This window comes from Coenobita brevimanus, chromosome 86 (assembly GCF_032717465.1).
Source record: "Coenobita brevimanus isolate Jiangsu-jjx chromosome 86, ASM3271746v2, whole genome shotgun sequence".
NCBI classification, from domain to species: Eukaryota; Metazoa; Arthropoda; class Malacostraca; order Decapoda; family Coenobitidae; genus Coenobita; species Coenobita brevimanus.
The window spans coordinates 6262767-6334855 of NC_137039.1; the positions used below are offsets into that span (position 1 = coordinate 6262767).

At 45.4% G+C, this 72089-nt stretch overlaps 1 protein-coding gene across 1 annotated transcript; it reads left to right on the forward strand.

Moving 5' to 3' along the window:
• Window positions 1–14445: 14445 nt before the first annotated feature.
• On the forward strand, window positions 14446–22142 carry LOC145410551 (uncharacterized). The gene is made up of 4 exons (XM_080280669.1): window positions 14446–14460; window positions 15264–15988; window positions 20223–20406; window positions 22002–22142. Exons 1-4 carry the CDS (start codon window positions 14446–14448, stop codon window positions 22140–22142), a joined length of 1065 nt encoding a protein of 354 aa, XP_080136795.1.
• Window positions 22143–72089: the final 49947 nt, after the last annotated feature.

The window sequence follows — 72089 nt, forward strand, 5'->3', positions numbered from 1 at the left end:
AGAAATACATCCCATAGCACAAAGAAGAAAATAAAATAAAGAAATGGTTCAATACAGAATGTAAAAAATCAAAAGAAAAAAGAGATTTGTTGTGGAATAGATACAGAAGACACAATAGTGAAAGGGCATATAACAATTACAAACAGGCAAGAAACGATTATACAAGAATAAGGAGGGAAGCCCAAAAACAGTTTGAGGAGGATATCATAAATAAAAGTAATGATCAACCAAAGCTATTTTACAGCTACATCAGAAGCAAAACCAAAGTAAAAGATAAAATACAATCCATTACAGACGATGGAATCACCTATACACAAGAGAAAGATATTTGTGAAGCACTAAACAAGAATTTCCAATCAGTTTTTACAGAGGAAAAAATTTTTGAGAGGGATTATGTGGAACATGCATGCCCACACATACTACCAGAAATACAAACATCAAAAAAAAAAAATACAGGAGGAGCTAAGTAAATTAGACAAAGGAAAAGCAACTGGCCCTGATGAAATTTCATGTTGGGTGCTGCGTGAATGTGCAAAGGAGTTAAGTAAACCATTATTTTCAATTTTCAAGAAATCCTTGAGTCAGGGTTAACTATCTGATAGTTGGAAGAAAGCAAACATTGTTCCCTTATTCAAGAAAGGGAATAGACAAAATCCACTTAATTACCGACCAGTATCACTAACCAGTGTTGTAAGCAAGGTATTAGAAAAGCTTATGAGAAAAGCTTGGGTAAATCACCTAAGAGAACACAATACGATATCAGAAAGACAGTTTGGTTTCAGAAAAGGAAAATCATGTGTTACTAATCTGTTGAGCTACTATGACAGAGTAACAGACACATTACAGGAAACAGAAGGATGGGTGGACAGTATCTATTTAGATTTCAAGAAAGCATTTGACACAGTACCACACCAAAGACTTTTATGGAAACTGTACCATCAAGTAGGAATTCGAGGCAAACTGTATTGTTGGATGCAAGATTTTCTCATGAAAAGAGAAATGAGAACAGTACTAAGGGGAAATTACTCATCATTGAAAGAAGTGACTAGTGGAGTGCCATAGGGCTCAGTGCTGGCACCAATCATGTTTTTAGTGTATATAAATGATATAGACAGTAACACTGGAAATGAAAGCAATCTAAATATGTTTGCAGATGATGCAAAAATACAAAGGAGAATTACTAACACAGACTCTTGTAAAGAGCTACAAAAAGAATTAAATAAACTTAATGAATGGAGTAATATATGGCAAATGGAATTCATTATGGACAAGTGCCATGTAATCAAGTTTGGTAAAAGTGGAAAAAGACCTGATTAGGATTATACGTTAGGAAATAAAACCCTACACACATCAGAAAGAGAGAAGGACCTAGGTGTGATTATCAATAACAGACTATCTCCGGCTGACCACATCAGTGAGAAGGTACGGAACATGTATACACTGCTTGCAAATATGAGAATAGCGTTCACATACATAAATGAAGACATGCTAAGAAAGATAATAACATCATTCATCAGACCAACCCTGGAGTATGGATCAGTAGTCTGGAGTCTTCATCTCAAAAAACACATAGATAAGATTGAAAAAGTTCAAAGGGCCGCTACAAGATGGGTACCAAGCTTAAGGGATCTAAGCCACGAAGAAAGACTAAATAAACTGAATCTACCAACACTACAGGAGAGAAGGAAAAGAGGTGACATGATTATGCTATATAAATGCATATCAGGGAAGGAGAAAATAGTCATAAATGATTACTTAACCTATGGGGAAGCATCAGCAAGAGGACACTGCAAAAAACTGCATAAGAAGAGAGGTGATAAAGACGTAAGGAAATTTTGTTTCCCAAATAGAGCAATTGATCAGTGGAATGCACTACCGAATGAAATAGTGTGTGCCAAAACAATTCACAAATTTAAGGATATGTACGATAAATATGGTTTAAGACATGGGACAGTACGAGCTTGACTCATTCCTGTAAAGATACAGTTAGGTAAGAACACACACACACACACACACACACACACACACACACACACACACACACACACACACACGCACACACACACACACACACACACACACACACACACACACACACACACACGCACGCACACACACACACGCACACACACACACACACACACACACACACACACACACACACACACACACACACACACACACACACACACACACACACACACACACACACACACACACACACACACACACAGTACAAAACTTCTCACCTCCAAACCCATCTGGTCCTGCAGGAAGAACGTCGCCACTGGAGAAGTAAGTGATTTTTTCTGTTTTGATTTATCTGTTTACCTGTCTTTATGTCAGTATGTTTACACATTTATATATATTGTTCTTTACATCAACACAAATGACAGGGAAATAAGTACAGCTTCAGTTTCAGTTGCAAGCAACAGATGTAGTTTTCATGTGTGGTTTCTGAGAGGACTATAAAGAAAACCAGATGTTATTTTATAATAGTATTTAGAATAAAACTGCAAAAAAAAACATACCTAGCAAGCATAAACATGTTGTGCGCTATGGGAAAATAACGTAAGTGACCACAGCTGATGGCGGTTCAGCGTCTGGGTGGGTACACCGTAGTTTTTTTTTTTTCTTTCTCTTAAAAACTATGAGGCATAGGAGAACAGTTCTGGTCTTAAATGAAAGCCCATAAAATTCTGCATTCGATGATAAAAAAAAAAAAACTAACATTGCCAAGAAAAGTTTTTTGCTAGAGCTCCATGAATAAAAAATCTGGTGTCAGTCAGAAGGTTTCACATTTTCGCTTATTACTCAAAAACCATACCTCGTATCAAAATGCCAATGATCCCATTCGAAAGCTAGTAAAATTCTCTTTCTAATAATGGTATAACATGTAGAGATATATTTGTGAACATTCGAGTTACGATGTTGGGAAGTGAGATGAATGTTCTTGAATGTTTATTCACACCGCTGTAACATTCGTATAGTGTTTGTGTGTGTGTTTTTTTTTTCCTTATGTAGAATAAACATTGACGAATAGCAATATGTGGGTTTTGTGGCAAAATAAATATGTTTGGGTGGTGAAAATAAGCCATGAATACACTTTTTTGGAGCACGTGGCAGGCGTCGGGGGATGGGGAGAAAGGCGATGTGTTGTGGAATGTGAAACTTATTAAAACTTATCGTGAGCGAAAGCGTTAATACTTTCCATAAACCTTTTTTATCCACCCTGTCATATGCTTTCTCCAAATGCATGAAGGTAGCATACAACTTCTTTCCCTTTTTGAGAAACTTTTCCACTCAAGATCTAAGAATGAATATCTGATCTACACATCCTCTTCCCTTCTTAAAACCTTCCTGTTCTTCTCCAACTGATTCCTCTGTTATTTCCCTAACTGTGTCAATAAGTATCCTACCATACACTTTTCATATTACACTAAGAAGACAAATGCCCCAATGATTACCACATACTTCTTTTTCCCCTTTTCCTTTCTGCAGGGGAATAATTATACCTGACTTTCAATCTCTGGGACTCTACTTTCCTTACAGGCCAATGTGCACATCTTCCCCATCCTTCTACTACTGTCTCTTCCCCATGCTTCAGCAATGCACCACACACTCCATCAGTTCCTGGGGCTTTTCCCATTTTGACTTTCTTCATTGGTTCCACAACTTCCATCCTACTGATTTCTTCCTCTCTTCTCACATCCTTCTATCTCCTAGCCATTCCCTAGCCACTTACACTTGCATTACTTTCATTCTCTATGTTCAACAGTTCTTTAAACTGTTCTCTCCATCTGCTCACTTTTTCTCCCTTCTTTACTACAGGAGTAGACTGTAGCACCAGTCGAGCAGGGCAGTACCCAAGGTGGATGGAAAGCTGATGACAGGGATAGCTGGAGCTCCCATTTCATCAGCCCTCTGGACTAGGTCCCAACCATATCCCTTTGCTGAACTTTTTCAGTGTCTCAGTAACACAGAGAGTAGGCCAGCATGCTCTCCAATACAAGTTTAACTATCAACACCAAACTACATGCACAGTACACACCACACTTCCTTCTACAAAATGTAAAAAAAAAAATAATCATGGCAGCAAAATACGTGGCCCCGGAGTCCCCGGAGGGGGGGGGGGACCCTAAATGCCCCCACCTTCCGCCCCTCTCCCGGTGACGACTCAAGATGCCTGGAACCACTGTCTGACTCTCTTCTTCATTTCTGCAACATTCTTGGCCTTTCCACTAACTTTCGCTCTCTTGAACACCACATCTCTAGACCTCACCTTCTTTTTCTAACTGAGACTCAGCTGTCTGAGGCAACTGACAGCAGACTCTTTTCTGTATCCTCCTGCTTTCAGTATACTCATTTGAAAGCCAAAGGTGGCTGTTGTGTATATATATGCAACAACTTATCTTGCTCTTGTGTTCATGAACTCGATTCTTCTGCATTTTCTACACTCTGGTTTTGGTTTTCCTGTCATTCTCTGACTAAATATATCTACTCTGTTTACTTATCTCCTGATTCTACTGACTATCACAGATTCTTTGACTGTCTTACTTCTACGATGGAATGCATTCTATCCATTTCTCCTTTCTCTGAAATCTCCATTCTAGGAGATTTCAATGTTCACCACCACCTTTGGCTCTCCTCTGCTTTCACTGATCCACCTGGTGAACAAGCCTACACCTTTTCTATCCTTAATGACCTAGAGCTGCTTGTACAGCACCCTACCCGTATCCCTGACTGCCTTGGAGAGAGCTCCAACATACTTGACCTCTTCCTTACAACTAATCCTTCTGCTTACACTGTTAATCTTTTCTCTCCTTTGGGCTCCTCCGATCACAACCTTATCACCTTAACCTGTCCTATCACTCCGGTACCGCCTGCAGACCCTCCAATGAAACGTCGTCTGTGGCACTTTGGAGCTGCGGATTGGGAGGCCCTCAGGCAGTATTTCTTTAATTTTCCCTGGAATGATTATTGCTTTCAGGGCCCGGAGACATCTGGGTGTGCCTTGCTCATTACGGAGGTTATTCTGTCGGGCATGGAAACACATTCCTTTCTCATATCCTTTGACTAATGCAAGAAAGCCTTGGTTTAATCATGCTTGTTCTAATGCTGTCTGCAAGAAGGAGAGGGCCTATAAAAGTTACCAGAGCCAACCCACCCCTGAATCACATCTTCTATATGTTTCTGCCCGGATTCTTGCTAAGTCTGTTCTTCATCCGTACTAAATGCTCTCAACTCTCTAACTCGAATTCTTTCCGCTCCTACTGCTACCTTGCCAAAAACCTTTTTAACAACTTTACCTCATCATCCCTCCCCTTTCCTACTCTGATGGCTCTGTAGCTATTTCTTCTACTGATAAAGCAGATCTCATCGCTCAGACTTTCTCCTCCAATGCCACCATAGACGATTCCGGTACTGTTCCTCCATCACATCCCCCTTTTGACTTCCTCATGGCTGACATTAAAATTTCTTCAGCTGATGTATTTTCTGCCATCACAGGCCTCAATACTAATAAGGCATATGGGCCTAATGGAGTCCCTCCTGTTGTTCTCAAGAACTGTGCTTCTGTGCTTACACTCTGCCTAGGCAAACACTTTTGCCTTTGTCTACCAACTTGTAACTTTCCTTCTTGCTGGAAGTTTGCTTTCATCAACCAGTCCCAAAGAAGGGTGGCCATTTCCAACCCTCTAACTGTCGTCCAATTGCTTTAACATCCTGTATCTCATAAGTTATCGAGTCAGTTCTTAACAGAAAAATTTTGAAGCATCTTTCCTATCACAACCTTCTTTCTGATCGTCAGTATGGGTTCTGACAGGGACGCTCCGCTGGCGATCTTCTCACATATGCTTCAGACTCCTGGTCATCCTCTTTTCGGGACTTTGGCAAAAGCTTTGCCATTGCACTTGACATGTCAAAGGTTTTCGATTGAGTCTGGCATAAATCTTTAATTTCCAAACTGCCCTCTTACGGTTTCTATCCTTCTGTCTGTGCCTTCATCTCTAGCTTTCTTTCTGGTCGTTCTATAACCGCTGTTGTAGACGGCCATCGTTCTTCTCCTACATCTATCAACAGTGGTGTTCCTCAGGGCTCTGTCCTATCACCAACTCTCTTCCATTTATTCATCAATGACCTTCTAAGCTGTACATTTAACCCTATCCACTCATACGCTGATGACTCCACTCTTCATGTTTCCATTCGGTTCCCGCAATGTCCATTTCAGCAGTTACTTCAACAAACAAGGGATGAGGCAATGGCACACGTAATGTCTGACTTGGCTCGTATCTCTGACTGGGGTGAAAATAATCTGGTTGTTTTTAATGCATCAAAGACTCAGTTTTTACACCTATCAACTTGACAGAATCTTCCACAGGTATACCCACTAATGTTTAATAATATTCAGCTCAATCCTGCATCATCCTCGAACATGCTTTGGGTTTCATTTACTCGGGACATCTCTTGGAAAGATCATATTACATCTCTTGTAAAATCTGCTTCCAAGAGATTAGGTGTGCTAACCCGACTCCTTTCCTTCTTTACCCCTTCACAATTGTTGACTCTATACATGGGTTTTATCCACCCCTGTGTGGAGTACAACTCTTGTGTGGGGAGTCTCCCCACATAGAGCTTTTCTCAATAGGGTGGAGTCAAAGGCTTTTCATCTCATTAACTATCCTCCTCTTACTGACTCCCTTCAACTTCTGTCTCTTCACTGCAGTGTTGCATCTTTATCTCTTTTCTGTCACTACTTCAATGGTCACTACTCCTCTGAACCGTCTGCATGCATTCCTCCACCTCTACGACGGGCGCATAGCACCCGTCTAGCAGCAAACTCTCATCCCTTTTCTGTTCAGCTCCCTAAAGCAAGAGTTAACCGTTACTCCCAGTCCATCATTTATGCAACAGGTCAACTCTGGAACTGTCTCCCTCTGTCTGTATTTCATGCTTCCTATGATCAGGATTTCAAATGCAGTGTGTCACTCCAGACATCTCGAAATGAAATGACTGGATCTTGAATTTGGCTCTCTCTTGTATTTTGTTTTTCTCTTGGAAGGAACAATTTTTCGTGCTTGCGGCCTTTCGTTCATTCTTCCTCACATTAAAAAAAAAAAAAATCTACTATTTATATCTTTCACTCCCCAGCTAACTTCATTGGCACACTGTCTAAATCTGTTTACCTCTTTCCAGAACATTTTCTTACATTCCCTCCAATTTACACTCAAATTCCTCCCAAATTCCTCATCCACTTTCTTCTTACCCTCTCTTACTAATCTTTTCACCTCTCTTGTCCTCTCTGCATGTAACTTTCTCTTGCGTCTCTCAGCTTCTCCCACGCCAATGTTTCTCATCCACTCTCTCTATGCTTTCTTCTTTTGTGCCACAGCCTCCCTCACCTCTTCATTCCACCATGCTGTTCCCTGCACCCCCTTTTGTCTTCTCTTCAACCCACACACCACCTCCCATGCAGCACAGATTTCTTCTGTGACTATCTTGCACACACCTTCCACATCCCCCATCTGCTCGAATCCATATTTACGCAATGGCATCTCCACTTCCCTCTTAAATTCTGCTTTTTTTCACTCCTCTTGTAATTTTTCCACTCTCCTTGTATGCACTACTTCCACCTATCCTTCCCTTCTTCGATTTCTCCATTTCCTTTGGACCTTGATTCTGTGGTCAGAAAGTCCACTTCCCCAGCTTCTGTATACTCTTGCATCCATTACACACCTCATCCTTTCATCCAAACACACGTAACCAGTCATCGCCTTCCGTTCTTTCAGGTCACCACTCACCCTTCTTATCACTTGCCACACGTACCTATGGATCATTTTGTGCCTGAAGAGGGTATTGACTCTCACCAACCCCCCTCGCAGCACAAATGTCCACTAAAGCACTGCCATTTTCATCCATCTCTGCAGGCACACCCCACTCACCAACCACTCCATCCACCTTAACATTCCCTACTTTTCCATTCGTATCTCCAATCAAAAACACTTTCTCATTCCTTTCAAACTTTTCCAAGTATGCATCCATGTTTGTCCAGAACTCCTCTCCCTCTCTCCTTGCACGATCTTGCATTGGCGCATACATGCACACAATCGTCCACATTTTTAGTCCAACTCTCAATCTTACCCACACAACTCTAAAGCCAACTGATCCATACTTTCTTATATTCTCCTTCCATCGGTTACTCACACCAATACACACTCCTTGTTTTGCTCTCTCATTCTCACCTACTCCTGCACATATTCCCCAACCATACTCCCATTCTTTCACACTCACCTCGCCATTTAGTTTCAGTTACTCCACATACATCCACTTTTGCTCCCACAAGCACCTAGACAATCTCTCTTTCACCTCATCATTTACACCCCTTACATTCCAAGTAGCTATCTGTACCATGTCCTTTGTTCGGTCCTTAGTCATCACCTTTTGGTCAGTCCTGGTCTGAGGCTTCTTGTTCATATTTTTAGCTGATTGTTTTCCGGGGAGGGGCACTAACCCTCCGCCAACCCACTTATTGTCATGTGAGGAACACGTGTTGATTGGTTATAAGGTTACCACCCAGCGTTGTAAATGCTTTCCTGGTTTACAGGAAATCATTTAGCTTGCCACTTAATGTATAGCTACCCTAAAGACAAAACCGCTACATTAAGTGGGTGGAAGTATGAAATACGTCACATGTTTATTGGAAAATATATGTTATTCATATTTTTCCCGTGTCCTAATTCTTCCGTATCACTTTCAAGAACATGGGCAGACATGGTCGTAGAAGCTACCACATCAGCTTCCCTGTGCTTTTCAGCCTGTCTCTTGAGTCTTTCGACATCAGCTGCCATTTTTTGGCATCTCCTTGAGCGGCTCTATCAACAGGGCCCAACTGGAAAGAGCCTTTGGTCCCCACTGTAGCTCTCTGATCATCTAAGTATTGCCTGTCCTGTATAGGAACCAGAAATAAGAAATATGTGCATTATGTTGCATGCCCAGTGAGATTCAGCTGAATAAAGCACACTCCGGTACGGCCTGTGGACCCTCCAGGGAAACGTCGTCTGTGGCATTTTGGAACCGCGGACTGGGAGGCCCTCAGGCAGTACTTCTTTGATTTTCCCTGGAATGATTATTGCTTCCATGGCGGTGAGACATCTGAGTGTGCCTTGCGCATTACGGAGGTTATTCTCTCGGGCATGGAAGCATACATTCCTTTCTCATATCCTTTGACTAACGCAAGAAAGCCTTGGTTTAATCACGCTTGTTCTAATGCTGTCCGCAACAAGGAGAGGGCCTACAAAAGGTACCGGAGCCAACCCACCCCTGAATCACATCAACTTTACATTTCTGCCCGGAATCGTGCTAAGTCTGTTCTTCGCTCTACTAAAAATAATTTCATCCATACTAAATGCTCTCAACTCTCCAACTCGAATTCATCCCGCTCCTTCTGGCACCTTGCCAGAAATCTTTCTAACAACTTTACCTCATCATCCATCCCTCCTCTTTTCTACTCTGATGGTTCTGTAGCTATTTCTTCTACTGATAAAGCAGATCTCTTCGCACAACCTTTCTCCTCCAGTTCCACCTTAGACTATCCCGGTGCTGTTCCTCCATCACTTCCCCCCTCTGACTTCCTCATGGCTGACATTAAAATTTCTTCAGTTGATGTATTTTCTGCCATCACTGGCCTCAGTACTAACAAGGCATATGGGCCTGATGGGGTCCCTCCTGTTGTTCTCAAGAACTGTGCTTCTGTGCTTACACCCTGCCTAGGCAAACTCTTTCGCCTTTGTCTGTCAACTTGTACCTTTCCTTCTTGCTGGAAGTTTGCTCTCATTCAGCCAGTCCCAAAGAAGGGTGACCACTCCCAACCCTCCAACTATCGTCCAATTGCTTTAACATCCTGTATTTCAAAAGTTTTCGAGTCAATTCTTAATAGAAAAATTTTAAAGGCATCTTTCCTATCACAACCTTCTTTCTGATTGTCAGTATGGGTTCCGTCAGGGACACTCCACTGGTGATCTTCTCACCTACCTTTCAGACTCCTGGTCATCCTCCTTTCGGGACTTTGGCGAAAGCTTTGCCATTGCACTTGACATCTCAAAGGCTTTCAATCGAGTCTGGCATAAATCTTTAATTTCCAAACTGCCCTCCTACGGTTTCTATCCTTCTATCCGTGCCTTCATCGCTAGCTTCCTTTCTGGTCGTTCTATAGCCGCTGGTGTAGACGGCCATCGTTCTTCTCCTACATCTATCAACAGTGGTGTTCCTCAGGGCTCTGTCCTATCACCAACTCTCTTCCTTTTATTCATCAATGATCTTTTAAGCTGTACATCTAACCCTATCCACTCATACGCTGATGACTCCACCCTTCACCTTTCCATTCGGTTCCCGCAACGCCCATCTCAACAGTTACTTCAGCAAACAAGGGATGAGGCTATGGCACACCTAATGTCTGATTTGGCTCGTATCTCTGACTGGGGTAAAAATAATATGGTTGTTTTTAATGCATCTAAGACTCAGTTCTTACACCTATCAACCCGACAAAATCCTCCACAGGTATACCCACTAATGTTTAATAATATTCAGCTTAATCCTGCATCATCCTTGAACATGCTTGGGGTTTCATTTACTCGGGACTTATCTTGGAAAGATCATATTGCATCTCTTGTAAAATCTGCTTCCAAGAGATTGGGTGTGCTAAGCCAACTCCGCTCTTTCTTTACCCCTGCACAATTGTTGACTCTATACAGGGGTTTTATCCGCCCCTGTGTGGAGTACAACTCTCATGTATGGGGAGGCTCCCCACATACAGCTCTTCTCAATAGGGTGGAGTCAAAGGCTTTTCGTCTCATTAAGTCTCCTCCTCTTACTGACTCCCTTCAACCTCTGTCTCTTCGCCGCACTGTTGCATCTTTATCTCTTTTCTATCGCTACTTTAATGGTCTTTGCTCCTCTGAACTGTCTGCTTGCATTCCTCCACCTCTACGACGGGCGCGTGGCACCCGTCTGGCAGCAAACTCTCGTCCCTTTTCTGTCCAACTCTCTAATGCAAGAGTTAAGCGTTACTCCCAGTCTTTCATTTATGCAACAGGTCAGCTCTGGAACTGTCTCTCTCTGTCTGTATTTTCTGCTGCCTATGATCTCCAGTCTTTCAAACGCAGTGTGTCCAGGCATCTCAAAATGATCGTATCTTGAATTTGGCTCTATATTGTATTTTGTTTTTCTCTTGGAGGGAACTGTTACTGCGGGCTCATGGCCTTTGGTTCCTTCTTCATCGCATAGAAAAAAAAAAAAAACAAAAAAAACATAGAACGTTCATTCTAGGAGGACAAGTGCAGACAATATGCTGGACTTGACAGTTTTCTTTGCTGCACTTCACAGATTTGTCATCACCGTTACGGACAGGCAATTCACATATACAGGCGGAAATATCAAAAAGCTTATCTAACTTTGCTTTCAGTTTCTGTTCCTGAACTGTAGGAAGAGATTTCCTGTTGATGGCCTTTGCTTTCTTGAAGCACGCTTTGTTGACCATTTTCACCAGGTAATACTCTCCATGCAGGGTAAGCCGTGGGTTGACTGCCCCCCAGATGTCGATGACATCCTTTGCTATCATCTTAGCAGTAGCGTAATCTTTTACATGGGGATGACTGTTCTGCAGATAATAGCAATACTGTATTACTTGGCAGAGTGTAGGCGGTTCGGTTTTATCCAGTGGCGAAAGGTGACTGCAGAACTTTTTGGCTGTACCAGTCCAAGTTGACACTGCAGAATTGCGAGTTCTTCCCATTTTCAAGAAATATATCAGAACGTAACATACCTGCAACATGACAAAAGTCAGGCTCAGTGAATGCACATATACTATGCTTTCATACAAACGAAAGTCAGAGTAAAATTGTGAAAAAATTCAATGGGTCACTGATATTTGTATTTGTCTTTAGATCGATTTCCTCAAAAAACTATACAAGTGATGGATCTAAAACTTCTCGTTAGACATCATAATACTGAGTCCTAACTATCTCTACCTGTCCAAGATAGTAGTTTTATAATGAACCGATCCTACTGAGCATAGAGCCACCTGATATGGAAAGAAGAGTCATAAAAAGTAACAGAAAGGGAAGGGAGAGGTAAGATGAGAGGAAGGCAGACGGAAATAAAGTGAGAAAGGGGAAGGGAGAAGTTCAGTACTACCATACATCAAGTGAGTGGATGATTGTTGCCACCACCTCATAATGTCAGTCATTGTTTAAATTATGTAATTACAATTGCTGTATGTATCTTTGTTTTAAAAATGCTTTACATTTAAGCTTTACTGGTTTCTGTATTTCCTCAGGATGTACACATTAATCTGTTGATTCCAGATCAATGACTTATAAAAGTATTACATAGTTGCATTGATGTACCATGAAGTACTTGCCCACTAGATAGTCTACCGTTGTGTGTGTAATGAAGTGATCTGTGATTCAGGTGTGTGGTGAGAGGGCAACTGGACATGCACAAGGCAGCTTGCAGTCAGTTCATCTGAGGAGCTGATGTTGACCCCTGCTAAAAGGTAATGACTGTGCCAAGACTCAAATCTTCATGTTTATGTTTCTGCCTCTGCCTTTATAAAGTGTTGTATTGTAAACCATTGTTTTGCATGGCTATAATGTATTCCTAGGTTGTACCATGCATTGTGTAAGTGAAATCTGCACAGAAAAAAAAAGCTTAAGAATCCCCTTGTTTTGGTATTGGGGAAAATTGAATTATAAATATTCCCAAAGATTCCTCTTTTGGTTCTTTAAAGTTTTTGTTATCTTCAATACAGGAGTGATTCCTGTATAGTGTGGCTTACTGTCAAACTGTGCCACAGTTGATGCTATCCATGTCTCTGATGCACAATAATGAGGTGGTAGGAAGTTCAGAATACATTCCAAAAGTAATATAGCAGTTACTTGATGATTACACATTTTAAGGGTTAAAGATGTATTGGTCATGAAGGAAACAAAGTGATATTAAATGTTAAATTATATATTTTTTTTAAAATAAAAGTTCATGTTGTACACAGATTTGCAAACAAGCCTCTAGTAAGACAAAGACACAGTATTTTTTCTTTAGCTGTTTTAATATACATTTCTATATGTCTTTTATTGCTTTACAAATTGAATAACCATTAAAATGAACCTGAACGTTTTTTTTTCTTTTTTGTCAGTATAAATGAGCTCCATGCAAAATTAGGGTTCACTGGACCATGTAATTAACTTCATGGAAATGCTGGTCTAATGGCGGCTGTTGTTCCAGGTTCACAGCTGGAGTCAGAGCAGTAAAACAGTCATAAACACTGTCGTCACTGCCTGAGTAATGGATGATAAGTACAAAACAGGACTGAGGGCACATCTTATGTTGTGTTAGCACATCCAGCAAGAGGTACCTCAGCCAACAAATTATGGGTTATTATCCATGTAGTGTCCTGTGGAAGATTTTTTTTTTTTTTTTTTTTTTCACATAGCTGATTTGGATTGTATGCCTGGTGTGGTATCCTTTGCAGTATCTTTTACGGCAGAGACAATGGGTAACAGCATTTGAAGTAAGGAAGATGGTGGTAATATGCCTGAATTGACAGCTTGACTCAGCAGTGATGGCCTGTATGTTTAAAGTTACGTTTCAGAAGCATTCACGTGTTAGCAATATTTAATCCTTTGGCCGTGTTAGGTGACTGTGGTCGCCGTACCAATTATTCTTTGTGGCAAGTCAGGCAACCACAGTCCACTGCCGAAAAAAACACATTTCCATCTACACGTCTGTTGTTTTTCTCTAAATACAGTAGGTTTTGATTTCTTTTATGTGCCAACAAACAGTATACATGTGTCTAGTGTATATATACAAGTGAAAAACCTTGTTTGAAGTAAATATCTTGTCATTATAGCAAAATTAGAGAATAGCACAAATTAATTATTTTTTCATTTTCTTCTCAGAAAATTACAATGTTCTTGTACAAATATGGTTAGTTTTGATTTCTCTGTGTGCCAGCAGACAGTGTACTGTACATGTGTCAAGTGTAGATATACAAGTGAAAACCTTGCTTGTCATAAATAATTCCCTCATTATTGCAAAAGCACACAATTGCAAAAATTAATTTTCGCATTTTTTTCTTATAGCCTTAAAGTTTTTTCGTAGAGAAATGTGCATTTTTTACCATTATCACACTAAAAAAATTAGAACTTCACAGTCATTTCCCATTGGAAAAGTAACAATATAATTAGCACAATTTTTTAGGGACTTAGGCCGCAACCAGGGGAATGACCGAGAAATGATAGGTCGTGGCCAAAGGGTTGAAGGAATGTGTTGAAATTTTATCCATTTTTTGTGTATTGAAATTTTATCCATTTTATATATGTACTATTATTATCCAGTAATAGTGATGAATTTTTGACACTTCATTGTAATGGAAGCATCTGATGACTGAGCATGGGTACAATGAGGGTAAGTCATCCTGTTGGTGGTAGACAGTAAGATTAACACCAAGGTAGAGTAACTGAAGTATAGTGGAAGTTGAGAGAGGTGGAAGGAATGATATAATGGAGGTGGTAAAGGAAGAACCAAATGTAAAGTTAGAATGTGAGGTTAGTTACAAAATATTGGAGGTGATAAAGGAAGAACCAGATGTAGAGTCAGAGTGTGAGGTGGGTGACAAAATATTGGAGGTGGTAAAGGAAGAACCAGATGTACAGTCAGAGTGTGAGGTGGGTGACAAAATATTGGAGGTGGTAAAGGAAGAACCAGATGTAGAGTCAGAGTGTGAGGTGGGTGACAAAATAATGGAGGTGGTAAAGGAAGAACCAGATGTACAGTCAGAGTGTGAGGTGGGTGACAAAATATTGGAGGTGGTAAAGGAAGAACCAGAAGTAGAGTCAGAGTGTGAGGTGGGTGACAAAATATTGGAGGTGGTAAAGGAAGAACCAGATGTAGAGTCAGAGTGTGAGGTGGGTGACAAAATATTGGAGGTGGTAAAGGAAGAACCAGATGTACAGTCAGAGTGTGAGGTGGGTGACAAAATATTGGAGGTGGTAAAGGAAGAACAGTCAGAGTGTGAGGTGGGTGACAAAATATTCCTCAGTGACAATGAGACTGTCCTGGACACAGTGTCCTTAGCTGAAGCTGAGCAGTTCAGATGTTTAGAGTGTGGTAAAGCATTTCCTTTTAAGAACAGTCTTACCCAACATGCAGTTATTCATTCAGGAGTGAAGAATTTCAAGTGTGATGAATGTGGTAAACTGTTTTTTCAGAAGGGTGGTCTCACTCAGCACCTATTAATTCATGCAGGAGCGAAGAATTTCAAGTGTGATGAATGTGATAAACGATTTACACGGAAGGGTCATCTCACTCAGCACCTATTAATTCATTCAGGAGTGAAGAATTTCAAGTGTGATGAATGTGGTAAACAATTTACAGAGAAGTGTCATCTCACTCAGCACCTATTAATTCATTCAGGAGTGAAGAATTTCAAGTGTGATGAATGTGGTAAACAATTTACACAGAAGGGTACTCTCACCAAACACCTATCAATTCATTCAGGAGTGAAGAATTTCAAGTGTGATGAATGTGGTAAACAATTTACAGAGAAGCGTCATCTCTCTCAGCACCTATTAATTCATTCAGGAGTGAAGAATTTCAAGTGTGATGAATGTGGTAAACAATTTACACAGAAGCGTGATCTCACTCAACACCTTTTAATTCATTCAGGAGTGAAGAATTTCAAGTGTGATGAATGTGGTAAACACTTTGCGCAGAAGGGTCATCTCACTCAGCACCTATTAATTCATTCAGGAGTGAGGAATTTCAAGTGTGATGAATGTGGTAAACAATTTACACAGAAGTGTCATCTCACCAAACACCTATTACTTCATTCAAGAGTGAAGAACTTCAAGTGTGATGAATGTGGTAAACAATTTACACAGAAGTGTCATCTCACCAAACACCTATTAATTCATTCAGGAGTGAAGAATTTGAAGTGTGATGAATGTGGTAAACAATTTGCAATGAAGTATCATCTCATCAAACACCTATTAATTCATTCAGGAGTGAAGAATTTCAAGTGTGGTGAATGTGGTAAACAATTTACAGAGAAGTGTCGTCTCACCAAACACCTATTAATTCATTCAGGAGTGAAGAATTTCAAGTGTGATGATTGTGGTAAACAGTTTGCACAGAAGTGTCATCTCACCAAGCACCAAATAATTCATTCAGGAGTGAAGAATTTCAAGTGTGATGAATGTGGTAAACAATTTACACACAAAGGTAGTCTCATCAAACACCTATTAATTCATTCAGGAGTGAAGAATTTCATGTGTGATGAATGTGGTAAACAATTTAGACAGAAGCTTGATCTCACTCAACACCTTTTAATTCATTCAGGAGTGAAGAATTTCAAGTGGGATGAATGTGGTAAACAATTTACACAGAAAGGTACTCTCAACAACTGTTAATTCATTCAGGAATGAAGAATTTCAAGTGTGATGAATGTGATAAACTATTTGAACATAAGCGTAATCTCACTCAACACCTTTTAATTCATTCAGGAGTGAAGAATTTCAAGTGTGATGAATGTGGTAAACAGTTTTATCAGAGAAGCAGTCTCATCAGACACCTATTACATCATTGTGTAGGGAAGAGTTTCTAGTGTGCTTAATGTAGTAAACCAATGCTATTCAACCTGGGTGGACGGTCCACCTTAGGGTGGACGAAATTCAGTGTGGGGTGGACAGCTTTCTTTGGGTGGACAGAGGGTGGACCAGATCATTTCTGTATATGGATAGAATAAAAAAGAAGAAATAAATAATAAATCCCAAATGATTATCAATCACCTTACACTGATGCATTTTGAATGAATGATTAAGTATATGGAAGAATTTATAACTAAAATTTGGAAATTAAAAAAGTGAATGAAACTATTTTTTCCTGCATATGTAGATTTAAAAATGAAGAATAATTTGATTTTTGGAATATATCAAATACAACGCATATTATGCGCAATATTGCTTATTGATTTGCTTCATTAGGAGAGATGCCATTTTTTTTAAACTGCACTGATGTTGCATTTTCTCTTGTAATGAGACTGCATTATGTAATCATATGAAATGCATAATGGAAAAATAATAAACTCCAAATTTATAATGAGTGAAATTGCTTTTACTTGCCTATATATTTGTACATTCAAGAATCTAAAAAAGTAAATATATAAGGTTAGGATCATGGGATTATACAGTTAACCGATTGGGGTGGACAGCTTTTACCAATTCAACACTAGGGGTGGACGACGCCAAAAAAGGTTGAAGAGCGCTGTGGTAAATGGTTGACTCAGTTGATGTCATCTGACACTGTTTAATTCATTAAGAAGTGAAGAAAAACAAGTTTGATGAATGGGGTAAATAATTTTAAGTTCTGTCCAGTATCATTTCAGGAGTGAAAAATTTGAATTTGTGGTGACTGGAAAACTGTTCAGAAAAAATTCTTAACCTGAGGCGTCCCGTCGACGTATGGGTACGTCACAACGTTTTGTAACAGCCAGTCCCGTCGACGTACTGGTACGTCGCACAATAGACGTGTTGCCGGTTCTGGGTAAACATGGCCAGTGCACTCTGCCATGTACTTAAAAACTTACGGTATATGTATCTTTTAATTTAATTTATCATTTTCACTGAACAAGACGTGATAACTTTAATTCTTTGTGGCTGGAGGGAAGGAGACGCCATGTTGGCGATGACGTCAGCATTCACACTGCAGACGACGCTGCAATCCATCACACAATACTTTACCAGTAAGATATGATAGTTGTACCTGCATGGCTACCGTAGATCCGAACTATCCCCTTCAGGTATGTTGTGAAGGAATACTTTTCATGGTATAAATGGATGGTACCTGTTAGGTAAGTAAATTGTGGTAAAATCGACCAGATGTAGCTTACAGCTACACCATACCCGAGCGGTGCTCGTACCTCATGAGGTGGAAAGTGTTAAATGTATGCCGCACAGAATCAGTTGTATAAGTTTATAATAATATTATGCTCATACTCATATTTCATAACTTAATGATTAGTTTTCTGAAAAAAACAGTTTCAGTGACCCTGAATTACAGTACAATACTTCAGGGGAGTGTGACGAAATACCGAATCGGCGGTCATTTACCGAATCAACACCGAATGAATTGGCACATTTTAATTGGTATTATAGATTTTATTACCGTAGAGGTTCATACTCACCTAATTGTCCAAAATCTAGTCAAATTTTTGTATTTAATTTTACCTTTTAATAAATCCGGATTCACAGCGAAAACGGGCTAAAATTAGCGGAAGTGTTTCTTTTTAACTCAACAGCTTTCCTTGGCAGACTTCTATCTATCTATCTATTGCCAGACGCCATAATCCGGTAAGGGGTGGCCATTTGTCTTTGAGTTATTTGTTTTACGGTGAGGGGCACTAACCCTCCACCAACCCACTTGTTGACACGTAGGGAGAGGCAGACTTCTGCTTTGTATAAATATTAATGTAACATACAAGTGCATTTATTTGCACTTTAAATCAGTATCTGTGCAAAATATAAGTCTGTCAAGGCATGTTGGTGATCTAAAGTAGAAATACCCGCTAACCTTAGAACATTTTCACTCTGACTCATAATATTCTATTAACCCTTTAACCGCGGGCATTGTTTTGCCCCGACTGTCCTCTCCCGCGGGGGTTTCGACCAAAATGTAAACAAACTTTAAACCTTTATAACTCTGCACAGAATAAATCTAGAGCGAAAAATAAGGTACCATTAGAAAGTACTAACCTTCGGCTTTGCAATGATGTAGGTTTCATGATTTCGTTGACTATCACTGGATGGGCAGTGCTATTAGAAGTGAGCGATCTAAAATCACTATTTTTCGCTCACACACCATTACCTTCGCTCATACACCATTACCAAATGCCAACCTCATTCTGATAATAATACTATAAACATATATGAACACTGCACATACGATAAACACCCACTCTGTGTTCACTGAGGCAGGTAAAAGGCACTGTAATTGCCTGCACTTCACTGCCATATCAGCGGTGTTGTAATCACTATTTTTCGCTCACACACCATTACCAAATGCCAACCTCATTCTGATAATAATACTATAAACATATATGAACACTGCACATACGATAAACACCCACTCTGTGTTCACTGAGGCAGGTAAAAGGCACTGTAATTGCCTGCACTTCACTTCCACATCAGCAGTGTTGTCACTCACACAGCTGGACAGATACTGATGCGTGTTTGGTCTGGGGTGGGGTGGGGGGCCCAGGGGGTGGGAGGTGGGGCCCCAGGGGGGGGAGGAGGGAGGTGGGGGTTGGCTGGAGTGAAAGAACTTAATAGCTACTCTCCCTTGAAACCATTGGCGTACGAAAAAAACGCGGGGTATTCAAAATATTCACAAACATTCGAGAGTGACACCCGCGGTTTGGTCCAGTTTTTGCAATGTCATTCTGGAATGACACCCGCGGTTAAAGGGTTAATAGTTAAATTAAGCATAGTTTTTTTTACTGAATTTCAGATAATTAGGTATGCATGAACTTATATGGTGAAGAATATAATATTTTCACAACAGTAAAGACTGCATTCCAGCACTGGGAACTTCCGACGAGCAGCCAGCCACCACTGTTTTTGATTATTGTTATTGGCTAGTATACAGAGGAATAATTTCCCTACTGTGATTTTGTCAGTGCACTTACACATTGGAACGAAACATTAGCAATTATTCCTCTGTCACTGGACATTCTTAGAGGTCAGAAATAAACACAGTGTATGCTGGCTAAACGTAAACAAAGCAGACTATGCTGCCTCAGTGTGAGTAGTGACGTCACGGTCAATCACAGGCTGTTTCAGAGTCACGTGATTTTTCGGCTACTTTATCTATTATTTTTTCATGTTTCTGCACATTTCTTTTGGAAATAATAGTTGACATAGTTATTTTCTATGTATCTTTTACCCATAGAAGTATCTAACTTCAAAAAAATTTTGACCGGAAACTCGTCTATTGCAAGGTTCATAATTTGCACAATTTTCAAATCTCACGCTTGATTTTGGGTACGCAGGGTTGGGAGACCTTCTCTTACCTGCCACTGGGCGGGGACACTCGGCGACCCCGCGAGACCCGCGCTCAACCTCAGCTCGGTCACTCACCTGTTAGCAGTGACCCAGGTCAGACATGGCGCACAGAGGTCTCTCAGAGGAGCAAATTCAAGCAGCCCTGGACGCCTTCACAGGCAACAGTGATTCGCCCCTCGATGATGAGATGGCAGACAAAGATTATGTACAACCAGAGGAAGAGGCGGGTAGCAGCAGTGATGAGGAGGTCCTGTCCCCGAGGAAGCAGCGCTACGTCACTTATCGTGCCATGAGAGTGGGCCAGCCTGCAACAAAACATCATGCAATCACCTCTCTGCAGCCCCTACGTGATGTGGAGGCCGGAGCCATGGGACGTGCTGCCACGTGGTACGGCCACGAGATCATCACTCATCGCGTCCCCGAGCGCACAGCACACCGTTCTATGAGGTATGGGCCTAGTGTTTTATTTGGGGAGGGCAGAAGTGGCGTGGAGGGAGTGGGGAGTGAAATTGAAAGTGTAGGGGCGGTCACTGAAAGTGAGAGTGGCGGGAGTGAGTCATCACTCTCATGTGGTGGTGCGAGGCAGCGGAGCGTATCACATGGGGCAGTGAGGGTGCGTGGTGAATCACGTGATGTGGTGATGGAACGGGGAGATGAGATGGGGCCACTCCCCGGCACGTCTTATGCTCCCCAATATTTCCGGACTTTCTCTCCACAGCCCCCTGATGTTCCCCAAGGCAGTAAGGGTAAGGGAAAGGGGAAGGGTAAAGGCTGAGGGAAGAGGAATGCGAGTGGAGAAGCCCTCCGCACTCCTCCTCCCCAACCTCCCCCACCAGCATCTCCCCACCCCGACGATGGGGACGAGGCTAATGTGAGTTGGAATTGGGAAGATGGCAGTGATTTCTCTCCCATCATTCACCCCTTCACTGAGCAGGGATGCGCTGCTGCACGGCTCCTGGGATTCACCATTGCTACACCAGGCTGGATTTTTTCCACCTGTTCTTCGGTGAGGGTTTTGTGGAGCAGATTGTGGAACAAACCAACTGTTTTGCTAGCAGCCAGCGCCATGAGAGTGAACGACTGGGCACAAGGAGCCGGCATTTGATCATTGACGATTACCCTGTCTCCCTGGCAGAGATGTTTGTATTTTTTGCCTTGGTACTTTTTATGGATATTTTATGTAAAAACAGAATTCCGGCATACTGGACAACGGACCCTATCATGCAGACACCTGTATTTGGCAAGATCATGAGCCGTAATCGGTATCAGCAAATTCTAAGCCGCCTCCACTTTTACGATGCTGATGATTTTGCCAATGCAGATGACACTGATAAGATGAGGCGAATTAGGTTGGTTTTTGCTCACCTACGGCAAACATTCCGTTCCTCATTTTATCCCTATAGAGACCTTGTCATAGACGAGAGTCTCATGTTGTGGAGAGACAATATTTCTTTTTGCCATTATATACCCACCAAAAGGCACCGTTTTGGGTTTAAGATCTTTGTTATGTGTGATTGTAGGACTGGTTATGTGCAAGACATAGTCTTGTACACCGGTGCACAGACAGACATAATAGAATATCAGAGTATTGGACTGTCTGGAGCAGTGGTAAAGACAATGATTGAAGAGTACCTTCATCATGGTCATGTCCTCTACCTGGATAACTGGTACACTAGCCCTGTTCTCGCTCATTAACTACACATGCATGACATGGGACTCTGTGGTACCGTCAAGGTGAATCGGCGTCACATGGTCAAGGTGGGGCGGAAACTAGAAAAAAATGAGGTGGTCTTCTTCAAGGCTAACAACATCCTAGCTACAGTGTGGAACCACAACAGAGAAGTCTGCCTCTTGTCCACGGTTCACCGCCCATTGATGCACTGTACAAAGTCCGTGGATTACCGTAGCGAGAGGAGGCGCCGCATCTGGAAACCCGAGTGTGTGCTGGATTATAACATCAACATGTGGCTGATGGACCAGTCTGACTCCATGTTATCCTCTGTCAAGTGTGCCAGGACCACAATGAAGTAGTACAAGAAGCACTTCTTTCACCTGCCCAATATAACTGCCCTCAATTGCCACCACCTGCACGCCATGACAACAGGAGTGCAGGAAACCTTTGAAGGGTTTGAGGGAGCTTGGCCGTGAGATTATAGTCCAGTATGCAGTCGAGAGGACCCAACAACGCACATGCACTGCCCCTACTGCCCAGACTCCCCTGAGAATTTTTGCCCGCCATTTTCCCACTCCTATACCTCCCCAGCCAAATAGACCAAGGCCACAACGCAGGTGTCGTGTGTGGTAATTCCCGTGTGAGATCCACCACTCAGAGAAAAGACACTCGCTATGAGTGCGTTGAGTGTAACGTGTGTCTCTGCATTCACCCTTGTTGCAGTGAATATCACACCTTGATGCAGTATTAATATGGTGTGAATGCGATATGACGCTCATACTCAGGAAAAAATGCGACATACAGACGCTCAGTGCAATTATAAGGCCCTTAAATATGTAAATAGTAGTATAAAGTGGAAACGGGTGTATTGTAAGTGGAAAATTATTATCTAAGTGCATAAATATATTCTAAGTTGAAACATTCCTGGCGAGTGTATATAGATGCGATATTCTGACGCTCAGTGTAATAAATAAGGCCCATAAATATGTAAATAGTAGTATAAAGTGGAAACGGGTGTAATGTAAGTGGAAAATTATTATCTAAGTGCATAAATATATTCAAAGTCAAAACATTCCTAGCGAGTGTATACAGATGCGATATTCTGACGCTCAGTGTAATAAATAAGGCCTGTAAATGTGTAAATAGTAGTATAATGTGGAAACAGGTGTAATGAAAGTGGGGAAGTATATTGGAAGTGAAGAAGTAAAATATAAGTTGAAACACGAGTGGTAGCGAGTGTGCTTACTACGTGAATATGCGCTAGCATTTCGCTAAATATCCTTGTAAGGAATGTAAATAAGTGAAAACATTTACATTGTTTGAAAAATGGTATAATGTCATGGAAACAATAATATGAAAGTAAAAAAAATGTATGTTGAGAGAAGTCATAGCAAGTGTGCTGAGTAGGGAAATATGCACAATAATTATGCTAAATATCTAAATAAGGAATGTAAACAGCTGAAAACATTTTCATAATGCAAAAAATGGTAAAATGTCATTGAAACAGTATTATGCAAGTAGGAAAAATGATATGTTTCATGAAACAAGAAACTTAGCAACTAACGTGTAACCAGTGTGACCAAACTTGCTGTGCTTGCGCAATGGAACAGTGCATATTTTTCCTATATATCTCAATGAAAACCATTATATTCTTGTTGTGATTGTTTATTAGTTCCCAGTCAATAAATGTAGAAATGTTCTTTGTTGTTTCTCCCCAAATTATCTACCATAGAAAACGTGAGAGCCTGACACGTCAGTGACAGAATACAATACCTGACGTGGGGAGGCTCACCTATTCTAACCACTTATGGACCCCAGTAAGCCCTTTCTGGTGATTTTCCTTTGTTTCTCAACAAAAACAGGTTTTAGCCAAAAATAAATTTTTCCAAAATAGCTCGGGATTGGGGGGTATATGAGGTGGGAAATCGGTCGGGACGTGATGGGTTAATCTCTTTTTTTTTTTTTATGCAAGGAAGAAGGAACCAAAGGCCACGAGCCCGCAATAACAGTTCCCTCCAAGAGAAAAACAAAATACAATAGAGAGCCAAATTCAAGATCTGATCATTACGAGATGCCTGGACACATTGCATTTGAAAGACTGGAGATCATAGGCAGCAGGAAATACAGACAGAGGGAGACAGTTCCAGAGTTGACATGTTGCATAAATGAAGGACTGGGAGTAACGGTTAACTCTTGCATTAGAGAGTTGGACAGAAAAGGGATGAGAGTTTGCTGCTAGACGGGAGCTACGCGCCCGTCGTAGAGGTGGAGGAATGCATGCAGACAGTTCAGAGGAGCAATGACCGTTGAAGTAGCGATAGAAAAGAGATAAAGATGCAACAATGCGGCGAAGAGACAGAGGTTGAAGGGAGTCAGTAAGAGGAGGAGAGTTAATGAGACGAAAAGCCTTTGACTCCACCCTATTGAGAAGAGCTGTATGTGGGGAGCCTCCCCACACATGAGAGTTGTACTCCACACAGGGGTGGATAAAACCTCTGTATAGAGTCAACAATTGTGCAGGGGTAAAGAAAGAACGGACTTGGCTTATCACACCGAATCTCTTGGAAGCATATTTTACAAGAGATGTAATATGATCTTTCCTAGATAAGTCCCGAGTAAATGAAACCCCAAGCATGTTCAAGGATGATGCAGGCTTAAGCTGGATATTATTAAACATTAGTGGGTATACCTGTGGAAGATTTTGTTGGGTTGATAGGTGTAACAACTGAGTCTTTGATGCATTAAAACCAACCACATTATTTTTACCCCAGTCAGAGATATGTGCCAAGTCAGACATTAGGTGTGCCATAGCCTCATCCCTTGTTTGTTGAAGTAACTGCTGGGTTGAGCGTTGCGGGAACCAAATGGAAAGGTGAAGGGTGGAGACATCAGCGTATGAGTGGATAGGGTTAGATGTACAGCTTAGAAGGTCATTGATGAATAAAAGGAAGAGAGTTGGTGATAGGACAGAGCCCTGAGGAACTCCACTGTTAATAGATCTAGGAGAAGAACGATGGCTGTCTACAACAGTGGCTATAGAACGACCAGAAAGGAGGCTAGCGATGAAGGCACAGATAGAAGGATAGAAGCCGTAAGAGGGCAGTTTGGAAATTAAAGATTTATGCCAGACTCGATCAAAAGCCTTTGAGATGTCAAGTGCAATGGCAAAGCTTTTCCCAAAGTCCCGAAAGGAGGATGATCAGGAGTCTGAAAGGTAGGTGAGAAGATCGCCAGTGGAGCGTCCCTGACGGAATCCATACTGACGATCAGAAAGAAGGTTGTGATAGGAAAGATGCCTTTAAAATTTTTCTATTGAGATTGACTTGAAAACTTTTGAAATACAGGACGTTAAAGCAATTGGACGATAGTTGGAGAGTTGGGAGTGGTCACTCTTCTTTGGGACCTTCTGAATGAGAACAAACTTCCAGCAAGAAGGAAAGGTACAAGTGGACAGACAAAGGCGAAAGAGTTTGCCTAGGCAGGGTGTAAGCACAGAAGCACAGTTCTTGAGAACAACAGGAGGGACTCCATCAGGCCCATATGCCTTGTTAGTATGGAGGGCAGTGATAGCAGAAAATACATCAGCTGAAGAAATTTTAATGTCAGCCATGAGGAAGTCAGAGGGAGGAAGTGATGGAGGAACAGCACCAGAATCGTCTAAGGTGGAATTGGAGGAGACAGTGTGTGCGAAGAGATCTGCTTATCAGTAGAAGAAATAGCTACAGAACCATCAGAGCAGAAAAGAGGAAGGAAGGATGATGAGGTAAAGTTGTTAGAAAGGTTTTTGGCAAGGTACCAGAAGGAGCGGGAAGAAATCGAGTTGGAGAGTTGAGAGCATTTAGTACGGATGAAATTATTTTTCGTAGAGCGAAGAACAGATTTAGCAGGATTCCAGGCAGAAACGTATAGATGATGTGATTCAGGGGTGGGTTGGCTCCGGTACCTTTTGTAGGCCCTCTCCTTGTTGTGGACAGCATTAGAACAAGCGTGATTAAACCAAGACCTTCTTGCGTTAGTCAAAGGTTATGAGAAAGGAATGTATGCTTCCATGTCCGAGAAAATAACCTCCATAATGTGCAACGCACACTCAGATGGCTCCCGGCCATGGAAGCAATAATCATTCCAGGGAAAATCAAAGTACTGCCTGAGGGCCTCCCAATCCGCGGCTCCAAAATGCCACAGACAACGTTTCCCTGGAGGGTCCACAGGCCATACCGGAGTGATAGGACAGGTTAAGGTAATAAGGTTGTGATCGGAGGAGCCTAACAGAGAGAAAAGATTAACAGAGTAAGCAGAAGGATTAGTCGTAAGGAAGAGATCAAGTCTGTTGGAGCTCTCTCCAAGGCGGTCAGGGATACGGGTAGGGTGCTGTACAAGCTGCTCTAGGTCATTAAGGATAGAAAAGATGTAGCCATGTTCACCAGGTGGATCAGTGAAAGGAGAGGAGAGATGAAGGTGGTGGTGAACATTGAAATCTCCTAGATTGGAGATTTCAGAGAAAGGAGAAATGGATAGAATGTGTTCCATCGTAGAAGTAAGATAGTCGAAGAATTTTTTATAGTCAGTCGAATTAGGGGATAAGTAAACAGCACAGATATATTTAGTCAGAGAATGACAGGAAAGCCGAAACCAGAGTGTAGAGAATTCAGAAGAATTGAGTTCAGGAACACGAGAGGAAGATAAGTCGTTGTGTATATATTCAGAACAGCCACCTTTGGCTTTGAAATGAGTATAGAGAAAGTAGGAGGATACAGAAAAGGGTTTGCTGTCAGTTGCCTCAGACAGCTGAGTCTCAGTTAGAAAAAGAAGGTGAGGTTTAGAGGAGGAGAGGTGGTGCTCAACAGAGCGAAAGTTAGAGGAAAGGCCTTGAATGTTGCAGAAATGAAGAAGAGAGGAAATCGGTCGGGTCGTGATGGGTTAATCACATGGCACCTGACAATTCATTCAGGTGTGAGAGCAATTATATAGTTGTGATGAATGAGGCAAAGCTTGGAGAAGAAATCAGGCTTTAAGCAGGCATGGTGCCATTCACTAACAAGTGAGGGAGAATACATGTTTTATATCTTTTCTTGGATTGCCAGTTTAACCCCTTCGTTACCGCATTCCCCCCCCTCCCTGGCTAAGCTACCCCTCCCTGCCAAACCGACTTCCCCCAGGCGTGGCTCTTTTGTGGGGTAGTATTTATTTTATCATTACATCATTTCTATATGCTTTATATTATTTATTTTTGTATTGGTAAGTAGATATTGACCACGAGATGTGTTTATGATGTTAAAATAATGTACATGATGGTATTATATGTCTAACCAACTGATTTAGTAAACATACAATATACAGATAAATATAGTAGATAGAGATATAAATCAGTGAATAAGGAAGAGATTAATTATTGTATTATTTAACTTGTAAGTATGAAGAAGATCCATGAAGAATGAGGTAGGCAGCAGGGAGGTCAAAAGTAGATGGGGATGGGGTGATGCGCTTCAAGGCCAAACTGATATCAGAATCAGTATCACTCTCCCCACAACTATCGCTCACTTCATCGTCATTCTTGGGCATGTACTCCTCATCAGAGTCACTCACAGTTATGTCAGATTGTGTTTGGTTATCGTCAGACACTTCTAAGTCACTATCCAAGTCAGATTCATTGCCGTAGGACGCCATGGCACTGAAGTAAATCCAAAAGCACTGACATGTGCGGCTGCTTGAAAAACACTACGGCATGCTCCCATGTACTGTCACCTCTGCGATCCAGACTTTTACATGGTCAAAAGGGGCAGAAATCAAGTCACTGTTGATGACCAATGTGTGCTGAAACGGTCGGGAACTCAGGTTGACGGAGACTCTCTCCCACTAGCGGCCTCTTCGGTTACGTTTATTACATTTCAAGTGGTCAAGTTAAGAGTGGTAGCATGCCAAAAAATGACGGGGCCAGTCTCCAACTCGGCCAACCCAAGCCCAGCCATTGCAATTTCCCCCAAATGCTTCTAAGGTTACACATTAACAAACTACTAGGTAAGCTCTGTACCACCAGTTCTCAAGGGTTATACAAACAGTAGAGTTTGAGTGGGAGGAAATGTGTATTAACAAGACCAAAAAGGAAAAAAAAAAAAAAATAGAATCTTCCCATCTATTAACCTCACAGATTAATCCTGAATTAGTTGGCACGTTAAAAAATATATATATGGTCCTAATGTTAAATGCCACAAAACTTAGCTCCTTTGTCCCAGTCTAATGTGTTTCTTCATAATCGTCCCTCTGAGCACGTAGTTCACTGGTCCAGTCCTCTGCTACTCCCGACCTTGACTTCCACACTGGGACCTTGACTTACGCACTGGGACCTTGAATCACTCACTGGGACTGACCTCCACACTTCGTCTTTGACTCACTCACTGGACTTCGACCTCCACAGTTGGACCCGATAGAAATTAATATGTACAATTAATAACTATTCTCACTAATGCAAGTAATCCCTGCACATGATCAAGAAAGTCTCATACAAAAGAAACATGAGTTATAACACTCGGCATCTCAAGTACAGTTATCCCTCCAATATCCGACGTAATAGGGCCATAGGCAGGTCCGGATACTGGTCCTGTCCGGATAATGGGCCCCAGCTTATGGACTTGTACTTATGGACCCTAACTCAGAGAAACACCTATACATCTCCCTCTGGACATGCATAGCACCTATTTAAGACCCAAATCACACCAATAAGGCACATAAATGACTGAAATAAATGCAAAAGAAGCATAAAATGAGGGTTTAGAAGTAGGTTCATACAATAATAAACATCCTGGTTACTGGCTCCTGGACTGGTACTTATGGACCCTAACCTAGCCTAACTCAGAAAAACACCTTCCTACTGCACATGCATAGCTCCTAACACCCTATTCACGCCAATAAAGGACATTAACCCCTACACCGCGGGCATGTTTACCAATGTTTTGCATGTGCCGCGGGGTTATTCGGGCTCCGACAGACTCTAAAAAAATATTTGCCAAAAATCAGTTATTAGTCTTAGAATATTAAAATTACATATGCTTATGGCACATACCTTCAGCTTTCTCCTGGAATGTTTGTTGAGCCTTCATCGGTTACCGTAGGACTTGTGGAGACCTCTGAAGTTGGGTAACGAAGTCTCCATTTATACTTCCCGACAACCCGTAATATGATTACCACAGCCAGATATTAACATTATAAACACTACTTTATGATTTTCAAGTAGTTTAGGATCCATACTCCAAAAAAAAACCCACTGTGAAAGCAATGAAAATTACAAGCGCGTCTGACCGTCGCACTTGCGCTAGTTCGCTCTTGGTACTCTGTCATTTATTATTCATAAAACCCCTCACACTTTATATTTCTATTACTATATAACACTTATATATATCTACAGTCTTTATCCATAAGTTTCCTTCAGTAGTATTAGTTTATTGTCACTGTAGGGATTCAATTTCTTTCAGTAAAATACGTAGCATTAACTTTCTCTTCCTGTATACTAGCATTGAGAATGAATGTCACTTTCACCTTCACTCTCATAACTCATAGTATTCAGACATGCTAGAGTGAAACTTTCACTTTCATTACTCCTAGGGTATACAGTGGGGCACCAATTTTCGCGCCTAATTGGGTCCAAAAATAATGCGCGAAAGTGGAATTAGTGAAAGTTGGGGCATTGTCTTTATGGCAAAAAGGCTAATTGGTTCCCGGTTATCATAAAGTAACATCAGATTTTCATTTTCACTTGCAATACAGTACATCAAATCACTATTGTACATTGCATTGTGAGATACAAACAATAAAAACTGTACAGTACACATTATATGAGGAGAAACATACCACAGAGACCAGGTTGAGGTGTTTAATGGATGTTGGGGGTAAGTATCTGAGGCGCGTGGCGGGCTTATTTAGCCACGCCAGACGTATTGGCGCCACCTCTTGCTGCCTCGCTACCACCAAGCTGTTTCCTCATACTATGCACTGTCGATTCTGGGATGTTAAATATACGCAGATTTCACTGTTTTTTGCGCCCTTGTCCATGTGCTCAACTATCTTCCTTTTCATTTCATTATTATACTGCCGTTTCTTCACTCCAACACGATACTCTCTTTTAGCCTTGGCCTTTCCTCCTGACTTTGAATGTCCCAGCCACTTTTTATCACAACCACTGCCTCCCAGCCCTCCCCCCACACCACCAGGCTCTCCCCCCACACCACCAGGCCCTTTCCCCACACTACCAGGTATAGTAGAGGCCATTGAACCGTGAGAATCCAACACAATGGAGCTAGCACGCTCGTACACAATGGCGGGAATGGGTGGACAGAGTGTTGACATGACGTCATTCAAGATGGCGGTGGGTTGCGGGCGGGCGGTGCAGGAAATTCAAAGTTCTAAAATATTGTCCCAAACCCAAAATTTGTGCGCGAAAATCGATTTTTTTCAAGCAAAAGTGGAAGTTAGGGAATATTTGGTGCATGCCGCGAAAGAGGATTCCGCGAATCCTGCTGTAGCGAAAGTTGGTGCACTACTGTATACTCGTATTCTTATAATACTACTCATTTACATTTCTATTTACGTTCTCTATTTTATTTACGTTATTTACATTTCTGTTTTATTTACACTGTGTTATGCACTGTCACTTGAAGTAACTTATAAAACTATTTTCCACTGTTCACGTATATTTACATTCATTACTTTCACTTGCTGTTTACACATTATTTACACATTATTTGCAATTCCACTTGCACTGTTTTACTCAATAGAAAGATCGTAGTCACTCTTTTATCAATTGTCAGCCCTTTACCTCTTTCCACACGAGGTTTAGTAGCGGGTAAAAGTCACAGGGCCCTTTACATGGGGGTGAAAAGTCCCTGAAGCTAGGAAGAGCGAACAGATGTACCTCCACTTTGGAAGATGAGAGTGAACTGATAAGGGTGGGCCAGGGTGGTGGCCTACCTAGGGAAATTCATTACTGCCAATGTTAGCCTCTTGACACAGCTAATTTATAGCAGTGAAATGATTGGCAGGAAATCTAGACAATACATTATAAATTAGGTAGTTCCAGGTGAATGTAAATGTCACTTAGGCTTCTCCCTTCCCTCCTTATATGTATATTTATTACGAAAATAGATTATACGGCATATTTCAAGGGGAAATAAACAGCGAAAATTAGCGAACGAGTGCACGTGAGGTGTTGTCAGGTGATAATTAGCCAATTCCAGGTGTATGGCACTCTCACTTACCATATTTCTTTCTTGTATATATTATTTGGTATAAGAATAGGGCATAGGGCTTATTTCAATGGATGAAATCAGTGAAAAATTCCAGGGAAGATTTACTTAGCGTAGCACGGCCGGGCAGGCGAGAGGATAGGGTAATGGAGGGGGGGTAGGGAGGAGAGTCAAGAACGGGGAGAAATGGCTAAATTGTCAACAATGGATGGGAGTACAGATGAGATTAGGAGTGCTGACTAGTGTTGGACATTGGCAGTACTGGTAGATGATACAAGCCCCCACTTGGAAGCCCGGGTGAATTCAAAATAACACAGAATCACAAAAGTGATGCCCCGCGGTATGATCCCTTGCTCCCAAGCATCACGAAAGTGACGCCCTGCGGTTAAGGGGGTAAAGAGTGAAATGAGATGTTTGAGGTAAGTATAGTATGGAAAAAAGTACAGTATGAAACATTCTGCCTACTTACAGCAAGTCCATGGCCACCTCGATGAATAACCGCCTCCTCTCGGACTCTGACAGTAAGAAGGATTTCCTGAAGCACTTCCAGTACACCGTTCATGAAGTCTTGCACTGAACTTAGTCAATCACACTCAGAAGTCCGTTCTTTTCACAGTGCGCACTCTTGTCTAACTAATGCTCCATTGTAACTTACTAAGTGTTGCACTCTGCACTTTAACTTTTCCCATTCTTCTAATAATTTTCTAAAGCAAAAACAAACAAGTCTATTTACGTTAAATTTTGTTCCAAATTAGTCTATTCACTCACAACCGTAAATCCTTAACACAAAAACACTGTTTTTTTCACTGCACAACACTGTAAATTCCCATGTGGTCTAGTGGAGAAGTTCTTGCTGTTTAATCACTGTCAGAGTCCGAGAGTATCACTGGCAGGTGACCTAGGGGTGTGTCGCTGGGTCGTGGTGATGGCGAACCCAGTGCAGACGACTCTGAAGACAGACGCAAACTCACTTCGAGCGGTGACTCCACCGTGGCTGATGTGCTGGGCTGTGGCTCGGAGCATGAGGGGCTGTCTTGGGGAGGCAACGGAGTGGAGCCAGGGCTGGGCACAGCGGGGGTCACGGGCCTAAAAAAACTGTCAATCGTTGATTGACGCAAGGACCAACGATTCTGACGATTGATGATGCGCTGCCCGAAAGCATGCACTTCCACCACAAGTCCCAAGGGCCCCATCTCCCTGTCACAGTCCGGGTGTTCTATGTAGTCAAGGACGAACTCTAGGTGTTCCCGGAGTGCGCTCAGCCTGGGGATGGCTGGAGTAGTGTCCTGCTGAGAGGAGTCCGCATCATCGTCGCCTTCCTCGTCGGAATCTTCAAGCTCGGTACTGACACCTGCAACTGAAGACGCAATCTCAATATCAGACAATGTCTGATACCCAGGATCGCCCTCGTCGTCATCCAACCACTCACGCACATCGTCCACATCAACATCGTCGCCATGGGTACATAGCCGTGCATGGAAATCATCCACGTCAAACCCAAGAAAATCGTACTCCACATCCGTTCTGAGAAGCAGACGAGACCAACCATTTTCTAGAGTCTTGACAGGGACTTCCATGCGCTGGCCCAGTCGTAGAGTGCAGACTTGATGTTGTAGCGGCGAAGGTTTTCCAAAGTCCGCTGGCCTCGTGTGTCCCGTCCCTCCCTGCGCTCGTCCTCGTCCTCGAGAACAACCATCACCTCGTTCAGGAACTTCCGTCGGTATAGGCGCTTCATTGCCATGATCACTCCTTGGTCCATTGGTTGGATGAGAGCAGTCGTATTAGGTGGCAGAAACATGCACCTAATGCGGCCATTCTCAGCCACCAAGTCCTTGTCGCACGGGTGGGCAGGTGCATTGTCGAGGAGAAGGAGGGCCTTTACCTGATCGCGCGGGATTCCCAGTCTCTTCGTCTGGTAATTGATGACCTCCTTGACGAAGTGGCGGTGGAACCAGTTTTTGAAGATCTGGGCTGTAAACCATGCCTTCAAAGAATGGTACCAGATGACAGGAAGGACATCCATCACCCCACGAAGACACCGAGGCTGCTTTGCATGGCCAACAATAACGGGCTTAAGCCGGTGCAGGCCATTAGCATTGGCACAACACAAAGCAGATATCCGTTCCTTGGAGATATCCGTTCCTTGGAGAGCTTGCGGCCAAGTACACGCTTCTCCGTCTCCTCGTCTAGAGTGTTCATTGGCAAAGAGCGATAGAATAAACCAGTTTCGTCAGTGTTGTAGACTTGACCGAGAGTGAGGCCCTCCCTGTCGATCAAGCCCTTCACCTTGTGCCGAATCTCGTCAACTCCATCCTCATCAGCTTCCAAAGCTTCGCCATGAGCTTTACAGTTCGTAAGGCCATGCCGTAACTTGAACGCGAAAAGCCAACCCTCGGATGCCTCTAAGTCTAGGGCGTCATGAAGCCTGGCGAACTTCTCAGCAGCAGCCTTCAGCTCCGTTCCACGTACCATCACACCAGCAGCACGTTGCTGTCGATACCAAATCAACGTGGAGCGGTCGATTTCAGCAAACTTGGGAGCAAACATCACCTTCCTCTCCACGTTGCATTTGTTTCTCGACGAGAAGTCAGCCGTTTACTGCATGAGTTTGTCTCGGGATCTTTTGATATCGAACAAAGGAGATCGGGCCAGGTTGAACTCGCTGAGGATGCAGGAAGAAGACCACCCCGCATCTACTTTCTCCAATATCTCCCGTTTCTTCTCCAGAGTCAACACCACTCTCTTCCTCTTCTCAGGCGGCAGGGCCATTATCACACACACTAATAGGAGGCCCGAGAGCAGCAGGAGTGCCTGCAGCAGGTAAGGCACCATCACAAAAGCGAGCATGTGGGCAGCCATAACGACGAGCGTGCACTCGCGGCGAGAGACAGGCAGAAAGTGGGGAGGATGCAGCGGCTCTCTATCAGACGTCAGAGGAATGATGCACCACAAGAAAGCTGTCCCGCGCCGCGCACGGCAAGTTCAAATTACTGGTGGGAATTTTTTTTTTTTCCCCAGACCGTTTTGGGAATGTTGGATCCCGGGACGATTACGTCCGGTTAGTGGGGATGTTCGGATATTGGGCGTTCGGATATCAGAGGGATTACTAACAAAATAACACATGGCCCTACTGACACATAGGTCCGCACAAAATAATGCTTATTGTAGGGATAACATGGATGAAAAAGTACTATAAGAAATAAGCATGAAGACCTCTATCTCTAACCATGAAAATCATCATTGCATCGATATCATTGTGCCTCACAAAGTAACTACGTGAACAACTCACAACTAACTCAGTCCCAATAAGTACTGAATTGCAAAGTCATCTCAACACATAATAAATAATTCACAGTTCCAAGGCACCTGATATTTGGCCCACAAAGATCACACATTAATCTGAGGTTCAGACAGAACTCTGCCTTTTTAGCTAGTATTCTCGTATTCCAGTTACACACTAAACAATAATGTAAAGTACAGTACATAAATATATGGGAAATACCTCACCTCCGCTCACAGACTCGGACAATGGCGTCACCTCGCGTGATCGAACACTTCCTGAGGAACGACAACACTTGATACTACCCCGAAAAAATGACAGTCCGTAGTTACAATAATTACTTTACAATGACCTCTATACCGTTACATTGAAAAACAGTAAAAATCATCGTATCTTACATCCCTTTGCGCATGCATATACTATGCTGGATTATGTGATCATAGGCTCATGTTCCTTCTCACTTGAGTTTTTATATTATAAAGAGATTTAATACTAGTAAATTACAGTAGGAAAAAAAATGACTTAGCAACTAGGTAACTTAATCTATGTTCTCATCATGTCCGCATGGAAACAACTACTGTATACCCTGGCCACTCTCTCTCACCTAACCGAACTTTTGGTCATATAAAATGAACTAGATACAACTCATTATCATTTCTGGGCGCTACACCCACACATATTCCCGCTGTACCATCACTGTTGCTAAGCTAGCGAGAGTCCCCGTACCAAGAAGCATTATCTGGCTGTATTATATCATGCGTTATAGGGCATTATATATACCAAATACTCCCCCAGTATCCCTGCTTGTCGTGTGAGGCGACTAAAAGGGTTTGCGGAGGGTTAGTGCCCCTCCCCAGAAAACAGATAACTAAAAAGATGAACATGAAGCCTCGGACAACGACTGACCAAAAGATGACGACCAAGGACTGGACAATGGACATGGTACGGATCGCAACATGGAATGTAAGGGGTGCGAATGATGAGGTTAAAGAGAGGGAGATTTTCCAGGTGCTTGAGGGTGTGAAAGTGGATGTATGTGGAGTAACTGAAACTAAATGGCGAGAAGAGAGTGAGAGAGAGAGAATGGGAGTATGGATGGAGTATATGTGCAGGAGTAGGTGAGAATAAGAGGAAAAAAGGTGTGTGTATTGTTGTGAGTAAAAGATGGACAAAGAACATAAGAGAGTATGGATTACATGGGTCAAGGACTGTGTGGGTAAGACTGAAAGATGGAATACAAATGTGGGCGATTGTGTGTGTATATGCACCAACGCAAGATCGTGCAAGCAGAGTGAGAGGAGTTCTGGACACATGTGGAAGTGTGCATGGAAAGGTTTGGAGGGAATGAGAGAGTGCTTTTGATTGGTGATATGAATGGTAAAGTAGGGAATGTGAAGGTAGATGGAATAGTTGGTGAGTGGGGTGTGCCTGCTAAGGTAGATGAGAATGGCAGTGCATTAGTGGACACTTGTGCTGGGAGGGGGTTGGTGATAGCCAATACCCTCTTCAGGCACAAAATGATCCTCAGGTATACATGGCATGGGTGGTGAGCTGAATGAAAGGAAGGCAATGATTGAATATGTGTGTGTGGATTAAAGGATGCGAAGTTGTGTAATGGATGCAAGAGCTTATAGAGGTTGGGGGAGTGGCCTTTCTGACCACTACTGGGTGGTGGCCAGTATCAAGATCCATGCAAAATGGAGAAATAGAAGAAGGGAAGGACGAGAAGAAGGAGTAGTTGATAGGAGAGTGGAAAGGTTACAAGAGGATGAGAAAAAGGCAGAATATAAGAGAGAAGTAGTGGAATGATTGGGTAAATAATAAATATGAATTGGAGCTGATGGGGGAAGTGGAAGGTGTGTGCAGGATATTCACAGAAGAAATATGTGCAGCATGTGATGTGGTGTGTGGGGTGAAGAGAAGATGAAGGGGGGTGCAAGGAACAGCGTGGTGGAATGAAGAGGTGAGACAGGCTGTGGAACAAAAGAAGAAAGCATACAATGAATGGGTGAGAAATAGGGGCGTGGAAGAAGTTGAGAGGTGGAAGAGAGAGTTATATGTAGAAAGGAAGAGAGAGGTGAAAAGATTAGTAAGAGAGTGTAAGAAGAGAGTGGATGAGGAATTTGAGTGTAAAGTGGAGGGACTGTAAGAAAATGTTCTGGAAAGAAGTGAGGAGAGTAAGACAGGGTGGCAGTGAAGTTAACAGGGGAGTGAAAGATAAAAATGGTAGATTACTAGTGGTCTACCTATCTATCTATTGCCAGACGCCTCAATCCCGTTTGAGGTGGCCACAAACAAATCGCCTCCAAGTCACTCTGTCCCCTGCCATTTCACTGCCCTGCTCCCAACTCACACCCCCCTCTCTAGTGGTGAAGGGAGAAAAAAAGTGAGCAGATGGAAGAACACTTTAAGGAATTGTTGAACATAGAGGATGGAAGTAATGCGAGTATAAGTGGCTGGGGAATGGCTGGGAGAAGGAGGGGGGTGAGAAGACAGGAAGAAATTAGTAGGATGAAAGTTGTGGAAGCAGTGAAGAAAGTAAAACTGGGGAAAGCCCCAGGAATTGGTGGAGTGTGTGGTGAAATGCTGAAGCATGGAGGAAAGATAGTAGTAGAATGGATGTGGAAGATGTGCAGATTGGCCTGGGAGGAAGGTAGAGTCCCGGAGGATTGGAAGTCAGGTATAATTGTTTCCTTGTACAAAGGAAAAGGGGAAAATGAAGTATGTGGTAATCATAGGGGCATTTGTCTTCTTAGTGTAATAGGAAAAGTGTATGGTAGGATACTTATTGACAGAATTAGAGAAAGAAGAGAGGAATTAGTTGGAGGAGAAGAACAGGGAGGCTTTAGGAAGGGGAGAGGTTATGTAGATCAGATATTCATTCTTAGATCTTTAGTGGAAAAGTTTCTAGAGAAGGGAAAGAAGTTGTATGCGGCTTTCATGTATTTGGAGAAAGCATATGACAGGGTGGATAGATAAGGATTGTGGAAAGTATTAAGAATATATGGAGTAGATGGAAAGTTGTTGAATGCTGTGAAGAATATGTATGATGGTGCTAAGGCTGCAGTGCGTGTGGATGGTGAACTGAGTGAATTTTTCTCTTTGAAGCTTGGGTTGAAACAGGGATGTGTCATGTCTCCATAGTTGTTCAATCTGTATATAGATGGGGTAATAAACGAGGTACAAGGTAGGGCAGTGGATGTTGGAGTGGCCCTGGTGAGAGAGGGTAGTGTTTGGAAACTCCCTGTACTGTTGTTTGCAGATGATACTGTGTTGTTATGTGAAGACGAAGGGGAGCTGCAAGACATGGTGGATGCATTTGGGAGAGTGTGTAAGAAACAAAATCTAAAGGTGAATGCAGGGAAGAGTAAAGTGATGGTCTTTGAGAGAGGTGAAGTCAGTGAATGTACAGTGAGGTTGGATGGTGAGAAAGTGGAAAATGTGAGTACATTCAAGTACTTGGGTAGTGTGATGAGTAAAGATGGAAGTTTGGAGAGTGAAGTGCTTGAAAGGGTACAACAAGGAAGAATGGTTGCTGGTTCCTTGAAAGCAGTGATAAGAAATGGGGAAGTGAGCATGGAAGTGAAAAAGTTACTAATGACAGTATTGTGATACCAACTCTAACATACGGAAGTGAAGCTTGGACATTGTTGGAAGGACACAAGTCAAGAGTAAGAGCAGTCAAAATGAGTTATTTAAGAGGTGCCTGTGGAGTCACATGGAGAGACAGGCTGACAAATGAGGATATAAAGGAGCATTGTGGTGTGGATGGGGATGTGATAGGAAGCATTAGGAGGAACCCACTGAAGTGGTTTGGCCACATAGAGAGGATGGAGGGTGAGAAACTGTCGAGAAGAGTGTATGTGAGTGAGGTGGAGGGGGGGAGAGGGAGGGGGAGGCTGAGGATGAGATGGAGGGATGGAGTGGAGAGGTATATGAGAGAGGGGGTTTGAGCTGGGAGCAGGACAGAGAAATGGTGGGGGACAGGGCGACGTGGAGGCGATTTGTTTGTGACCACCCTATATGGGTTTAGGAAGTGGAGAGATGGTATGGGGCGCAAGGGCTTAAGGGTAAATGCAGATAAAACAAAAGTGATGATATCCAGGGTTGGTGGCGGTACTGTCAAAGACGAGGGAGAGTGATCATGTGCTGTTTGCCACAAGGGCGTGGGAAGTAATTCCATCTTGTGCGGTGTTTGTGATAACTGGTTGCATAAGAGATGTAGTGGTATCGAGGTAGACTGCGAGATAATGCTGATTTTATGTGTACGGCGTGTCAGGGAGAGCAGGTGGAGATTGTCAGACGTGAAAGAATTGAACTTGCTGGTGAATCTCTTGAGTGTGTGGAAGAGTTTTGTTATTTGGGAGACATGTTGTGTGCTGGAGGTGGGGCTGGAGCTAGCTCTGTAGCAAGGGTGAGAAGTGGTTGGAAGAAGTTCAGGAAGCTCTTGCCTCTCCTGACATTGAGAGGACTCTCCCTACATGCTAAGGGGTCTTTGTATGCAGCATGTGTTAGGAGTGTCATGCTGTATGGTAGTGAGACCTGGGGAGTAAAGGAGGAGGATATTCGCTGGCTTAGACGTACAGAAATGACAATGATTAGGTGGATGTGTAGTGCTTCCTTGCATCCAAGGTCTGGGGGGGCTGGGTTCATGATGGAAGAGTTGAGAGGTAGGATGGGACTGGAGTGTATTGGTGTTGTGATGAGGAGAGGTAGATTGAGATGGTTTGGACGTGTGGAGAGGATGGGGGATGGTAATTGGGTGAGGAAGGTGAGAAGTGTTAATGTTGGTGGGGTTACGAGGGGTAGACCGAGAAAGACACAGGACTAGGTCATTAAGTGTGACCTTAGGGTTAAAGGACTGAACAAGGAGGCTGCAATGGGTCGAGCAGCAAGGACAGCCGCCATTAGGTGACCAAGGCCAACGCATGCAAGCATGTTGGAGCCTTTAGAAACGAAACGAAACGATAGGGTACAATGACCTATACAACATATCTGAGTCATTCTCATAAAACTATGCCCCATGGTAGGAGCATATGGTAGGGGAGTGGAGCATCAGTGACAGAGTTTCCATATGTCATCACACATGGGATCACAGAGCACCCAAACCAAGGAAGAGGAAACCCAATAGGTCCATGTAATGATCGTGAGTATGATCGTATTCAGTTCCACTGCCGATATTTCATTTTGAGTACAAGGGTACACATTTCAGAAATTTGGTACAGAAGGGGTTAATGGCAAATGTTTAAAAAGTGGGTCTTAGGGGAAAAAAAAAAAAAACTTGAGTGCTTAGGTCTGAAGTGCCCCTTTAGCTACTGTTGGTACTTGTGGCAGGCCACACCTAATGCAGCATGTCATACGATCTACTGAGCCATGACATTATTAACCACGGGTGATAATCAGTGGTAGGTGGGGGCACTCGCCATGCACTTGATGTAGTGCTGCTCTCGGGTGTCTGCCCTTTCCTCTCCTCCATCCTTCATTTCTTCCATCCTCTTTTCTCTCTCCTTCATTCTTTTGTTTTTGATTGGAGATATGAATGGAAAAGAAGGAAATGTGAAGGTGGAGGGAGTAGTTGGTCAGTGGGGTGTGCTTGCAGAAATGGATGAGAATGGCAGAGCTTTAGTGGACATTTGTGCCGGGAGGGGGTTGGTGATAGCCAATACACTCTTCAGGCACGGAATGATCTATAGGTATATGTGGGCAGTGATGAGAAGGGTTGGTAGTGAACTGAATGAATGGAAGGCAATGATTATGTGTGTGTGGATGAAAGGATGAGAAGGTGTTAAATGGACGCAAGAGTATATACAGGTTGGGGGAGTGGACTTTCTGACCACCACTTGGTGGTGGTCAGAATCAAAGTCCAAATGAAATGAAGAAATAGAAGAAGGGAAGGACAGGAGGAAGTAGTGCATACAAGGAGGGTAGAAAACTTACAAGAGGAGGGAGAAAAGGAAGAATTTAAGAGGGAAGTGGAGGAGTGATTGGGTAAATATGGATTTGATCAGATGGGGACGTGGAAGGTGTGTGCATGATATTCACAGAAGAAATCTGTGCAGCATGGGAGGTGGTGTGTGGGTTGAAGAGATGAAAGGGGGTGCAGGGAACAGCATGGTGGAATGAAGAGGTGAGAAAGGCTGTGGCACAATATAAGAAAGCATATAGTGAGTGGATGAGAAATGGGTGTGGAAGAAATTGGGAGACAGATGAGAGAGTTATATGTAAAGAGGAAGAGAGAAGTAAAAAGATTAATAAGAGAGTGGATAAGGAATTTTGAAGAAATTTGAGTGTAAAGTGGAGGTAATGTTCAGTAAGAAAATATTCTAGAACGAGGTAAAGAGAGTCAGACAGGGTGCCAAAGAAGTTAGTTGGGGAGTGAAAGATGAAAGTGGTAGATTACTAGTGGAGAAGGGAGAAAAAGTGAGCAGATGGAGAGAACATTTTGAGGAGTTGTTAACCATAGAGAATCAACGTAATGCAAGTATAAGTGGCTGGGGAATGGCTGGGAGAAGGATTAATGTGGGAAGAGAGGAAGAAATCAATAGGATGGAAGTTGAGGAACCAATGAAGAAAGTTAAAATGGGGAAAGCCCCAGGAATTGACAGACTGTGTGGTGAAATGCTGAATCATGGGGAAGAGATAGTATTAGAATGGATGTGGAAGATGTGCAGATTGGCCTGGAAGGAAGGTAGTGTCCCGGAGGATTGGAAGTCAGGTATAATTATTCTGCTGTACAGTCAACGGCAAAAGTTCGCCTGCCTCCCCTGCCGCTCTATCATCTCTGAGATTCAGACTCGTGAATGTGAACCAATGGATACAGGTGCATAGCAAACAGATGGCCTGGTGGGATGTGGGGTTGGGAGAGAGTTGAAGGAGGATGAAGGGTGGGGGACCATACGGATTAAAGGCATACGAACCAAACGTAGTCAGGTAAGACAATGAAACGTAAAAGATAAAATCATATGAAGTATATATATATATATATATATATATATATATATATATATATATATATATATATATATATATATATATATATACACACAGAGAGAGAGAGAGAGAGAGAGAATGGGAGTAGAATGAGTATGAAAGCGTGAGAGTGCTGGCGATACAGAATGAGGGAGAGTAAGAGAGCTGCATAAGCAAGAAGACAGAAGAAGGATCAATGAGATTCACTAGGAAGATACAGTGCACAATAGTTAACTCGCTCCATATTATCCAGTAACCCACCACCATTCCCCCAGCAGTGTAGTTTCAGTAAAATATATACTTCATATGATTTTCATCTTTTAAATTTCGTTGTCTTATCTGACTACTTTTGGTTCCCATACCTTTAATCCGTATGGCCCCTCGCCCTTCATACTCCTTCACCTCTCTCCCAACCCCACATCCCACCACGCCATCTGTTTGCGATACTATGCACCTGTGTCCATTGCTTCGCATTCACGAGTCTGAATCTCAGAGATGATACAGTAGAGTGACAGGGGAGGTGAGCAAACTTTTGCCGTTGACTGTACAAAGGAAAAGATGAAAAAGAAGTGTGTGGTGATCATTGGGACATTTGTCTTCTTATTGTAATACAAAAAGTATATGGTAGGATACTTATTGACAGAGTTAGGAAAATAACAGAGGAATTAGTTGGAAAACAGGGAGGTTTTAAGAAGGGATGAGATTGTGTAGATCAGATATTCATTCTTAAATCTTCAGTGCAAAAGTTTCTAGAGAAGGGAAAGAAGTTGTATGTGGCCTTCATGGATTTGGAGAAAGCATATGACAGGGTGGATAGACAAGGATTGTTGAAAGTGTTAAGACTATATGGAGTAGATGGGAAGTTGTTGAATGCCATGAAGAGTATGTGTGAGGGTGCTAAGGCTGCAGTGCATGTGGATGGTGAACTGACTGAATTTTTCTCTTTGAAGGTTGGATTGAAACAAGGATGTATCACATCTACATGGTTGTTCAATCTGTATATGGTTGGGGTTATAAAAGAGATACAAGGCAGGGCGGTGAATGTTGGAGTGGTCCTAGTGAGAGAGGGCAGTGTTTGGAAACTACCTGTACTGTTGTCTGCAGATGATACTGTGTCGTTAAGTGAAGACGAAGGGGAGCTGCAAGGCTTGGTGAGTTTGGGAGAGTGTGTAAGAAACGAAATCTTGCTCTGGTGTCAACATCTTTTTCCATAAGAAGTTGTAGTATCACACATTTTACATAATAATTTTTAAAGCTGTTTAGTCATAATTAACAGTGTGTAATGAAGTGTGAATGATGAACAACCAAATATCATTTCGTTGTTAGCTGTGTATAGGGAAGAAGGTGGATGGCAGACCACAAGTGCCACCCTGTTTCAGTTATAAAATGAAGGTTAGGAGAAGTGAAAGGATATCTGAATAGTGCATCAGTGTAAAGTCCTGGGGAACCATTTATTATGTTGGTATATGTGAATGTACTTAATACCATTCTGTAGAGGTGTATAATGTGCTAGTAGAGTTGTCATTTATCTCTACTTTTTGCATAAGCCCAGAGTATATGTAAATGCTTGGCACTTCACTTTTAGCTGACCTCAGCACTGCGCCCAACTCGGCACGGTGAGCGTACAGCGTCAGAAGAAGTCATATAGTTATCAGGGGAGGTGGTATCACTCTTACATATCTCTCGGGTCGCAGTTGTATTTATTCTGTGCCAATAAAGAGAGATTTATTCTGCTCATTTCTGTCACCTTACGCTACCACTTAATATAACAGACCAGCTTCCACCTTCTAGTGGCAGAGGACCTTTGGTGGAAAGTGTCGGGCAGTGACGGCGAGTGGCTGACGTGTACTACAGACAGTGTCGTCGATCTCCAACACGGTGGTCTAGTTATACTATAACAGCAGAATACACAATATGTAGTCAGCTGTGCTATTCCATATAACGGCTATATAGATTAGTGGATCTGGTGAAATTAGCAGCTAAACTGACACGTAAATTTGGTGCTAGCGGTGGCACTATATTTGGTGCTAGCGGTGGCACGATACATAAATTTGGTGGCTCAGTGCTGGGATACGATACAAGTGCTAAAGGGATTTATGCTGTGAACCAGTAACCCTTGCAGTCGCTCATTCCTGAGGGTGAAACAGAAAGTCTTACTCTACTGTTGTAAGAGGACTAATTACCAGTGAGTTAAGTGGAGCAGATAAACTGGAGTGGTGAATATTAACTCCTCCCATTATTCTGCCAGTGCGAGATTCCTATCTTAAGCACAAACTGGCAGTTATCTCGCCCTGTGGTGTGCGAGATATCTCCATCTTCAAACGCAAACTGGCAAGAATCTTGCTCTCGTGTGTGAGAGACGAGATAAGGAGAGATCAAACCAGTGTGGTGAGGAGTGGGTCAACTAGCGACTTCTAGCAACTCCAGAGGCGCGGACGGCCGAGGCGAGCCACGGGGGAGCGAGTGCAGGCGTGTGTGGTGCCACGATCGTGTGTGGTGGGTCGTGTGGCGTCACTGCCTGGAGTGCTGCTGATTCCCACAGCGAGTGGGCTGCCGTGTATGGTTGGAGGAGTCTGGTGGAGTGTGGAATGCGGAATGTGGAACATCATCCTGGACTTTCATATCTAGGTAGTGTCCATGCATTAGTAATCCACATACACACACACACTTGAATCAACACACGTTAGTTAGTTAATGTGTGGGAATAAAGGTTTCTCAGAATTCCCTTGAAATAAATATACTTTCTATGTATTTTATATGTGTCCCGTTCACTGTCACTTACTGTAACTATCCTTTTTTTATGTCAGTTATCTTCCTGTAACTGGGAGGGGAATATTACTGACAAGGTTGGATGGATACAGTGAAAAAGTGGGGACGTAGAATTAGGGGAAATAGAGATCAGCCAACCCCACTAGACTCAGAATTTTATGAGTGGGTTGAAACATCAAATAAAAGTGCTCAGACATATAAAATGAGTGAAGGACATATTGAGGATCAAGGTGATGAGGATATTTCTGAAAGACTGGATGAGGATTTGAACGCTTTGCATTTGTGTTCTGGTCATACTTATTCAACAGTCCCAGAGCAATCAGTTAGATCCAAATTGGCCACTAGTCTTGCTAATGAGGGTATTCCTAGTGAGGAGACTGTGGAAGCTGAGACTACAACAGTACCTTTAGTCACTCAGGATATGCAAAATCCAGTCATTACTGATAGTACTACAACCACTCACATACCTGTTTATACTTCAGATGTTTTCAGTACACCACAAGGTTTTGGACAGAATTTATTTTCTGTTCCTTATTCAAATGCATGGGGTATAAACACAGATGGTATTGGCATGCGAACCCAGAATCCTAATCAATGGGGCATGAATACTAATATTGGCATGCAAACCCAGGGCCCTTATCCAAATACCTTGGGCATGACTAACAATACGGGCATGCAAAGTCAGACTAACCCTCCTCCTTTGTGGCAGATACCTGTGCCATACATGGGCATTGTCCTCATGAAACGGACTATTGCCTCTTTGTCATTGAAAAGAGGAAGAAACTAGGGAACCAAGCTAGTTCGGGGGAAGCTCAGGGCCACACGCACAAGTAATTAAAATAGTACAATCCACCGATGCGTGTGTGGCAGCTATTACTAAGGTGGAATTATTATGTATTCCTTGGATTATAGGGAAAGGCCAAGTGTCCCTGATTGTAGATACAGGGGCATGTACAAACATTATTTCTAGTAAAGCACTGGAAAGACTTAAAAGTGAAATGCCTCTAACAAACTGGACATTATCAGCACCTGATGTAATGTTGACAGGTGTGACAGGGAGTAGAATGAAGATTGTAAGCCAGGTGCCATTGACAGTGAGGGCAGATAAACGATCTCCTGTGTTATGTGCTACATTTTATGTGGTTGAGGATTTTCCTCTGCCAGCTGATGAGCTGTTAGGCTTTGAAACCATGGAGGAGTATGACATAGTAATACACCCTCAAAGACATTCCATTTCCTTTAATGTTGGAGCCTTTAAAATAAAAACGAAACGAACTTGCCTAGCCCCGGGCTCCTATGCTTCTCATGGGGCAGCGTAGGATTGGATGATGAATGAATGAAAAAATGAAATGATAAAATCATGTGAAACTCTAGATACAGTAAACCCTCGATATACCGAACCCTCTTGTAATGAATTTCAGTTTAAACAACCACTATTGAGTTGGACGAACATTATGTTCATTTAACAGATTTTGTTTGGTAATAGGATGGACGCACAGGAAACATCCACCAGCATGTGTCCCTCCCCTACACACACACACACACACACACACACACACACACACACACACACACACACTGTGTGTACATTAAACACATGTTTAATGTACATGCAGCTGTTATGTACTGTTTGCATTGGTATTTGCTAATATGTAGTATAGTATTTACTGTAATGTCATAGTTAATGTACAGCGATTTTTTTTTTACCCACATTTTCCCTGTAAATACTGAGCAGCAAGTGTACAGTAATGTATAGGCAGTGTACAGTATAGTGCAGGATTGTGGTGGTTATCAATAACTAGCTGTGCCAGTGGTGGAATGCATTTTTTTTTTTTTTTTTTTTTATTGTATATGCAGCTGTTCTGTTCTTTGCTATTCTCTAATATGTAGTATTTACTCTAATATAACAGGTAATGTACAGTGTGAGTTCCCTTTACCCACATTTTCTTTATAAATACTGAATGACAAATGAACATAGATTTATCCAAGGCCTACTTGCAGTCTTTCATTGCAGTGCAATCACTCCCAGAAAGGTTAGAATAAACATATAATTTATCTAAAGCCTATTTGCAGTCTTTATTTGCAGTGCAATTACTCCCAGAAAGGTAAGAATAAACATGTCAGTTAGTAAAGAGAGCATTTACTGAGAAAAAGAACCATTTAGACCTACCTGTATGTTATTGTGTATGAATATACAGCCAAACAGTGCTGTATATTTAACAGTCTTTGTTTGGTAAAAGCCACAACACCTGGGAATTTACTGAACAGCATGGTGTTTGGCTTTAACGTCAAGGGTTTGGTACCAGTTTCAGTAGTTGGTCATATTGAGGGTGCACTGTATTAGGAGAGGGTTGTTCACTGTGATACTTGTACAGCAGTACAGGGCATTCATTTAGTACACAATAAACTGGGCAGCAAGGTGCACTATATCCTGCACAACATCTGTACACAAAAATATTGTACACGTATGTACTGTTGGTCTTTCTGAGCAGCAACTTACCTTTTTTTAAATACATTTTATTATGGGATAATTGTGTTTAAGCATATGGCAAGTGCTCCACCTTGTAGTGAGAGTGTGCTTTAAGTGTTTTTAATTTTCTGGGGCAGGTCTAATGGAACACAATTTTTACAGTGCTTTTGACTCAAGTTTTTCCTTTATATTTGTCATGGCAGGGGGGGAGGGGGAGAGCACTTTAACTGCAAGGTAGAGCACTGGCTGGGTGCTTAGATCACTAATGTCAAGCATGTCATGAAAAATACAAGGCAAAAATCAAGTAAGATATGTCACCCTTAATAGCATTAGTACGTGATATGTTTGCAGTGCACATTTTTCACCAACACAGTGTATTTCTTCACCCAAATTACCATGCACTAGATGTCCAGTTTAATAGGAACAGCTTACATCCAAATAAATCCGTATTATGAAGGCATGTAATCAGAGGGTATGATGGAACTGGGCAGAAGGACAAGATATGATAAAGTTTTAATGGCTGTGAAAGAAAAAGATGTGGGAATGTCGTTTCATCGTTTCGTTTCATTTTTAAAGGCTCCAACATACTTGCATGCGTCGGCCTTGGACACCTAATGGCGGCTTTCCACGCTGCACGATCCATTGCAGCCTTCCTGTTCAGTCCTTTAACCCTGAGGTCACACTTAATGACCTTATCCCATGTCTTTCTCGGTCTACCCCTCATAACCCCACCCCCAATATTAACACTTCTCACATGCCTCACCCAATTATCATCCCCTATCCTCTCCACATGTCCAGACCATCTCAATCTACCCCTCCTCTTCACAACATCAATACACTCCAGTCCCATCCTACCTCTCAACTCTTCCATCGTAAACCCAGCCCCCCCCCGGACCTTGCACCAGGGACTCACTACGCATCCACCTAATCATTGTCATATCTGTACGTCTGAGCCGGCGAATATCCTTCTTTACTGCCCAGGTCTCACTACCATACAGCATTACACTCCTAACACATGCTGCATACAAAGACCCCTTAGCACGTAGGGAGAGCCCTCTCAATGTCAGTAGAGGCAAGAGCTCCCTGAACTTCTTCCAACCACTTCCCACCCTAGCCACAGAGCTAGCTCCAGCCCCACCTCCAGCACACAACATGTCTCCCAAATAACAAAACTCTTCCACACACTCAAGAGATTCACCAGCAAGTTCAATCCTTTCATGCCTGACAATCTCCACCTGCTCTCCCCTAGACGCCGTACACATAAAATCAGCATTATCTCGCAGTCTACCTCTGATACCACTACATCTCTTGTGCACCCATTTATCACAAACACCGCACAAGATAGAATTACTTCCCACGCCCTTGTGGCAAACTGCACATGGCCACTCTCCCTCGTCTTTGACAGTACCGCCACCAACCCTGGATATCATCACTTTTGTTTTATCTGCATTTACCCTTAAGCCCTTGTGCCCCATACCATCTCTCCACTTTCTAAACCTTTCCTCCGTCTCCCTTTCGTTCTCTGCAATCAACACCAAATCATCAGCATACAACATCTCCCACGGGAGTCCATCTCTAAAGTTACGTGAGAGGGCTTCAAGTACCATGATAAAGAACATGGGACTCAAAACTGACCCCTGATGCACAGCAACATTCATGGAAAACTCATCACTCAAATCTCCATTCACTCTTACCTGGGTGAGAGCACTCACATACATAACCATAACCACCCTAACCAGCCACTTCTCCATGCCAAGCTTTCTCATTGCCCACTTCACCTCCTCTCTAGGGACTCTGTCAAAGGCCTTTTCCAAATGAACCAAAACAAAATACAGATCCCTTCTCCTACCAATGTATTTTTCCTAAAGCTGTCGAACAATGAATATGGCATCAATGGTCCCCCTACCTGGCATAAACCCAAACTGCATCTCATCAATATTCACTCTTTCTCTAATCATACCTTCTAAAACTCTCTCCATTACCTTCATTATCTGATCTAAAAGCTTTATACCTCTATATTTTCCTCTTTCTAGGGCATCACCCTTCCCTTTATACACATTTACAGTTACACTCCTCAGCCAATCATCTGGGACAACACACTCATAAATAATCATATTTATCAGGTCAGTGACTAACCTCACCCCTATATCTCCTGAGGCCTTCAACATTTCGCAGTCAACTCAGACACACCTGCTGCCTTCCCCACCTTCATCCTGCCTATTGCCTCACTCACAGTAGCAGCATCAATCAAAGGCCAAGGGCCAAACACTGGATCTGCTGGCTCCAAACCTTCCCTGTCCCAGTCAGACTCCTCATTCAACAACAGGCTATAATACTTTCTCCATGCATCTTTATTATCCTCACTGTTCACCACTTCCCTTCCTTCATCATTCTTCACACACTGCTCACCTATAATATCCCAATTATCGCTCTTCATCTGATTTGCCACATTAAATATCATATTTTTCCTTTCCCCATGATTTAGGTCATCAAGTAAAAGTCTCTGTGACTCAGACTTCACCCTGTATACCTCTCTTCTAGCCCTACGCTTGGCAGCCAAGTATTCCTCCTTGTTACAACCCTTCTTCCATTCCCAGAGAAGCCTTCTTTTCTCCTTAACTGCAGCTTCTTCACCCTCATCCCACCACCAATGTGTTGAAAGTATATTAATTAATTCATTCATCATACAGTCCAGTGTTTTCCCATGAGAGGCATAGGAACCCTGGGCTAGGCAAGTTGGTCCTGACATTTAAGATGTGAGTGACCAGCCTCTTTCATCTCTGTGTGTAATTTTGTTCAATAAACTCCAACCATCCTCTGGATATAAACCTGCACTGGCTCAGTCCAATTTGAGCGCCTTAATTACCCACTAAACCACCAGGTGTCATAATTTGGTTATAAGGTTACCACCCAGTATAGTAAATGGTTTCCTGGTGTACAGGAAACCATTTGGCTTGTCACTCAGTGTAGGGTCACCCGTGGACAGAAGGAAGAGGAATGGAAAGTAAAACTACAGTGGTTTCTCGAATTTCGACAGTTTAAAATTCGATGAATCAAATTTCGATGCATTTTGAAGTGGTCTGCCTACCTCACATTTCGATGCAAAGTCGCGCATTTCGATGCTCTCAGGGCCAGACTCCAACCAAAACCAGCAAAGATAATATTTTTGATGCAAACCAAAATGCTAGAAGTGAAGGAAAATTATAAGAAAAAGTATGAGCTTAACCTAATATCATATGTAACATGCTCTCAGGGCCAGACTTCAACCAAAACAAGCAATGATAATATTTTTGATGTGAACCAAAATGCTAGAAGTGAAGGAAAATTATAAGAAAAAGTATGAGCCTAACCTAATATCGTATGTGACATGTGTCAAGAAGAGAATGAAAATCAACATCATTTATTCATATGTGGAGCACGCGATGATAAGGTTCCAAGACAATTCATTGTCAAGTCAATTCGCCATCATATAATTCCTCGTCAAAACATGGACGATTTCCCATCAGGACAATTCGCACCCTGGACTATTCCCTGTCATTCTATAAATATATTTACAGTATTATTAACTAATCAATACAGTAATCCCTCCAATATCTGACGTAATAGAGCCATAGGCATGTCCGGATAGTGGTCCTGTCCGGATATTGGGCCCCAGCCTTCTGAACTTGTACTTGTGGACCCTAATTCAGAAAAACACCTATACAACTCCCTCTGGACATGCATAGCACCTATTTAAGACCCAAATCACACAAATAAGAGACATAAAAGACTGAAATAAATGCAAAAGAAGCATAAAATGAGGTTTTTGAGGTAGGTTCATACAATAGTAAACATTATGGGTACTTACAAGTCCCTGGCTCCTGGACTGGTAGTTATGGACCCTAACCTAGCCTAACTCAGAAAACCACCTCCCTACTCGTACTGCACATGCATAGCACCTAAGACACAGCATATTCACACCAATAAAGGACATTAAAGAGTGAAATGAGGTGGTGTTTGAGGTAAGTTTAGTATGGAAAATACAGCAGAATACAGTAAGAAACATTCTGCCTACTTACAGAAAGTCTATGGCCATCTCGATGAATAACCGCCTCCTCTCAGACTCTGACATTAAGAAGGATTTCCTGAAGCACTTGCAGTACACTGTTCATGAAGTCTTGCACTGAACTTAGTCATTCGCACTCAGAAGTCCATTCTCTTCACAGTGCGCACTCTTGTCTTGCGTTCCACTGTACCTTAATGAAATAAGTGTTGCACTCTGCACTTTAAGTCTTTCCACTCTTATAACCATTTTCTAAACCAAAAACACTCAAGTTAATTTATGTTACAATTACAGTCCATTAAATTTTTGTCTTTTCACTCACAACTCTAAATCCTTAACACAATGCACTGTTTTTTTCACTGCACAAAACTGTAAATTCCCGTGTGGTCTAGTGGAGAAATTCTTGGCGTCTAATCACTGTCAGAGTCTGACAGTAGCACAGGGAGGTGACCTAGGGGTGCGTCGCTGGGTCGTATTGATGGTGTACCCACTGCAGACGACTCTGAAGACAGACGCAAACTCGCGTCGAGTGGTGACTCCACCGTAACTGATGTGCTGGACTGTGGCTTGGAGCATGAGGGCCTGTCTTGGGGAGGCAATGGAGTGGAGCCAGGGCTGGGCACAGCGGGGGTCACGGGCCTGAAAAAGCTGTCAATCGTTGATTGATGCAAGGAACGACGATTCTGATGATTTATGATGCGCTGCCTGAAAGCACGCACTTCCTCCACAAGTCCCAAGGGTCCCATCTCCCTGTCGCAGTCCGGGTGTTCCAGGTAGTCCAGAACAAACTCTAGGTGTTCCCGGAGTGCACTCAGCTTGGGGATGGCTGGAGTTGTGTCATGCTGAGAGGAGTCCGCATCATCGTCGTCGTCCTTATCGGAATCTTCAAGCTGGGTACTGACACCTGCAACTGAAGATGCGATCTCGATATCAGACAGGGTCTGATACCCAGGATCGCTCTCGTCGTCATCCAACCACTCACGCACTTCGTCCACATCAACATCGTCACCGTGCGCACGTAGACGTGCATAGAAGTCATCCACTTCGAAACCTAGAAAATCGTACTCCGCATCCGTTCCGAGAAGCAGACAAGACCAATCATTTTCTAGAGTCTTGACAGGGATTTCCTTCCATGCACTGGCCCAGTTGTAGATTGCAGACTTGATGTTGTAGTGGTGAATGTTTTCCAAAGTCCGCTGGCCTCGCGTGTCCCGTCCCTCCCTGCGCTCGTCCTCGTCCTCAAGAACAACCATCACCTCGTCCAGGAACTTCCGTCGGTATAGGCGCTTCATTGCCACGATCACTCCTGGGTCCATTGGTTGGATGAGAGCAGTCGTATTAGGTGGCAGAAACATGCACCTAATGTGGCCATTTTCAGCCACCAAGTCCTTGTCGCATGGGTGGGCAGGTGCATTGTCGAGGATGAGGGCCTTTACCTGGTCGCATGTAATTCCTAGTTTCTCTGTCTGGTAATGTATGACCTTGATGAAATGGCGGTGGAACCAGTCTTTGAAGATCTTGGCTGTGAACCATGCCTTCAAAGAATGGTACCAGACGACAGGAAGGACATCCATCACCCCACAAAGACACCGAGGCTGCTTTGTACAGCCAACAATAACGGGCTTAAGCCGGTGCAGGCCGTTAGCATTGACACAACACAAACCAGATATCCGTTGTATGGAGAGCTTGCGGCCAGGTACACGCTTTTCCGTCTCCTCATCTAGAGTGTTCGTTGGCAAAGAGCGATAGAATAAACCAGTTTCATCAGCGTTGTAGACTTGACCGAGAGTGAGGCCCTCCCTGTCGATCAAGCCCTTCACCTTGTGCCAAAACTCGTCAACTCCATCCTCGTTAGCGTCCAAAGCTTCGCCATGAAACTTACGGTTGGTAAGGCCATGCCGTAACTTAAACACGAAGAGCCAACCCTCGGATGCCTTGAAGTCTAGGGCATCGTGAAGCCTGGCGAACTTCTCAGCAGCAGCCTTCAGCTTCGTACCATGTACCATCACACCAGCAGCATGTTGGTATCGATACCAAATCAACATGGAGCAGTCAACTTCAGCAAACTTGGGAGTAAACATCACCTTCCTCTCCACATTGCGTTTGCTTCTCGATGAGAAGTCAGCCGTGTACTGCATGAGTTTGTCTCGGGAACTCTTAATATCAAATGAAGTAGATTGGGCCAGGTTAAACTCGCGGAGGATGCATGAAGAAGACCATCCCGCATCTACTTTCTCCAATATCTCCCGCTTCTTCTCCAGAGTCAATACCACTCTCTTCCTCTTCTCAGGCGGCAGGGCCATCATCACACACACTAATAGGAGGCCCGAGAGCAGCAGGAGTGCCTGCATCGGGTAAGGCACCACCACAAAAGCGAGCACGTGGGAAGCCATGACGACGAGCGTTCACTCGCGACGAGAGACAGGTGGAAAGTGGGGAGGATGCAAGGGTGCTCTAGCGGACGTCGGAGGAATGACGTGCCTCAACAAAGATGTCCTGTTCCCTGTGTGCCAAGTTCAGATTACGGGCGAGAGAAAATCGTTCCCCCCCCCCCCGAGTTTTTTGCGGTTTTCGGACCATTTTGGGAATATTGGATCCCAGGACGATTATGTCTGGTTAGTGGGGATGTCCAGATAGTGGGCGTCCGGATATTAGATTGATTACTTTTAATAACTCGATGATAATAACAAGAGAAATTAAAGGAAAAGAATCAATAATAGAAATACTAAAACAAAATGAATTACAGGTGGTAGCAAATACAGTAGGCAGAATTCTGAATTGAAGAGAAGTACAGTAATTATGAATAGAAGGAGCAACATAGAAATGAACAATAGAGACTGAGAAAGAAAAAAAAAACGTCATGTTGTTTAAGGACAAGAGCTTCCAGATGGGAGCAGGCACCAACAACAACAAGCCATGTGCAAGGTGATGTTATGTTGTCGGCGGCCATCTTGCAACTGTCCTGCTAGCAGCCAGCTCTCTACAGCCAAGTGCCGCACTTTTAGACTGTACCTTCCACGTGTGGGCATGCATTTCACTGCAGTTTAGTTGTATGTATTTTCTTTGTATTTTCGTCGCAACTTACCTGTTTCAAGATGGCAAGCAAGAGTGCTTCTTCGGGTAGCAGTGGTAATGGACAAGAGCACCCTGGCATCTCTAAATCTTCGCAACCAAAGGAGAAATGGCAATACAGGAAAGGGCAGAAATACACCAATTATACACTTGCTGACAGTATGCCAATACAATGCAGAACTACAGTTACTTAACCACAATAGTTCATAAAATTTACAGGGGGTGTGGGCAAAAAAATCATGCTTTTACGTAGTTAGGTTCGGAGGCCCCGGACCCAAACTAATTTTTCCCATAAGAAGTTCAGTTTAAATTTCGATGGTTTGAATTTTGCGGTGATTTTTAGGTACCCATGCCCATCGAAATTCGAGAAACCACTGTATGTTGTTTTTGAGGTAGGATGTGATGATCATTTATGATGGCTGGATGACACCAATTGGTGGGAAATGGGGCACTCACCATCCACTCACTCGATGTAGTGCTGGTTTGGATGTCTGCCCTTTCCTTTCTTCCTTCCTTCCTCTTCTGTCTTTCCTTCATTATTTCCTCTTCCTTCTGCCTATGGGTGATGTAATGCTGAGTTGAATTTGGCTCGACTTCTCGTCCCAAATCAACTCAACACGGAGCGGGGTCCTCTTTCGAGACCGGAGCTAGTGCAATGAAGAGAGGCAGGACATAAAAACCTTCGGCAACACCATACACTTGTATTATTTTAGTCAGACACAAGACATTTCAGTAGACATTACATCACAATATAGAGCAATACAAAACCTTATCTAAAATATTGTGTATCTCGCAGGATACTAGCTTCCTAGATATTAATGACAATTCAACAAATCTTAGTACTAGGAGTACAGTAAATACCCGTGCGCGCAGAGCGCGTGAGGGGAGAAGGGGGGGGGGTTTGTGATCTACCAGGAGGGGGGGAAGTAGGGAGACACGGAGAGTGACTTAGAACGGCGAGGGGGAAGTTATTGTAATATATAATGAGGCCCGATATTAGCAAGGGAGTTTAGGTGTTTTCTGTTGGCAAGAATTCTTTGACAATTAACTCTGGTTCTTATTTGGACTTTAAGAGCGGAGGTGAGGAGTGGAGATAGTTTTTAGGGATAGCGTGCGGAGCAGGGGAATATAGTTATTACTTGCTGTCCTCATTGTTTTGGTGACACTAGGTTTCTGTCGGCACAACTTATATATTACACATCTCCCCGGTATTCTATTCCATTATATTACTCAGAGCTTAGCCAATAGCACTCCAATAATGTGTTAGTCTTTCTTCGGGCTCTAGAGAGAAGTCTTTAGAAAACTTCGGGATAACACTCGCACGTATTTTCACTTGAGGTCTCTACCCACATTCTCGCCCTTTAACGGAGGATTGTGTCCTGGTTTACCCCAATGGAAATTACATGAAATTACTGCACTAGTCTTATTCTAAGAGGAAAGGAGTCACACTTAACCTACTTCACGATTATTACAGGATCACTCGTATTTCTCGTGGAGAGAGACACGGTTACCTCGGTGATGATCCGGTCGGACTGAGGGCGTCGTCAGGGTAGGGCGAGCCGGGAGGGCACGGGGCGACTCGCTAGGGCGTCCTCTCACGTCCGGGGGTTTCCGGACTGGGCTCCGGTGTAAGGCCCTTGGGACTGGGGCCGAAGAGGGCTAGGAACCTCTGGGTCAGGTCCCGGCGTCGCGGGGGCGTGGTGAGGTCTCGCCCGGGTGTCCTAGGGTGGGCCGGAAGAGGCGACGGACTGCGGTCTCCTATGAGCAGGGGCGCCGACAGGGGAGGACTGCGGCAGCGGCTGTCACGGGGGCCCGACAGGTGGATCTTCTCAAGGGCCTCGCGCAGGGAACAGAGGCTGGGGGAAACAGGGAGGTTTTTCCTCCTTACTATACCATGGGAGCGACCATCGATCGTCTCTACCGGAGTGCTGAGGGAGCGACCGTGGATCGTCTCTACCTGAGCTTTCAGGGAGCGACCATTGATCGTCTATACCTGATTTTTATGGGAGCGACCATAGATTGTCTCTACCTTGTTTTTATGGGAGCGACCATTGATCGTCTCTACCGGAGTGCTGAGGGAGCGACCGTTGACAGTCTCTACCTGAGCTTTCAGGGAGCGACCATTGATCGTCTCTACCTGATTTTTATGTGAGCGACCATAGATCGTCTCTATCTTTTTTAATGGGAGCGACCATTGATCGTCTCTACCGGAGTGCTGAGGGAGCGACCGTCGATCGCCTCTACCTGAGCTTTCAGGAAGCGACCATTGATCGTCTCTACCGGAGTGCTGAGGGAGCGACCATTGATTGTCTCTACCGGGTTTTGATGGGAGCGACCATAGATCGTCTCTACCTTGACACTATCAGAGCGACCATAGATCATCTCTACCTTAGGGGCGCTGCCTGGAGTATAGTTTCTGACTCCACCCCTAGCTAACTCGGTGATTCCGCCACGCAAAGGTAGTGTCTTTCGCCTACGGTGGCGGCGGCGTGGTGGTTGAATGTCACAGGGGCGCACGGCCCGGGCTGACATGCGTCGTTGTTGCCCGGAATGGTGGTGGCTAGTGGCGGCTACCCCGTGGGGTCCGAGTGGGGGTGTCGGCATTCTCGTGGGCGAACTCCGTTGTTTCTGCTTCGCCTCATTGTCGGGGATACTATGATATTCTCCGGAATATTCCGGAGTACCGTATGTGTGTCTGTTAAAGCCACGCATTTCACCACCGTGTTCTTGAAAAAAGTCACGTCCCTGTGGCTGGAGGTGGAACCCTAGAGTGTTGGAGGTGTTGTAAACGGGCTGGAGGTGTCGGAGTGTGTTCTGCCAGGCGACAGTGTAGGAATTTTCCTCCTGTGCTTGGTCATAGGTGAGGAAGAGGGCTGAGGGGGCAGTGGTCGACTGGAGGATGTTTAACAGGTAGTGTGGCCCGCGGAGTCGGTGGTTCTTGGTAAGGGTAGGGGCCCATACGGCCCGCTTAATTCTCATGTTGCTTGGTGTGGCTGTCGGTGTGGTTGGAGGTTGAATGCTGGATAGAGTGGGTGAAGGCCGGGTTTTGTGTCGCGGTAATGCGGCGTTGAGTCTCTGGGGAGTACAGGTAGGAGGGATTTGGGCCTGATGTAGCTTGACGGTGTGTGTGTATCGGGTGGGTGGGCATAAGAGTCAGCCGGAGGGGGTGGTGGTGGTGGTTCTGAGGGTGGGTGTGGGTGGGGAAGCAGGCGTGCGGGGTGGGCGGGGTCGGTTAGCGCGGGCCGTCGCGCACATTGGGGACGCGGAAGATGGTGAGAACGTCGGAGTGGGCGTGCGTAGGTGTGGAGGGGAGAGGGCGGTGGTAGTGGGTTGTCCTGCAGGGGTGGCAGGGTGGGCGGGGCACGTGGGCTTGGGTGGAAAGGGTGAGGCGGCGGAGGGAAGGGGAGAGTGTGAGCGAGGCGTGACGGGTGAGATGTCAGGTGTGGTGCAGGTGGTGGAGGCGGTGGAGGCTGAGGTGGTAGGGGAGGTGGAGGGGGATGGCGAGGAGGAACCATCGCACTCGTATGTGGAAGTGACAGGCGGTGCGGGAGCAGGGGGGGGTTGGGGTTGTGAGGTCGGTAGTGGTGGTGAGGTGGCAGGAGAGTTGGCTTGGAGGGTAGGTGGCGAGGAGGGAGTGCGATCTTGTGGTGCCATCCCGGTGTTTGGTGGTGGAGTGGTCTGGGCGGTAGCAGGGCTCTGTGCTAGTGGTGTGGGGTGGGAGGTGGAAGGCAGTAGACGGGGGGAGGTGGTTTTAGGAAGTAGGTTAGGGGAAGACGTGGAGAGGGTCCTAGGATGCCTGTGAAGAGGGAGGCCGGTTTTGTGTTGCGGGAGTATAGTGGTGTGTGGGGTGGGAAGGTTAGAACTAGGGGCAGGAATAGGGGAAGGTAGAACAGAAGAGATAGTGAGAGGGGGGAAAAGGAAAGATAACGTTCTCCCCTGTCGTAGACTGGGGGAGAGGTGAGGTGGCCCCCGCCATTACGGTGGGATGCGGGGGCAGGGGGGCGCTTTTTGTTTTTCCCTTTTTGTTTTTTCTTCCCCTGGGGCTTAGGGGAATTTGCGTATGGTGGGGAGGTTTGTAAGCGCCCTCGTGTCATTTGGCTGCACTGGGCAGCTTCTAGCTGCTCCCGGATGTCGTGGATCGGACATCCGTGGTAGCACGGAGAAAATTCCCACGGGTTGATGGTGATGAGGTCAACGGGGAATTGATTTATTTCGCCGATGCGTTGAGGGGTGGCATGGACGGCTAAAAGGCGCCTCATTAAACTGATATCTCTATCCATGTCTCCTGTTGGATCATGGATAGTGAAGTGTTGTCTTACAACACTTGGGAGTACTCTGAGCAGAGTATTAAATGTATGTTGATCCCGGGTTTCTTCATCTGCCTCCGGGTAGGCAGCAGTAACCAGGCGTCTTGCCTGTAACAGGGTATTATCTAAATCCCCGTCATAAGTAAAACTATCCAATTTGTATAGAGCCACCACTTTCCCTAGTGATGGGGTGATGGCTTGGACAGTGAACTTGGTAAAGTTCTGCCAGGTGAGTTCTGGGACAATTTTCGGCGCAATATTCGCTGCGGCTTTACCCAGTAGTGGTAGTGTGACTGCAATTTTCTGTTGGTCATTGTCGAAGCCAATATCTAGTAAGGGTTTAACTATTGCAAGATATGTGTGTATGTCATACTGGTCAGGGTCAAACTTGGGTAACTGAACGTGCGGTTTAGTTGCCATTTTTCCAAATATTTCCTGTTTACCTCTCTTCTACGCTCGGATCTAGAACCACCGCTGGCCACCAGTGTAATGCTGAGTTGAATTTGGCTCGACTTCTCGTCCCAAATCAACTCAACACGGAGCGGGGCCCTCTTTCGAGACCGGAGCTAGTGCAATGAAGAGAGGCAGGACATAAAAACCTTCGGCAACACCATACACGTGTATTATTTCAGTCAGACACAAGACATTTCAGTAGATATTACATCACAATATAGAGCAATACAAAACCTTATCTAAAATATTGTGTATCTCGCAGGATACTAGCTTCCTAGATATTAATGACAATTCAACAAATCTTAGTACTAGGAGTACAGTAAATACCCGTGCGCGCGGAGCGCGTGAGGGGAGAAGGGGGGGGGTTGATCTACCAGGAGGGGGGGAAGTAGGGAGACACGGAGAGTGACTTAGAACGGCGAGGGGGAAGTTATGGTAATATTTAATGAGGCCCGATATTAGCAAGGGAGTTTAGGTGTTTTCTGTTGGCAAGAATTCTTTGACAATTAACGCTGGTTCTTATTTGGACTTTAAGAGCGGGGGTGAGGAGTGGAGAGAGTTTTTAGGGATAACGTGCGGAGCAGGGGAATATAGTTATTACTTGCTGTCCTCGTTGTTTTGGTGACACTAGGTTTCTGTCGGCACAACTTATATATTACACATCTCCCCGGTATTCTATTCCATTATATTACTCAGAGCTTATCCAATAGCACTCCAATAATGTGTTAGTCTTTCTTCGGGCTCTAGAGAGAAGTCTTTAGAAAACTTCGGGATGACACTCGCACGTATTTTCTCTACCCACATTCTTGCCCTTTAACGGAGGATTGTGTCCTGGTTTACCCCAATGGAAATTACATGAAATTACTGCACTAGTCTTATTCTAAGAGGAAAGGAGTCACACTTAACCTACTTCACGATTATTACAGGATCACTCGTATTTCTCGTGGAGAGAGACACGGTTACCTCGGTGATGATCCGGTCAGACTGAGGGCGTCGTCAGGGTAGGGCGAGCCGGGAGGGCACGGGGCGACTCGCTAGGGCGTCCTCTCACATCCGGGGGTTTCCGGACTGGGCTCCGGTGTAAGGCCCTTGGGACTGGGGCCGAAGAGGGCTAGGAACCTCTGGGTCAGGTCCCGGCGTCGCGGGGGCGTGGTGAGGTCTCGCCCGGGTGTCCTAGGGCGGGCCGGAAGAGGCGACGGACTGCGGTCTCCTATGAGCAGGGGCGCCGACAGGGGAGGACAGCGGCAGCGGCTGTCACGGGGGCCCGACAGGTGGGTCTTATCAAGGGCCTCGCGCAGGGAACAGAGGCCGGGGGAAACAGGGAGGTTTTTCCTCCTTACTATACCCTGGGAGCGACCATCGATCGTCTCTACCGGTGTGCTGAGGGAGCGACCGTGGATCATCTCTACCTGAGCTTTCAGGGAGCGACCATTGATCGTCTTTACCTGATTTTTATGGGAGCGACCATAGATCGTCTCTACGTTGTTTTTATGGGAGCGACCATTGATCGTCTCTACCGGAGTGCTGAGGGAGCGACCGTTGACCGTCTCTACCTGAGCTTTCAGGGAGCGACCATTGATCGTCTCTACCTGATTTTTATGTGAGCGACCATAGATTGTCTCTATCTTTTTTTATGGGAGCGACCATTGATCGTCTCTACCGGAGTGCTGAGGGAGCGACCGTCGATCATCTCTACCTGAGCTTTCAGGGAGCGACCATTGATCGTCTCTACCGGAGTGTTGAGGGAGCGACCATTGATCGTCTCTACCGGGTTTTGATGGGAGCGACCATAGATCGTCTCTACCTTGACACTATCAGAGCGACCATAGATCATCTCTTTCTTAGGGGCGCTGCCTGGAGTATAGTTTCTGACTCCACCCCTAGCTAACTCGGTGATTCCGCCACGCGAAGGTAGTGTCTTTCGCCTACGGTGGCGGCGGCGTAGTGGTTGAATGTCACAGGGGCGCACGGCCCTGGCTGACATGCGTCGTTGTTGCCCGGAATGGTGGTGGCTAGTGGTGGCTACCCCGTGGGGTCCGAGTGGGGGTGTCGGCATTCTCGTGGGCGAACTCCGTTGTCTCTGCTTCGCCTCGTTGTCGGGGATACTATGGTATTCTCCGGGATATTCCGGAGTACCGTATGTGTGTCTGTTAAAGCCACGCATTTCACCACCGGGTTCTTGAAAAAAGTCACGTCCCTGTGGCTGGAGGTGGAACGCTAGAGTTTTGGAGGTGTTGTAAACGGGCTGGAGGTGTCGGAGTGTGTTCTGCCAGGCGACAGTGTAGGAATTTTCCTCCTGTGCTTGGTCATAGGTGAGGAAGAGGGCTGAGGGGGCAGTGGTCGACTGGAGGATATTTAACAGGTAGTGTGGCCCGCGGAGTTGGTGGTTCTTGGTAAGGGTAGGGGCCCATACGGCCCGCTTAATTCTCATGTTGCTTGGTGTGGCTGTCGGTGTGGTTGGAGGTTGAATGCTGGATAGAGTGGGTGAAGGCCGGGTTTTGTGTCGCGGTAATGCGGCGTTGAGTCTCTGGGGAGTACAGGTAGGAGGGATTTGGGCCTGATGTAGCTTGACGGTGTGTGTGTATCGGGTTGGTGGGCATAAGAGTCGGCCAGAGGGGGTGGTGGTGGTGGTTCTGAGGGTGGGTGTGGGTGGGGAAGCAGGCGTGCAGGGTGGGCGGGGTCGGTTAGCGCGGGCCGTCGCGCACGTTGGGGACGCGGAAGAAGGTGAGAACGTCGGAGTGGGCGTGCGTAGGTGTGGAGGGGAGAGGGCGGTGGTAGTGGGTTGTCCTGCGGGGGTGGCGGGGTGGGCGGGGCATGTGGGCTTGGGTGGAAAGCGTGAGGCGGCGGAGGGAAGGGGAGAGTGTGAGCGAGGCGTGGCGGGTGAGATGTCAGGTGTGGTGCAGGTGGTGGAGGCGGTGGAGGTTGAGGTGGTAGGGGAGGTGGAGGGGGATGGCGAGGAGGAACCATCGCACTCGTATGTGGAAGTGACAGGCGGTGCGGGACCAGGGGGGGGTGGGGGTTGTGAGGTCGGTAGTGGTGGTGAGGTGGCAGGAGAGTTGGCTTGGAGGGTAGGTGGCGAGGAGGGAGTGCGGTCTTGTGGTGCCATCCCGGTGTTTGGTGGTGGAGTGGTCTGGGCGGTAGCAGGGCTCTGTGCTAGTGGTGTGGGGTGGGAGGTGGAAGGCAGTAGACGGGGGGAGGTGGTTTTAGGAAGTAGGTTAGGGGAAGACGTGGAGAGGGTCCTAGGATGCCTGTGAAGAGGAAGGCCGGTTTTGTGTTGCGGGAGTATAGTGGTGTGTGGGGTGGGAAGGTTAGAACTATTGGCAGGAATAGGGGAAGGTAGAACAGAAGAGATAGTGAGAGGGGGGGAAAAGGAAAGATAACGTTCTCCCCTGTCATAGACTGGGGGAGAGGTGAGGTGGCCCCCGCCATTACGGTGGGATGCGGGGGCAGGGGGGCGCTTTTTGTTTTTCCCTTTTTGTTTTTTCTTCCCCTGGGGCTTAGGGGAATTTGCGTATGGTGGGGAGGTTTGTAAGCGCCCTCGTGTCATTTGGCTGCACTGGGCAGCTTCTAGCTGCTCCCGGATGTCGTGGATCGGACATCCGTGGTAGCACGGAGAAAATTCCCACGGGTTGATGGTGATGAGGTCAACGGGGAATTGATTTATTTCGCCGATGCGTTGAGGGGTGGCATGGACGGCTAAAAGGCGCCTCATTAAACTGATATCTCTATCCATGTCTCCTGTTGGATCATGGATAGTGAAGTGTTGTCTTACAACACTTGGGAGTACTCTGAGCAGAGTATTAAATGTATGTTGATCCCGGGTTTCTTCATCTGCCTCCGGGTAGGCAGCAGTAACCAGGCGTCTTGCCTGTAACAGGGTATTATCTAAATCCCTGTCATAAGTAAAACTATCCAATTTGTATAGAGCCACCACTTTCCCTAGTGATGGGGTGATGGCTTGGACAGCGAACTTGGTAAAGTTCTGCCAGGTGAGTTCTGGGACAATTTTCGGCGCAATATTCGCTGCGGCTTTACCCAGTAGTGGTAGTGTGACTGCAATTTTCTGTTGGTCATTGTCGAAGCCAATATCTAGTAAGGGTTTAACTATTGCAAGATATGTGTGTATGTCATACTGGTCAGGGTCAAACTTGGGTAACTGAACGTGCGGTTTAGTTGCCATTTTTCCAAATATTTCCTGTTTACCTCTCTTCTACGCTCGGATCTAGAACCACCGCTGGCCACCAGTGTAATGCTGAGTTGAATTTGGCTCGACTTCTCGTCCCAAATCAACTCAGCACGGAGCGGGGTCCTCTTTCGAGACCGGAGCTAGTGCAATGAAGAGAGGCAGGACATAAAAACCTTCGGGAACACCATACACGTGTATTATTTCAGTCAGACACAAGACATTTCAGTAGACATTACATCATAATATAGAGCAATACAAAACCTTATCTAAAATATTGTGTATCTCGCAGGATACTAGCTTCCTAGATATTAATGACAATTCAACAAATCTTAGTACTAGGAGTACAGTAAATACCCGTGCGCGCGGAGCGCGTGAGGGGAGAAGGGGGGGGTGTTTGTGATCTACCAGGAGGAGGGGAAGTAGGGAGACACGGAGAGTGACTTAGAACGGCGAGGGGGAAGTTATGGTAATATTTAATGAGGCCCAATATTAGCAAGGGAGTTTAGGTGTTTTCTGATGGCAAGAATTCTTTGACAATTAACTCTGGTTCTTATTTGGACTTTAAGAGCGGGGGTGAGGAGTGGAGAGAGTTTTTAGGGATAGCGTGCGGAGCAGGGGAATATAGTTATTACTTGCTGTCCTCGTTGTTTTGGTGACACTAGGTTTCTGTCGGCACAACTTATATATTACACATCTCCTCGGTATTCTATTCCATTATCTTACTCAGAGCTTAGCCAATAGCACTCCAATAATGTGTTAGTCTTTCTTCGGGCTCTAGAGAGAAGTCTTTAGAAAACTTCGGGATGACACTCGCACGTATTTTCACTTGAGGTCTCTACCCACATTCTCGCCCTTTAACGGAGGATTGTGTCCTGGTTTACCCCAATGGAAATTACATGAAATTACTGCACTAGTCTTATTCTAAGAGGAAAGGAGTCACACTTAACCTACTTCACGATTATTACAGGATCACTCGTATTTCTCGTGGAGAGAGACACGGTTACCTCGGTGATGATCCGGTCGGACTGAGGGCGTCGTCAGGGTAGGGCGAGCCGGGAGGGCACGGGGCGACTCGCTAGGGCGTCCTCTCACGTCCGGGGGTTTCCGGACTGGGTTCTGGTGTAAGGCCCTTGGGACTGGGGCCGAAGAGGGCTAGGAACCTCTGGGTCAGGTCCTGGCGTCGCGGGGGCGTGGTGAAGTTTCGCCCGGGTGTCCTAGGGCGGGCCGGAAGAGGCGACGGACTGCGGTCTCCTATGAGCAGGGGCGCCGACAGGGGAGGACTGCGGCAGCGGCTGTCACGGGGGCCCGACAGGTGGGTCTTCTCAAGGGCCTCGCACAGGGAACAGAGGCCAGGGGAAACAGGGAGGTTTTTCCTCCTTACTATACCCTGGGAGCGACCATCGATCGTCTCTACCGGAGTGCTGAGCGACCGTGGATCGTCTCTACCTGAGCTTTCAGGGAGCGACCATTGATCGTCTCTACCTGATTTTTATGGGAGCGACCATAGATCGTCTCTACCTTGTTTTTATGGGAGCGACCATTGATCGTCTCTACCGGAGTGCTGAGGGAGCGACCGTTGACCGTCTCTACCTGAGCTTTCAGGGAGCGACCATTGATCGTCTCTACCTGATTTTTATGTGAGCGACCATAGATCGTCTCTATCTTTTTTTATGGGAGCGACCATTGATCGTCTCTACCGGAGTGCTGAGGGAGCGACCGTCGATCGTCTCTACCTGAGCTTTCAGGGAGCGACCATTGATCGTCTCTACCGGAGTGCTGAGGGAGCAACCATTGATCGTCTCTACCGGGTTTTGATGGGAGCGACCATAGATCGTCTCTACCTTGACACTATCAGAGCGACCATAGATCATCTCTACCTTAGGGGCGCTGCCTGGAGTATAGTTTCTGACTCCACCCCTAGCTAACTCGGTGATTCCGCCACGCGAAGGTAGTGTCTTTCGCCTACGGTGGCGGCGGCATGGTGGTTGAATGTCACAGGGGCGCACGGCCCGGGCTGACATGCGTCGTTGTCGCCCGGAATGGTGGTGGCTAGTGGCGGCTACCCCGTGGGGTCCGAGTGGGGGTGTCGGCATTCTCGTGGGCGAACTCCGTTGTTTCTGCTTCGCCTCGTTGTCGGGGATACTATGGTATTCTCCGGAATATTCCGGAGTACCGTATGTGTGTCTGTTAAAGCCACGCATTTCACCACCGTGTTCTTGAAAAAAGTCACGTCCCTGTGGCTAGAGGTGGAACGCTAGAGTGTTGGAGGTGTTGTAAACGGGCTGGAGGTGTCGGAGTGTGTTCTGCCAGGCAACAGTGTAGGAATTTTCCTCCTGTGCTTGGTCATAGGTGAGGAAGAGGGCTGAGGGGGCGGTGGTCGACTGGAGGATATTTAACAGGTGTTTAGCCCGCGGAGTCGGTGGTTCTTGGTAAGGGTAGGGGCCCATACGGCCCGCTTAATTCTCATGTGTCTTGGTGTGGCTGTCGGTGTGGTTGGAGGTTGAATGCTGGATAGAGTGGGTGACAGCTGGGTTTTGTGTCGCGGTAATGCGGCGTTGAGTCTCTGGGGAGTACAGGTAGGAGGGATCTGGGCCTGATGTAGCTTGACGGTGTGTGTGTATCGGGTGGGTGGGCATAAGATTCGGCCGGAGGGGGTGGTGGTGGTGGTTCTGAGGGTGGGTGTGGGTGGGGAAGCAGGCATGCAGGGTGGACGGGGTCGGTTAGCGCGGGCCGTCGCGCGCGTTGGGGACGCGGAAGAAGGTGAGAACGTCGGAGTGGGCGCGCGTAGGTGTGGAGGGGAGAGGGCGGTGGTAGTGGGTTGTCCTGAGGGGGTGGTGGGGTGGGCGGGGCACGTGGGCTTGGGTGGAAAGGGTGAGGCGGCGGAGGGAAGGGGTGAGGGTGAGCGAGGCGTGGCGGGTGAGATGTCAGGTGTGGTGCAGGTGGTGGAGACGGTGGAGGCTGAGGTGGTAGGGGAGGTGGAGGGGGATGGCGAGGAGGAACCATCGCACTCGTATGTGGAAGTGACAGGCGGTGCGGGAGCAGGGGGGGGTTGGGGTTGTGAGGTCGGTAGTGGTGGTGAGGTGGCAGGAGAGTTGGCTTGGAGGGTAGGTGGCGAGGAGGGAGTGCGATCTTGTGGTGCCATCCCAGTGTTTGGTGGTGGAGTGGTCTGGGCGGTAGCAGGGCTCTGTGCTAGTGGTGTGGGGTGGGAGGTGGAAGGCAGTAGACGGGGGGAGGTGGTTTTAGGAAGTAGGTTAGGGGAAGACGTGGAGAGGGTCCTAGGATGCCTGTGAAGAGGAAGGCCGGTTTTGTGTTGCGGGAGTATAGTGGTGTGTGGGGTGGGAAGGTTAGAACTATTGGCAGGAATAGGGGAAGGTAGAACAGAAGAGATAGTGAGAGGGGGGGAAAAGGAAAGATAACGTTCTCCCCTGTCGTAGACTGGGGGAGAGGTGAGGTGGCCCCCGCCATTACGGTGGGATGCGGGGGCAGGGGGGCGCTTTTTGTTTTTCCCTTTTTGTTTTTTCTTCCCCTGGGGCTTAGGGGAATTTGCGTATGGTGGGGAGGTTTGTAAGCGCCCTCGTGTCATTTGGCTGCACTGGGCAGCTTCTAGCTGCTCCCGGATGTCGTGGATCGGACATCCGTGGTAGCACGGAGAAAATTCCCACGGGTTGATGGTGATGAGGTCAACGGGGAATTGATTTATTTCGCCGATGCGTTGAGGGGTGGCATGGACGGCTAAAAGGCGCCTCATTAAACTGATATCTCTATCCATGTCTCCTGTTGGATCATGGATAGTGAAGTGTTGTCTTACAACACTTGGGAGTACTCTGAGCAGAGTATTAAATGTATGTTGACCCCGGGTTTCTTCATCTGCCTCCGGGTAGGCAGCAGAAACCAGGCGTCTTGCCTGTAACAGGGTATTATCTAAATCCCCGTCATAAGTAAAACTATCCAATTTGTATAGAGCCACCACTTTCCCTATTGATGGGGTGATGGCTTGGACAGCGAACTTGGTAAAGCTCTGCCAGGTGAGTTCTGGGACAATTTTCGGTGCAATATTCGCTGCGGCTTTACCCAGTAGTGGTAGTGTGACTGCAATTTTCTGTTGGTCATTGTCGAAGCCAATATCTAGTAAGGGTTTAACTATTGCAAGATATGTGTGTATGTCATACTGGTCAGGGTCAAACTTGGGTAACTGAACGTGTGGTTTAGTTGCCATTTTTCCAAATATTTCCTGTTTACCTCTCTTCTACGCTCGGATCTAGAACCACCGCTGGCCACCAGTGTAATGCTGAGTTGAATTTGGCTCGACTTCTCGTCCCAAATCAACTCAACACGGAGCGGGGTCCTCTTTCGAGACCGGAGCTAGTGCAATGAAGAGAGGCAGGACATAAAAACCTTCGGCAACACCATACACGTGTATTATTTCAGTCAGACACAAGACATTTCAGTAGACATTACATCACAATATAGAGCAATACATAACCTTATCTAAAATATTGTGTATCTCGCAGGATACTAGCTTCCTAGATATTAATGACAATTCAACAAATCTTAGTACTAGGAGTACAGTAAATTCCCGTGCGCGCGGAGTGCGTGAGGGGAGAAGGGGGGGGGGTTGTGATCTACCAGGAGGGGGAGAAGTAGGGAGACACGGAGAGTGACTTAGAACGGCGAGGGGGAAGTTATGGTAATATTTAATGAGGCCCGATATTAGCAAGGGAGTTTAGGTGTTTTCTGTTGGCAAGAATTCTTTGACAATTAACTCTGGTTCTTATTTGGACTTTAAGAGCGGGGGTGAGGAGTGGAGAGAGTTTTTAGGGATAGCGTGCGGAGCAGGGGAATATAGTTATTACTTGCTGTCCTCGTTGTTTTGGTGACACTAGGTTTCTGTCGGCACAACTTATATATTACACATCTCCCGGTATTCTATTCCATTATATTACTCAGAGCTTAGCCAATAGCACTCCAATAATGTGTTAGTCTTTCTTCGGGCTCTAGAGAGAAGTCTTTAGAAAACTTCGGGATGACACTCGCACGTATTTTCACTTGAGGTCTCTACCCACATTCTCGCCCTTTAACGGAGGATTGTGTCCTGGTTTACCCCAATGGAAATTACATGAAATTACTGCACTAGTCTTATTCTAAGAGGAAAGGAGTCACACTTAACCTACTTCACGATTATTACAGGATCACTCGTATTTCTCGTGGAGAGAGACACGGTTACCTCGGTGATGATCCGGTCGGACTGAGGGCGTCGTCAGGGTAGGGCGAGCCGGGAGGGCACGGGGCGACTCGCTAGGGCGTCCTCTCACGTCCGGGGGTTTCCGGACTGGGCTCCGGTGTAAGGCCCTTGGGACTGGGGCCGAAGAGGGCTAGGAACCTCTGGGTCAGGTCCCGGCGTCGCGGGGGCGTGGTGAGGTCTCGCCCGGGTGTCCTAGGGCGGGCCGGAAGAGGCGACGGACTGCGGTCTCCTATGAGCAGGGGCGCCGACAGGGGAGGACAGCGGCAGCGGCTGTCACGGGGGCCCGACAGGTGGGTCTTATCAAGGGACTCGCGCAGGGAACAGAGGCCGGGGGAAACAGGGAGGTTTTTCCTCCTTACTATACCCTGGGAGCGACCATCAATCGTCTCTACCGGTGTGCTGAGGGAGCGACCGTGGATCATCTCTACCTGAGCTTTCAGGGAGCGACCATTGATCGTCTTTACCTGATTTTTATGGGAGCGACCATAGATCGTCTCTACCTTGTTTTTATGGGAGCGACCATTGATCGTCTCTACCGGAGTGCTGAGGGAGCGACCGTTGACCGTCTCTACCTGAGCTTTCAGGGAGCGACCATTGATCGTCTCTACCTGATTTTTATGTGAGCGACCATAGATTGTCTCTATCTTTTTTTATGGGAGCGACCATTGATCGTCTCTACCGGAGTGCTGAGGGAGCGACCGTCGATCATCTCTACCTGAGCTTTCAGGGAGTGACCATTGATCGTCTCTACCGGAGTGTTGAGGGAGCGACCATTGATCGTCTCTACCGGGTTTTGATGGGAGCGACCATAGATCGTCTCTACCTTGACACTATCAGAGCGACCATAGATCATCTCTTTCTTAGGGGCGCTGCCTGAGTATAGTTTCTGACTCCACCCCTAGCTAACTCGGTGATTCCGCCACGCGAAGGTAGTGTCTTTCGCCTACGGTGGCGGCGGCGTAGTGGTTGAATGTCACAGGGGCGCACGGCCCTGGCTGACATGCGTCGTTGTTGCCCGGAATGGTGGTGGCTAGTGGTGGCTACCCCGTGGGGTCCGAGTGGGGGTGTCGGCATTCTCGTGGGCGAACTCCGTTGTCTCTGCTTCGCCTCGTTGTCGGGGATACTATGGTATTCTCCGGGATATTCCGGAGTACCGTATGTGTGTCTGTTAAAGCCACGCATTTCACCACCGGGTTCTTGAAAAAAGTCACGTCCCTGTGGCTGGAGGTGGAACGCTAGAGTTTTGGAGGTGTTGTAAACGGGCTGGAGGTGTCGGAGTGTGTTCTGCCAGGCGACAGTGTAGGAATTTTCCTCCTGTGCTTGGTCATAGGTGAGGAAGAGGGCTGAGGGGGCAGTGGTCGACTGGAGGATATTTAACAGGTAGTGTGGCCCGCGGAGTCGGTGGTTCTTGGTAAGGGTAGGGGCCCATACGGCCCGCTTAATTCTCATGTTGCTTGGTGTGGCTGTCGGTGTGGTTGGAGGTTGAATGCTGGATAGAGTGGGTGAAGGCCGGGTTTTGTGTCGCGGTAATGCGGCGTTGAGTCTCTGGGGAGTACAGGTAGGAGGGATTTGGGCCTGATGTAGCTTGACGGTGTGTGTGTATCGGGTTGGTGGGCATAAGAGTCGGCCAGAGGGGGTGGTGGTGGTGGTTCTGAGGGTGGGTGTGGGTGGGGAAGCAGGCGTGCAGGGTGGGCGGGGTCGGTTAGCGCGGGCCGTCGCGCACGTTGGGGACGCGGAAGAAGGTGAGAACGTCGGAGTGGGCGTGCGTAGGTGTGGAGGGGAGAGGGCGGTGGTAGTGGGTTGTCCTGCGGGGGTGGCGGGGTGGGCGGGGCATGTGGGCTTGGGTGGAAAGGGTGAGGCGGCGGAGGGAAGGGGAGAGTGTGAGCGAGGCGTGGCGGGTGAGATGTCAGGTGTGGTGCAGGTGGTGGAGGCGGTGGAGGTTGAGGTGGTAGGGGAGGTGGAGGGGGATGGCGAGGAGGAACCATCGCACTCGTATGTGGAAGTGACAGGCGGTGCGGGACCTGGGGGGGTGGGGGTTGTGAGGTCGGTAGTGGTGGTGAGGTGGCAGGAGAGTTGGCTTGGAGGGTAGGTGGCGAGGAGGGAGTGCGGTCTTGTGGTGCCATCCCGGTGTTTGGTGGTGGAGTGGTCTGGGCGGTAGCAGGGCTCTGTGCTAGTGGTGTGGGGTGGGAGGTGGAAGGCAGTAGACGGGGGGAGGTGGTTTTAGGAAGTAGGTTAGGGGAAGACGTGGAGAGGGTCCTAGGATGCCTGTGAAGAGGAAGGCCGGTTTTGTGTTGCGGGAGTATAGTGGTGTGTGGGGTGGGAAGGTTAGAACTATTGGCAGGAATAGGGGAAGGTAGAACAGAAGAGATAGTGAGAGGGGGAAACGGACAGATAACGTTCTCCCCTGTCGTAGACTGGGGGAGAGGTGAGGTGGCCCCGCCATTACGGTGGGATGCGGGGGCAGGGGGCGCTTTTTGTTTTTCCCTTTTTGTTTTCTTCCCCTGGGGCTTAGGGGGAATTTGCGTATGGTGGGGAGGTTTGTAAGCGCCCTCGTGTCATTTGGCTGCACTGGGCAGCTTCTAGCTGCTCCCGGATGTCGTGGATCGGACATCCGTGGTAGCACGGAGAAAATTCCCACGGGTTGATGGTGATGAGGTCAACGGGGAATTGATTTATTTCGCCGATGCGTTGAGGGGTGGCATGGACGGCTAAAAGGCGCCTCATTAAACTGATATCTCTATCCATGTCTCCTGTTGGATCATGGATAGTGAAGTGTTGTCTTACAACACTTGGGAGTACTCTGAGCAGAGTATTAAATGTATGTTGATCCCGGGTTTCTTCATCTGCCTCCGGGTAGGCAGCAGTAACCAGGCGTCTTGCCTGTAACAGGGTATTATCTAAATCCCTGTCATAAGTAAAACTATCCAATTTGTATAGAGCCACCACTTTCCCTAGTGATGGGGTGATGGCTTGGACAGCGAACTTGGTAAAGTTCTGCCAGGTGAGTTCTGGGACAATTTTCGGCGCAATATTCGCTGCGGCTTTACCCAGTAGTGGTAGTGTGACTGCAATTTTCTGTTGGTCATTGTCGAAGCCAATATCTAGTAAGGGTTTAACTATTGCAAGATATGTGTGTATGTCATACTGGTCAGGGTCAAACTTGGGTAACTGAACGTGCGGTTTAGTTGCCATTTTTCCAAATATTTCCTGTTTACCTCTCTTCTACGCTCGGATCTAGAACCACCGCTGGCCACCAGTGTAATGCTGAGTTGAATTTGGCTCGACTTCTCGTCCCAAATCAACTCAGCACGGAGCGGGGTCCTCTTTCGAGACCGGAGCTAGTGCAATGAAGAGAGGCAGGACATAAAAACCTTCGGGAACACCATACACGTGTATTATTTCAGTCAGACACAAGACATTTCAGTAGACATTACATCATAATATAGAGCAATACAAAACCTTATCTAAAATATTGTGTATCTCGCAGGATACTAGCTTCCTAGATATTAATGACAATTCAACAAATCTTAGTACTAGGAGTACAGTAAATACCCGTGCGCGCGGAGCGCGTGAGGGGAGAAGGGGGGGGTGTTTGTGATCTACCAGGAGGAGGGGAAGTAGGGAGACACGGAGAGTGACTTAGAACGGCGAGGGGGAAGTTATGGTAATATTTAATGAGGCCCAATATTAGCAAGGGAGTTTAGGTGTTTTCTGATGGCAAGAATTCTTTGACAATTAACTCTGGTTCTTATTTGGACTTTAAGAGCGGGGGTGAGGAATGGAGAGAGTTTTTAGGGATAGCGTGCGGAGCAGGGGAATATAGTTATTACTTGCTGTCCTCGTTGTTTTGGTGACACTAGGTTTCTGTCGGCACAACTTATATATTACACATCTCCTCGGTATTCTATTCCATTATCTTACTCAGAGCTTAGCCAATAGCACTCCAATAATGTGTTAGTCTTTCTTCGGGCTCTAGAGAGAAGTCTTTAGAAAACTTCGGGATGACACTCGCACGTATTTTCACTTGAGGTCTCTACCCACATTCTCGCCCTTTAACGGAGGATTGTGTCCTGGTTTACCCCAATGGAAATTATATGAAATTACTGCACTAGTCTTATTCTAAGAGGAAAGGAGTCACACTTAACCTACTTCACGATTATTACAGGATCACTCGTATTTCTCGTGGAGAGAGACACGGTTACCTCGGTGATGATTCGGTCGGACTGAGGGCGTCGTCAGGGTAGGGCGAGGCGGGAGGGCACGGGGCGACTCGCTAGGGCGTC

Excerpts from the sequence above, each read along its gene's own strand:
- LOC145410551 (XM_080280669.1), top strand. Across the intron at positions 15,989-20,222 it reads TCAGGAGTGAAGAATTTGAA|AGGTCTCTCAGAGGAGCAAA; the intron begins GTGTGATGAATG and ends CATGGCGCACAG. Across the intron at positions 20,407-22,001 it reads TCACTTATCGTGCCATGAGA|TCCGTGGATTACCGTAGCGA; the intron begins GTGGGCCAGCCT and ends CACTGTACAAAG.